Here is a 72,089-nt window from a genome sequence, read left to right as displayed (position 1 = left end):
GACAATATTTCCGTTTCCGGCAATATTTCCGATTCTGGTAATATTTCCATTTCCAACAATATTTTCCGATACGTACCATGTTTCCGTTTCCGGCAACATCTACGACTTGGATAATATTCATATTTCCGATACGATCCATATTTCCGTTTCCGGCAATATCATCGTTTCCGGAGTATTCATTTCTTGCCTGTGACGATCTTAGCTCCCACTGAAACCAAGATCCGTCGGTTCCGAATATTCATAGATGGAGTATTTAATGCCATTAAATACTTGATCCGTTTACGTACTATTTGTGTGACCCTACGGGTTCAGTCAAGAGTAAGCTGTGGATTAATATCATTAATTCCACTTGAACTGAAGCGGCCTCTAGCTAGGCATTCAGCTCACTTGATCTCACTGAATTATTAACTTGTTAATTAATACTGAACCGCATTTATTAGACTTAACATAGAATGCATACTTGGACCAAGGGCATTATTTCCTTCACACACGCCAGCGCAGCACGCTGGACCAGCGCAGTGCGCTGCTGACGTGGCTTGAATGCCGCCAAAGCAAGGACGCGGGCTCCGTCCTTGTTTCGTCTTGTAGTGTTGTACCTGTTGTACGAATAGTACTAGGTTTGGCGTTTTGTATTTTCTTGGAGGTTAAGGAATCATTTAGCGTCTAAAACAAGCCTTTATCGGGTTTTGAATTCTGGTTTTACGGGACGGGGGCCGGCATGCTCGGTTTTGTGGGTCGGCGTCCGAATTTGACTTGCCTTATATTATTTTGAGTGGAAAAGACCTAGTAAAACCAATGGGATGGTCTACTAGATGAGATTGTACTTGGATTTTGAAATTGGATTTGGAAAGTTGTATTTTGTACCGAGAACCGAAAGGGGAACGGTCTCGGGGGTTGGATATTGGATCTTGAATTTTGGAAGTATTCTTAGCAATTGGGATTTCCGCCTGGAGTTATTCCAATCACCTAGTAAGGATAATGGTATCGTCATCATACCAAAGGGGAGACACAAATTAGGTGTCTACAGAAGCCCCCACTTTGACTGAGCGTTCGGTTAGGAAAGCGCAAGTCAAAGTATTTCGAAAGGGACGGAGAATGATCAAGATGTTCTGCAATCGAGACCACTATTTGTACGCCGGTACCTGCATAAAACAGGCGTTAGAAAAAAGGATAGAGTCTACCTCGGTGCGGTTGGTGATGACTCCGGTTTGTACTTGTACTTTTCCGCCTTCAGTTCAGGACGGAGCTTGGCATCGAAAATTTTGAATCTTGAAATTTTTGAATCTTGAATTTTTGAATTTGAATACCCGGAGTTAATCCGTTGGGGATTTGCTTTGCTGGGAATAAGAGCTTTTTACTGGCCCATAAAATTTTGAAATTTCGACTGACTTTCCCGGAGCTTGGGTCCGTTGGGAGTTGAACGCCTGAGTCGTATTTTTTTGGACTTTGTATTCTTAAAATATTCATCTGTTTGTACTTGGAGATTCGGGTGTATACTCGTTTTTTCGATGGATGGCCTGATGCGATGTTTGATGCTTGGTGCGGAAGACCGTAGCAGCAAAGGACGTGCAATCAGCACGGGAGACCGCGCGCGCTGAAGATTCGCGCATGCAGTGGGCAGCGCTGGGCGCTGGGGCGGCGTACGGCGCGGGGATGCACTATATAAGTGCCCCTTGACGTGCCATTTTGAGGAGCCACTACGGGAAAACACGACATATTTTGACGCTTTTTCCGGTATTTATCGACGCTCTAGAGCGTCGAAATTTTTTATATCGACGCTTCCCTGAACAGTCGGAATTTTGATGGTCGATATTTTTCGACGGTATACAGCGTCGATATTTACTCTATTTTCCGCGCCGCAGAGCGTCGATATTTTCCATATTGCAACGGTTCGCCTGGTCGAAATATATCGACTATCTATTACGTCGTTATTTACTCTACTTTCGCGTAACAACAACGCATCTTTCGACCCTTCACTCAGTCATTTCTAGTGTTAACATTTTCGCTCCACCAAATCTAGACCCCTTGGAGGGTCACAATTTGATACTATATTTTTTCCGCCAAATCAATTTAGACCCTTCTAAGGGTCACAATTTTATACTATATTTTTACCGCCAAACAAATTTAGAACCTCCTAAACATCACAATTTCAAAGCATTTATTGTTCTTTATTCCGGCCGGCCTTTGCATAATAACATATATATATATATATATATATATATATATGTATATATATATATATATATATATATATATATATATACATATATATATATATATATATATATATAGTGAACAATAAAACTTAATCATTATCATAAAATAATAATTAATTAGCAACAATGTATTTTATAAAAAGTGCTAACAATCAACCACGCATTAATTTGTATTGTCAACTCAAACTGAAATAAAAGCAATACAAAAACAACTTTCTAGCATCATTTGTTCTACCCTGATCAACATAGTAAAAAACGAAAGAAAAACAACTTCCTAACTAAGACTAATTAAGCGAATAAATCCTATCGCCATGCTAGCTTAGCGCGCTTGAAGATAACTTGTTATCCCTTGATCTAAGTTTCACCATTATAGCTTGAATCATCATTAATCTGCAAAGAAAATTTAATGTCAACGTCAAAAACCAGTAGAGCCGAAAAGAAAGGAAGCCAAAGGCAACCTCTAACCTACACACACACACCAAAATCTATTGCACAAACCCACAGCATATAAAAGACTACAAATCCCACCCCATTAATCCAGACAATAACAAAGTCAAAAAAAAAGCACCAGTAACGGTTCTATGTATTTACGGTCCTGATGCATCACAACATGCAACAGAGAAACTGATGCAGTCAGCAAAAAAACACAGCACCAGTACATTGCGAACACTATTCAGAAATTTGTATGGTCATGAGTTTGACACCACTAATGTCAATTTTCTGCCAACAAACCTCGTCAAGCCTGAACTGAAGATGACATTGTCTCCTGGGTCAATATCTAATGACGTGAAGCTTCAACTCATCAACGACATTACCAAAGAACATGTTATTATTGTCGTCCGATAAACTGTCAACAGGTGAGGTCTGAAACTGAAGCTTACAATTACACCTAATAAACTGTAATCGTAATTGCTGTTATTAGGTGTCGTCCGATAAACTGGCAACAAAGTTTAATCACTAAAGAAGCCAATGCATGCTGGACGAACGAAAATTCTACCAGATAGGATGATTCAAGATTCATTGAAGCTTGACTTGTTTAGTGAAAATGGCAGAGATCCAAAGTTCAAACTCCCCGTCTCAACGACCAAGATGCTAGTTTTTACCCCCAAATATTGCTTTATAATCACCCCAAACCCAGTAAAGAATAATGAATTGATAAACCAATTTTAATGGTCATCTTTGTCCTCTAGGTTTATTATATCCATGAAGAAAAGTATGAAATCACAACAACATGAAGGGATAAATAACGAAAAGGGGTTGTTGAAAATTCAGAAGGAGCCTAAGTCTGGCTATACATCAAACACAACCAACAATGGATGCAAATCATGCAATGAAATGACCAACATTGAGGATGACTCCTCGAGGGAGTCAACAGAGAGTACACTCCAAAATCAAGATAAAGACATTTTCTATCTAGATAATATCAAAGAAAAGCCAGTGCATCAGAGCTACTGGGACTATGAGGCTGCTACTTTATCTCAGAATGTAAAGGGTTTGTAGAAAAGAACAACACTTTGCTGTGACACTCACGCTTATCAGCCACTTTCACGGGAACCTTCAAAGAAGGTAATTGAAGAGAATAACCTTTTAGGAAATCCAGAATACAAACTCAAGCATCAAGCAATATATCCAGAATACAAACTTATAGGAAAGTCTTATTACTCACAAGTCCTGATGTTGCATTGTCAATGCCAAGACATGTTATATATGTCCAACTCATGGACAAGGCTCAGGATAAAGCTTTAATTGTTAGCGGTCCTGATCATTTGGATAATACAACAAAGGATGTCTGTGAAGAAGTAAAATACTCTGACACATTCTTATCTGCAACTTACAAAATAATTAGTGGTTGTTCGGTTGTTCCTGCACATTCGTCCTTGATAGTTGAAGCCTTAAAGTGTAGATATACAAATAAGCCATTATTACATGGCACTAAGAATAATGTTGATGTTCCCAAACTTTATGGGAGGATTCTTTTCCGGTATGACATATTTAAGTACACAGTCGAGTAATATGACATAAAATATTGTTAGAGAGTTATGTTTGAGAAGTCTGAAGATGATGAGGAGAAAAATCACCTTCAGAAGACTGAAGAAGACTTTTCAGATAAACATAAGATGACCGAAGTAGAGTTTTGTAGATCTTACGTAGCTATGCCCTTTGGTGGTTACACCTTATTTATTGATGTAGACTTATGTGCAAGTTCTCATCCAGGAAGAGCACATGTTGAACACTTTCGGTACACTTTACAATTTCAGCTTGGTGGGAAATTAATCGATCTCCAAAGAAAATTCAAGGAGAAGATTTTGACATTTTGGTTTATGTGAAAATGGTTCACTAATTTATTTTTCGGTAATTGGCTTTTTTTTACTACTACGTTGTTTATTGTACTACGAAGTGTTAATGAGTAGTTGTATGTCTTTATAATGTTTACATTCTTGCACTACTTAAGTTGTTTAATTTATTGTGTTTACATTCTACTATTTGAAGTAGGAACAGTTGTTGTGGGATCTTTTACGGTGATGACGTGTCACGCGTTCCTCGGAGGTATCAAGTATGAGCTGTCACGAACTTCTGGCAACCTGCAAAACAAGAATATTCCCGTAGAAATATTCCCTCCGATGCTTAAGTAAGTATAAGCTAGAGAGAGAAATAATTTGTAGAGAGAAGGCAGAGCAAAGATAGTTTTAGGTTGGTGGGAATGAATTGATTGCCCCTTTTACCTTGGGAATTGGACTATATATAGGGCTAGGGTTTTTGGGAAGTGTTCAAAAACCCTAGTTATATGTCTGGCTGATCTTTAGAGATGAAGACATGTGTCCTTATCTGGTGCATTTTGAAATAAAGGGCTTTAAGGTGCCTTTTTAGGACTGGGCCTGTCAAACAAGTTGAGCCTTCGTGCCATTTATGGAGGACATGTGTCAAGCTATCATTGGGACACGATGTCCAATTATTTTTTGCCACATCATTTGCCCCTCAAAGGGGTCTTATCTTTTTTACAAGGTAAGTCGCCTTTGAAAATTTAATGAGGGACTCAACTAGTACTTTATGGCGGGAGGCAACATTTTGTCAGTTGCGACTCAACTTGGGCACATTTAGAGAGAAACTTGGGATCTAACATGTGGCTAGTCATGAGTCATGATGGGAGTTTACAAGTCATGATAGGAGCTTGCAAGTCCTGATTGGGAGGAGGAAGACGTGGAGGAAGAAGAAGTGAATTCCTCCGTCGAGCTGGGCGTCCAGGATGGTAGTTTGACCGCTCTTGGTCCTTAACCTTTTATTTGACTGTTGGTTTTCGCGGCGCCAACGCTTTGTATTAACATTGGTGCTTTTTGGCACTCTTTATTTTGGTTTTCGCGCTGTAGGCGCATGTAGGAAATTCCGTGCCTTCTGTGCACTTTTTATGTATTCATCCATTTTCAGTCATATGCTGGTTTTTGGAAATGAATTTTGTTGCCCATATGTGGACGGTAACCCCAGTGTTTTAGGTGATCAATCTAATTTGGGGCGCTAATCTAGGCCACTCCTTAGGCCGTCAACCGATTAGTCTTTTCTGACGCCATCTATGAGAAGGCGTCGATATTGATTGACTATCTTTATTGAGTCATGATGGGAGCAAGTCCCGATGGGGAGCAAGTCCATGAGGGAGTAAGTCCCGATGGGGAGCTTGCAAGTCTTGAGGGGAGCTTGCAAGTCCTAACAAGGAGTTTGGACAATGCGGCTTGATGAGGCGCCTTGGTGACGAGCAAGTCCCGATGGGGAGCAAGTCCATGAGGGAGTAAGTCCCGTTGGGGAGCTTGCAAGTCTTGAGGGGAGCTTGCAAGTCCTGACAAGGAGTTTGGACAAGGCGGCTTGAGGAGGCGCCTTGGTGACGAGCAAGTCCCGATGGGGAGCAAGTCCATGAGGGAGAGTTAGTACCATTGGGAAGCTTGCAAGTCTTGAGGGGAGCTTGCAAGTCTTGACAAGGAGTTTGGACAAAGCGGCTTGATGAGGCGCCTTGGTGACGAGCAAGTCCCGATGGGGAGCAAGTCCATGAGGGAGTAAGTCCCGATGGGGAGCTTGCAATTCTTGATGGGAGCTTGCAAGTCCTGACAAGGAGTTTGGACAAGGCGGCTTGATGAGGCGCCTTGGTGACGAGCAAGTCCCGATGGGGACTTGTCCATGAGGGAGTCAGTCCCGTTGGGGAGTTTGCAAGTCTTGAGGGGAGCTTACAAGTCCTGACAAGGAGTTAGGACAAGGCGGCTTGATGAGGCGTCTTGGTGACGAACAAGTCCCGATGGGGAGCAAGTCCACGAGGGAGTAAGTCCCGATAGGGAGCTTGCAAGTCTTGATGAGAGCTTGCAAGTCCTGACAAGGAGTTTGGACAAGGCGACTTGATGAGGCGCCTTGGTGACGAGCAAGTCCCGATGGGGAGCAAGTCCATGAGGGAGTAAGTCCCGATGGGGAGCTTGCAAGTCTTGATGAGAGCTTGCAAGTCCTGACAAGGAGTTTGGACAAGGCGGCTTGATGAGGTGCCTTGGTGACGAGCAAGTCCCGATAGGGAGCAAGTCCATGAGGGAGTAAGTCCCGATGGGGAGCTTGCAAGTCTTGATGAGAGCTTGCAAGTCCTGACAAGGAGTTTGGACAAGGCGGCTTGATGAGGCGCCTTGGTGACGAGCAAGTCCCGATGGGGACTTGTCCATGAGGGAGTCAGTCCCGTTGGGGAGCTAGTCCATGAGGGAGTAAGTCCCGATGGGGAGCTTGCAAGTCTTGACAAGGATTCTGCACAAGGCGTCTTGATGAGGACTTATTGTCAAGGAGCTAGTCCTGATGGTTCTTTTTGGAGGATTTGCCCCTATATTTGTAGGCGTTTAGTAAGCCGTTCGGTTTTATAGGTTCTGACAAGGGGTCCTGACGAGGACTCCCGTCGAGGAGTCTTGATGGGGAGCTTGCAAGTCCTGACGGGGAGCTTGCGAGTCCTGATGGGGAGCTTGCGAGTCCTGATGAGAAGTCTTGGTGAGGCGCCTTGACGAGGAGTCTTGATGTGGCGCCTTGATGAGGAGTCTTGATGAGGCGCCTTGACGAGGAGTCTTGATGAGGCGCCTTGACGAGGAGTCTTGATGAGGCGCCTGGATGAGAGGCCTTGATGAGGCGCCTTGACGAGAAGTCTTGATGAGGCGCCTTGATGAGAGGCCTTGATGAGGCGCCTTGACGAGAGGCCTTGATGAGAGGCCTTGATGAGGCACTTTGACGAGGAGTCTTGATGAGGCGCCTTGACGAGGAGTCTTGATGAGGCGCCTTGATGAGAGGCCTTAATGAGGCGCCTTGACGTGAAGTCTTGATGAGGCGCCTTGATGAGAGGCCTTGATGAGGCGCCTTGACGAGAGGCCTTGATGAGAGGCCTTGATGAGGCGCTTTAACGAGGAGTCTTGTTGAGGCGCCTTGACGAGGAGTTTTGATGAGGCGCCTTGATGAGAGGCCTTGATGAGGCGCCTTGACGAGAAGTCTTGATGAGGCGCCTTGATGAGAGGCCTTGATGAGGCGCCTTGACGAGAGGCCTTGATGAGAGGCCTTGATGAGGCGCTTTGACGAGGAGTCTAGATGAGGCGCCTTGATGAGAGGCCTTGATGAGGCGCCTTGACGAGAAGTCTTGATGAGGCGCCTTGATGAGAGACCTTGATGAGGCGCCTTGACGAGAAGTCTTGATGAGGCTCTTTGACGAGGAGTCTTGATGAGGCGCCTTGATGAGAGGCCTTGATGAGGCGCCTTGACGAGAAGTCTTAATGAGGCGCCTTGATGAGAGGCCTTGATGAAGCGCCTTGACGAGAAGTCTTGATGAGGCGCTTTGACGAGGAGTCTTGATGAGGCGCCTTGACAAGGGGCCTTGATGAGGCGCCTTGACGAGAATTCTTAATGAGGCGCCTTGATGAGAGCAAGTCCTGATGGGGAGCTTGCAAGTCCTAAGGGGAGCTTGCAAGTCCTGACCAGGAGCTAGGCGTCCTGACTGGGAGCAAGGCGTCCTGACTGGGAGCAAGGCGTCCTGCCTGTGAGCTAGGCGTCCTGCCTGGGAGCAAGGCGTCCTGCCTGTGAGCTAGGCGTCATGCCTGTGAGCAAGGTGTCATGCCTGGGAGCAAGGCGTACTGCCTGGGAGCTAGGAGTCATGCCTGTGAGCAAGGCGTCATGCCTGGGAGCAAGGCGTCCTGCCTGGGAGCTAGGCGTCCTGCCTGGGAGCTAGGCGTCATGCCTGTGAGCAAGGCGTCATGCCTGGGAGCAAGGCGTCCTGCCTGGGAGCTAGGCGTCCTGCCTGTGAGCTAGGCGTCCTGCCTGTGAGCTAGGCGTCCTGCCTGTGAGCTAGGCGTCCTACTTGTGAGCTAGGCGTCCTGCCTGTGAGCTAGGCATCCTGTGGGCTTGCTGACGCGTCGAAGGGCACTCCGGCTTCTTTCCTTAGATTGCAGTTCTACCATGATACTGTACCTCCCCACAGACGGCGCCAAATGTTGTGGGATCTTTTACGGTGATCACGTGTCACGCGTTCCTCGGAGGTATCAAGTATGAGCTGGCACGAACTTCTGGCAACCTGCAAAACAAGAATATTCCCGTAAGAATATTCCCTCCGATGCTTAAGTAAGTATAAGCTAGAGAGAGAAGTAATTTGTAGAGAGAAGGCAGAGCAAAGATAGTTTTAGGTTGGTGGAAATGAATTGATTGCCCCTTTTACCTTGGGAATTGGACTATACATAGGGCTAGGGTTTTTGGGAAGTGTTCAAAAACCCTACTTATATGACTGGCTGATCTTTAGAGAGGAAGACATGTGTCCTTATCTGGTGCGTTTTGAAATAAAGGGCTTTAAGGTGCCTTTTTAGGACTGGGCCTGTCAAACAAGTTGGGCTTTCGTGCCATTTATGGAGGACATGTGTCAAGCTATCATTGGGACACGATGTCCAATTATTTTTTGCCACATCAATAGTCTTTTACAATTTTGAATTATTTAGGATCATATTATTTCATTTTCCCTTTTAGCAGGACTATTTGTACAATGATTACACTTTACTTTAATTCTAACATTTTATACAGCCCGTGCTAATGCACGGGGCACATTCTAGTTATAGCCAGTAACAAAGTTCAGGTTTGCAGTTTTGGTGTGAGAGTAATTAGCTACATTCTGGTGGGGTTCTTATTTTGGTGCTGTTAAAAAACAACAGCGAAACAAATGGAGCTTCAGTTAATACTTCGTTACTTGGCCTATTAATTAATTCAGTACTTTAGTTAATTCTGATAACAATAGATTAGTGTCGATCACAAAGCAGCAAATTGATTTCTTAGCCAACATGGCCCAACAACTGACACCATAACCAAGTACAAAACCAAGGAAAAAAGGAACAAAAATGTAATGATAGAAAGTAGTGCAATCAATAAGTTCTTGCACACGCTCAATCAGAGCTTTATACAGGTTCAATAAAGTTACAGAACAGCAAACAAATTCAAACGGTTAGGAAATCTGGCTTGCAGGTTCAGAATGTGTCCACAGAAATATAGGGTTATAAATCATGTTTATGGTCACAAATCGCAAAAAAAATCAAGCTTAGCAACATAGTTAAGTCCATATAAGATTACCTTGGTTTTGGCAATAGTGTCCACATCTCATGTCTCGACCTATTTTTCACCACTGCCACCAGAATCATCATTAATCTACAAAAACCATTTTAATAAGCCACGTCGAATACATTTTACATTGAGTGTACTAAAACAAATATTCAAATACTTAATCGGTAAGACATGCATGTTGCTAAAGAAAAATGACTAACCATATGTATTGCTGATTCCGCACCATCTAAAAGGTCTGATGAAACATTTCCTTTGCGTACTTTCTTCAAAACTTGTCCTAAGAAAGAAGCAATCATTTTAAATGACTGCGTTGTTTCATCAAACTTCGTGCTTAGAGCTTTATTTTGTTGTGCAAGTTCCTGATTTTGCTTCTTTACAGCTGATAGTTCACCTTTAATGTTCTCCACTTCCACGGCACCATTGTTAACATAGCTTGACCCTTCTTTCCTTAGCAAACCTTCCACTCCAAAGATGTCACTTTGCTTAACTCCAAACCCATAATTCAGAGGACGTTTAGGTATTTCACCTTTATACATAAGCCTATTAAAGACCTCATTCTCAATTTCAACCCTAGACAAGGAAGAAGAGGAACTCTCAAGGTTTTCTTGGACCTCATCGTTTGCTTCCTCCTGTTAGATAATATGAGAAGCGAATATCAGAAGTGTAAGCTCTAGAAGATAAAAGATCGGAGGCCTTGTTACATTTGTTAATGCTAATGCAATATATACATATATAGATATTAGAGGCCTTGTTTTAACTGATCTGATCAGCACGGATCTGATCAGAACTGATCTGATCGGAACAAAAATATTCAGAACTGATAAGTTCTGTTCAGATCAAATCAGTTCTGATCAGAACAATGCTGATCAGATCAGTTCAACTACTGAGTGGATGAACTCGCCAGAGTGACACACTATTTACCGAGCCTGTTAAACTAAAGTGCAGAGTAGGATTCACCTAGCTAAAAACTAATGAACTGAGAAAATAAGCAAATAAGAATTTGGTCACTTTTCAAAAATTGAAATGTCTTCACATATCATGTTGGATACTATAAATTAGAGCAATTTTGAATTAAGGAGTTCGCATAGATTAGAGAAAGATTGAATAAGCTCAACGCAATGGATACCATAAATTGATGAGAAGGTGTGCCCTCTTCAAAGCTTCCATCTTTGGCATAAACTGATTTGTAAAATGCCAATTCGCTAAACTCCCCTTTCTTTTTCTGCAATTATAGGAAACAAATAAATAAACAAACTTGTGGAGTAGGGCTGATTATAGTATCTTTGTGTTTTATGTTCCTATCTACTTAGAATCTATAGTAACTAAAATGCAACAACTCAAAGAAGGTAGAAAATCATACCAAATCACCTCTTCGATTAGCAAAGCTTGTAGCACCACTCTTGTGAAAACGGTCTTGTAATGCTTGAGCATTTTTTCCCAGTTCAGATTTTTCCTAGTTTCAAGAAATCAATGTTAGCATAAATAAAATAAATTAAACTTACTAAATTTAGGATCTTTCGAGGTAACAAACCATGGCCTTTGGTGTAAACCAATATTTAACCAAATCCGACCAACTCTTATAGGAGACTCCATCAGGCAGATTGGCAAAGTTTTGTTCTGGAGTTTTCACTGGATCGAAATGTTTTTTCTTCAATGTGTATCTATGCTGCTTCCATGGTCTGTCCATGCGGTTTAAAAGTGATGTGTTAACTAGCTCCCCATCAGGTATCACAAAATGTTTCTTCAAAGAAAAAGGACTCAATGTAAGTGTTAAACTGTGTGAAAAAGTATGTTGCAAGTATATAAAACGGAAGAAGTGCCAAATTATGAGTGAAACACAAAGATAACAACAAATTACAAATTCAACGAATTAAAACAAGTTAACAACATAGATCAAAAGTTCAAATATATTCATTGAATTTAACACAACATCATACCAGATATTCACTGAAACAAGATGAAATCAATAAACAATAGATGAAACCGTCAGTTAATGGTAGATTAAACAACAAAAATTCAAACAGTATAGGTCTTAATTTGCTAACATCAGGCAATAAATTACAAATTCAACGAATTAATAATAACCTAACACAAATCAAAAGTTCATATATATTCAACGAATTTAACACAGCATCATGCCAAATATTCACAGAAAAACAAGATGAAATTAGCATGTCCTATGTTTGTTATTAGGGCCTTGTTCAGTTGGGTGTTGATTAGAAAAGGCAACGGAACTTGGCTTAAGAGATATTGCAAAAAGAGCTATTGGCTGAAGAATTAGGAGAGAATAAAACTATAATTAATGTAAGTGTTAAGAAGGATAAATCCACATACCCGAATAGCTTTAACTACATTAGCTCTTAAGTTAGCGTCCAGATCACGCCAACTATCCAATCCCACTGGACACATGTCATCTATTTTTGCAATATCTCCAAGGAAACTCACAAGGATTTTACCACCTTTTCGAAGAGGTTGGTTGAATTCATTGAACTTAACAATGTATCTGAATCCCGGTGTATCAAGCCAAACGTCTCGAGGCATAACCGAACCTTTCACAAGGTGGTGTATTCCTTCAGCATGTGCCAGAGATATGGAGTTAAATGAGATAGAAAAAATCACCAATATAATTCACAGTTTGCATATTTAAATTAAGTAGAGACATGTTTACCTATATCTATAACCTCGTTCTTCTCATCAAACTCCCTCTGATACGACCAAATTTGAACAATAACCCGATGTCGAGGTATTGATTTTTTCACAGTAGTATCACTTCCTTCATTTTCATCCAATTCTTCATCACTCTCTGGAGCTGATTCTTCTGATTCCTCCCAGTTGTAAGTTGGCATAACTTCAGCCTCGATATGATTGGATGGAGGAGATTGATTTTGAAATGCATTTTCACTCACATGCATGTAAGTTGGAGGCACCTGACCAGAAGCAAGCTTCCCGGCTCGATCTTTCCCTGACATGCTGATTGGTGGTGTAGGAGGTCATGACATCACAGATTTTGTTGCCCTCATGGGTGCAACAAATGCTCTTTTTTCCAAATGTGGTTTGGTACCTGTGAGTGAAGCTTTTTCAGGCTGATGTCTAACTTTATGAAGTTGTTGGGCATCTTTGTCCCGCTCCATAGAAGGCTGTCGGGTAGCTATGACAGGCTTCACAGTAGCCTGAGTAGTAGGCTGCATAGGAGGCTTGAGCATAGGCTTCACAGTAGGCTGAGTACTACTCTGCAGGTTAGGCTTCACAGTAGGTTGGTGTGAGGCTGCAAGATTCGTTGTTGCTGTTTTTTGTGCTGCTATTTCAATCAGGTTGGGAAACAAAGGTCCTTTTGACCATCTACTTTGTGCAACCTTTGTTTGCGGTTGTGATGCTTCTGTAAGAGTTGGCGAAATTGATTGTGGTAATGGGTTAGAGGATCGTTTTGACTGGGTAACAGCTAGTTTTGATGATGTAGTTTTTGCTTTGAAATCATGGAAGTAGACTGAGGCATGGATGATTGTGATGCAACCATTGAAGGAGATGATGTAGAAAAAGTGGGTTTTTTTAGCAGTTGTGGGTTGTTTGATGGGTTGTGAAACAGACCCAAATGATTGTGATACTCCAAGTGTTGGAGGGGTGAACGGTCCCCAGTTTTGGATGGATGGATCAGAAGATTTGGGTGATGGATCAGAAGGTTTGGGTGACTTCGATGCACCAAGGCTTGATCTGTCATCGGTAGCTAAAAATGTTCTTTTAGTACTGTAAGTCATGACTTTTTAGTTCCTGTTCAGCAAGTAAGAAACACAATCAGCCATGAATAGAAAAAAATGATGAAACCAACAAATGTAAGAACGAAACAATAAATAGTAAATAGGATATAAGCAAATGTACCACCACTTTCGCTGCATATCTGGGATTAATTAATACTTTGTCTAATCAAGATGATAGTGTTATTTGAACTAGTAAGGCCACAACTAAATACACAGCTCAAAGGATGAAGCAGGAAAAGCCAATGATGGTGTGAATGAACAAGTAGTTGGTGATGCTGCAAAGAAAAGGCGCAGTACTCTGTTGTTGAATAAGTCAAAGAGGCCTGTTGAAGTAGAAAATGAAAATGAATCTGTTTTTATTGATCGTGTTGAGGTGGGAAGAGAAAATGAGCTTATTTGTAATGATCAATCTGCAAATAAGGGTGTAACAGGGAAATCAGCTTTGAAGAATAGGCTTGGAACTCTACTGTCAAACAAGTCAGAGGGTCCTATTGAAGTGGAAAATGAAAACGAGCCAATATTACATCGCGATAGACCCAGTGACGGTAAAAATTTCCCTCCTTCCAACATGAGACAGGATAATGTGGAAGTCGAAAACATAAATGACTCTGGTGTTAGTAATGACCAAGGTACAAATAAGGGTGCAAAACGCCCTGGGAAGTTGGGTGGGAAGAAAAGGCGTGGCTCTCTACAGTTAAAAAAGTCAGTTGAAAAGGAAAATGATGCATCTGACATCTTAGATACATCCACGAAAGTTGACAAAGAAAACGAACCTGTTCTTGCAAATGGTCAAAGTACTAGTAAGGGTGTTAAATCTGCTGGTAAATTAGCTCGGAAGAAGAGGTGTGGTGGTACTCTGGTGTTAAACAAGTCTGAGGTGCAAGTCAATGAGGGCGATGCAAATAAAACGAATGTTGATGGTGGAAAGCTGATCAGTACTAAGTCCAATTTGACAATCAATGAGAGTGATGCAGTTAGTAAGGGTGGAAAACATGCTGGTAAAATAGCGGGGAAAAAGAGGCGTGGCACACTAGTGTTAAACAAGTCTGATGAGGTGCAAGACAATGATGAATGTATCAGAAGTAAGCCGGTTGTTGATAATGATGAAGATGTAAGTAAAGATGGAACCAGTAAGTCGGATTTCACAGCAAATGAGAGTGATGCAGCAATTTCAAGTTCCTTAAACATTATTCCTGAGTTGGAAAAGGTTAAAAATAAACAAACGGCACACTTCATAATTTGTGGACATAGACTACAAAGAAAGGAGTTCCAACAAATCATCAAGCGTCTCAAAGGAAAACTTTGCAGAGATTCTCATCAATGGTTATATCAGGCTTCACATTTTGTTGTTCAAGAACCGATCCGCAGAACAGAGAAGTTCTTTGCTGCTGCAGCAGCATCTGGGAGGTGAAATTCCTATCTAAGCTTAGTTTTCTTTATGTTTTTTGTATGTTACTCTGTATCTTCGACACAGTTATCAGTCTTTTCTCTTTATAGATTATAGACCTGGTCATCACGAGCCCAACCTGGCCCGTAAATGACGGGTTTGGGCAGATTTTAGTCCCGGTTTTAGGGCCCGACCGACCTAATTTTTAATTTTCTGTGGGTTTTAGACAGCTTGGAACATTAGATTAAATCCACCAAATCTTCAGAAATAGTGTAATTTAAACTACTAATGCACAACTAATTTCGAGGGTTAAGGAAGCTGAAACACTACAGGCATACTAAATTCATTCAGGGGTTTAACCGCCCAACAATTTAAACTATGCTCACGATTTAACTTTGCCCAATGACCACTATATCAGTTACAAGTAAAATTAGTTACAAATAAGGAACGTGAAAGGTAAGGTGACTTGGTATATCGTATGAAGCTGCCTACACAACCAGATTTACTGTCTACTTCAAAGCAACGCATCGAAACATCCCCCGCCACACACACACACACACATCTATCCATTCTATCACAAAGACAAGAGAAACAATACATGAGACTTATCCTTTGGTTCATAGTCGACCAATTAACTCCACATCTATATTAAGCTTCTAAATAGTAAGTTGCCTGCTACTGAGTTGCAAAAGCAATCTACTCATAAATATTAACATAGCAGGCGGGAAGTCAACACAACAGGAAGCTGAAACACTTAAGAAGCCAACCAACACAGAAGAATCAACTGTAACGTAAAAAGATAGTAGCAGACCTCAACCTATAAGTCGCCTACAACCAGACTGCAAGAGAAAAGAACCAGAATGCAAGAGAAAAAAACCAGCCCCTGCATACATCAGAACAGAACATCAGAACAGAATAGAGAACCCTACCCAGAACAACTAGAAGAAAAGGCTGAACTCAGCTTGAAACCAGCAGCACAGATGCAGATGCTCAGCCTTTAGTTAGTTTTATTTTGAATAAAATTTCAGTAATTTGCTACAAACTTCAGCCATGCTACATTGTGAAGACATACATAGGGGTGAAACCGTCAATAGGCTCACCACTATATATGGGTGTACAGAGAAATAAATGTGTTAATCTGCAAACCTAATTAAGGTGAATGATATAAGATTAAACGTTGTTTCAAGCATTAAATTAAATTCAGATATCATATTGCTGAATTGCAGATTTATCCACAATCCATCATCCCAGTCTTTCCTTTTAATCTTTCCCTTCATTAGTCACTCACCTCGATCCTTACTTTATTATGCAATATTCCCAATAACCAAGAGACAATACAAGAGAGTAACCCAAGAGCTTCCAGAAAAGAGAATGATATAACTAATACATTGAAAATAAAAGATAATAAGTCCATAGATCGAATCAATAGAATACAAATACAAAGAATAACGACGTAAAATAAATAAGCATGATCAATCGGCCCCGCCCTCTTCTGCTACTGGTAAAGAATCACCTAAATCAAACAAATCTCTAGGCTTATTCTTAGAGATTGTATACCTGCTTTGGCATGGATAGCCTACGGAGGGATGACACTTGGAGTCCTAAAGACTTGTTCTTATTCGGTTCGGGCGCAGCTAGGGAGGGCACGCTACAAAGTGTATGCACCTAAATTATGCTAAATGATTATGTGTAAATAATATGTTTCTTGGCATTAAGGTTTTCCGCATGATTTATGTTTTGTCATATGTATCATAACCTAACAAAGCTTACCTCGCGATTGGAGAAGCTCGAAAACACACCAAGCCAACCGCCATCACCATCTACAATTCCACCTCCTTTGGCCACTCTTCTCAATAAGGGGAAGAGCAAGGTTAGTTCTTATGATTCAATGCCTCCGGGCACCTCCTTTTGTGAAAATTGCCAAGACTTTAGTCACTCCCCCAATGCATGCCCCTTAGTTCATAACTTGTCATTTGTGGATTATGGCCCTTCGTATGAAGGCGATTTTGATGTAGAGTATGCTAATGCCTTAAATGAGAGGTCTAGGAATGATAACCCTAACAATCCAAATTTTGCTAGGCAACCTAGAGGGCCCCCCATGTATGGTTCCCACCAAGGCTATGGCCAAGGAAGTGGGTATGATAGCCAAAATCGAGGTGGCTATAGAGCACAAGGCTACCAAAGCCAAGCGCCCTATGGTCAACCTCAAGGTTTTGGCAATCAAGGCCAATACAACCAAGGGAGTTATAATCCCAACCATCAAGGTGGAGGGGGTTATAACTACTCTTATGGGCAATTTAGGGGTGCCTTAAGTGGAGGTTATCCTTTGAACTCGGGAGGTGCTTATGGTGCATCTCAATTGCCACCTCCCGGATTCAATGGACCGAGGACCTTTGGCAACCAATATCAAGCAAACCTTAGTGGTTATGGCATTGCACCTCCACCACTCCCGCCTCTCAAGTATAATCCCGAGGCTCTCATGGAGTCGTTTGTGGGGGCGCAAGCCAAGAAGAATGTCGAGTTTTAGGATGGATTCAAACAATTCAACACTCACTTGAAGATGATTGAGACCCAACTTGCTCAACTAGCTAGCACCATTAAAGAGCAACAAGTGCACACAAGTCTCCCACCCCAAGGTCAAGCACCTACACAAATGTACTCGGTTGTGACTCGGAGTGGGATGACTCTAGATGATGATGCTAGGCAAGTTGATGCACCTTGTTCTAGGGGTGAGGATCCTAAGGGGAATGAGTCTCCGGACTGTGATATTGCGGAAGAGGAGTCTCATGTCGATGGTGTGATTGATGGTGTTAAGTCGACGGGGACTACTCTTCCCCCTCTCCTAATTCCACCTCCCCCCTCTCCTCAAATAATTTCTGGAAATAAACTTGATGATCAATTTCACAAGTTTTGGGAAACCATTAGCAAGCTTTATGTGTCCTTATCTTTCATCGAGGCACTCAAACAAATGCCTCACTATTCTAGATTCATGAGAGATATTCTTAGTGGCAAGAGAAGTTGTGAAGCAAAGGAGACCGTGCAACTCACGAAGAGTTGTAGCGCTCTAATTCAACACTCCTTTCCCCCAAAACTCAATGATCCCAGGAGTTTTTCTATCCCTTGTAGCATTCAAAAGCTCAAATTTGATAATTCTCTTTGTGATTTGGGGGCGAGTGTGAGCATCTTGCCATATAAGACTTATGAGAAGCTCAAGCTAGGTACGTGATCTCTCTCCTACCGCTATGTCATTGCAACTAGCCGATCGATCGGTTATGTTGCCATTGGGTAGGATTGAGGATGTTCCCCTAGTTGTTGGCGAGCTTACTTTCCTTGTGGATTTCGTCGTCTTGGACATTGATGAGGATGCCCATACCCCCATTATCTTGAGGAGGCCATTTTTGGCCACCGCGGGTGCTCTTATCGATGTGCAAGGGGGACTAATCACCTTGAAAGCGGGAGACGCCAAGGCTAGTTTCAAGCTTGCAATTGATGAACATTGTTTCTCTAAGATGAAAAGTTGTATGAAAGTTAACACTCTTGCTTGTGTTGAGCACAATCATTCTTGTGCTATTGCTTCTAACAATCCTTGTGTTCTTAAGTGTGATTTTGAGATTGATAGTGAAGGAAATAGTGCCCTTGGTCCAAGTATGCATATAATATTAAGTCTAATAAATGCGGTTCAGTATTAATTAACAAGTTAATAATTCAATGAGATCAAGTGAGCTGAATGCCTGATTAGAGGCCGCTTCAGTTCAAGTGGAATTAATTATATTAATCCACAGCTTACTCTTGACTGAACCCGTAGGGTCACACAAATAGTACGTAAACGGATCAAGTATTTAATGGCATTAAATACTCCATCTATGGATATTCGGAATCGACGGATCTTGGTTTCAGTGGGAGCTGAGATCGTCACAGGCAAGAAATGAATACTCCGGAAACGATGATATTGCCGGAAACGGAAATATGGATCGTATCGGAAATATAAATATTATCCAAGTCGTAGATGTTGCCGGAAACGGAAACATGGTACGTATCGGAAAATATTATCGGAAATGGAAATATTGCCGGAATCGGAAATATTGCCGGAAACGGAAATATTGTCAGAATCGGAAATATTATCGGAATCGGAAAATAATTCCGGAAACGGAAATATTAAATATTTGTTCGAAACGGAAATTAATTCCGGAATCGGAAATATTAAATGTTGTTCGTATCGGAAATGAATTCCGGAATCGGGAATTTAATCGGAAGCGTATCGTACGAATTAGCATCGGACGAGGCCCGCTAGACGAAGGCCCAGCACGAAGCCAGGCCATCGCCCAGCGAGCCACACGCAGCAACGCACGCCTCGACCAGGCCCAGCGCAAGGCCAGGCCCAGCCAAGGGCGCGCGCGCGCGCAGCACCGCACATGGGCTGTGCGCTTGTCGTGGGCCGCAAGGCCTGCGCGGGTGCACGGCTTGTACGATGCATGTGCGGGAAATCCTAATCCTATTAGGATTCGTGCGAAGATTAAAATCCTAATCCTATTAGAATTGCTTTGTTATTTAGAGTCCTAATAAAGTTCTAATTAACAAATCCACATCCTAGTAGGATTACAATTCCTTTTCCATACCTCTATAAATAAGGGCCTAGGGTCATTATTTGAAAACACGATTCAAGTATTCAAAGTGATTTTTGAGAGCAAAAATTCAGTCATATAATTGCCTACAATAGCCGAAAATTCTAAATACCTTAAGGGCGATTCTAGTTGGTCAAGCTTAAGGCGGATCCGGACGTGCTATGGACTATCTACGGAGGGACGACATTTGGAGTCCTAAAGACTTGTTCTTGTTCGGTTCGGGCGCAGCTAGGGAAGGCACGCAACAAAGTGTATGCATGTAAACTATGCTAAATGATTATGTGTAAATAATATGCTTTCCTGGCTTTATGGTTTTTCCGCATGATTTATGAATTGTCATATGTATCATAACCTAACAGTGGTATCACGAGCCTCTTATTATTTTCATAATCTAAATTGCATAAACATGGTTAAATATTACAAATTTGCAAGAATTAAAAGGGGTGATTAATTTTCGTAATTGTTAATTAATTGCAAATTGCGTTTTTTTAATTATACGTACGCAGTTTTTCGGCAGTTTCTTCGTTACTCATCCAAATCGAGTGATTTTTGTGTCAATTCCGCATGTAAAAGGCATTCTAAAATTTTGACAAAAATAGTAATTTTCGGCCGAACCCAGAATTCTCAAATTCGAAGCCTAACTATGACTTTTCGGAGGTTTTAGTTTTTCGAATGCAAAATTTCGTAAATTTAAGATGTTAAATTAAATATTTGCGATTCTTGTTGATAAATCTTGAATTTTTGATTGACCTACTGTATATGTTTAACAAGTTTGAATGCCTAGCCTTGTTAATTATGCAATCTAATTTGTAATTATGATTAATTTGTTGAAAATTGGAATAATTTAGAATTAATTTGATTTTCATAATTAGTTATAATTTAATTAGATACCTATGATTAAAAACCACCATAAAAATTGTAAATTTATGTTAAATTTTAAATTTTTATGACCTAGACTTGAATCCATGTTAATCGGAAATCAATTAAATAATAAATTTTCTATTTTTCGCCCTAAAATTATGAAATTAATATTATTTATTAATTTGTCATTAATTTTGAATATAAATTTTTAATTTTATGCGACTCGCTCATATAACTTGCACGCACAAAGCAATGGACGCTACGTGTTACCCTTAAGGGGTGTTGTAAAGTGCGGGCATGCGACGACGAGCAAGGGAGCTCGTCGCCCATGCGGTACGAATGCAGCGAGCAAGGGCATGGTGCACGAGCACAAGGCAGCAGCCCTGCCTTGTGTCGTGGGCTGTGAGAAATAGGCGTGTGGGCAGGGGCGAGAGCAAGGCACGAGCAGTCGCGTGTGGGTAGCAAGCGTGCTGCGCCACAGCGCGCACTGCCTCGCGCAAGCAGGCGGAGCCTCGCGCGCAGCGAGCGCAAGCTCGCGTGCCACGAGCGCTACGCACAGCGTCGAAGGCTTGCGCGCAGCGAGCGCCAGCTCGCATACTGCTGCCTCGTGCGATGAGCGCAAGCTCGCGTGCGGGAAAGGCAGGCGCGCAGCGAGCGATGGCTCGCATGGATCGAGTGCTGGCGCGCGCAGCGAGCACCAGCTCGCGTGTTCGATTGATGCCTTGCGATGGTGAGCAGCAGCGATGCGACGCAGCGCATGGGCTGCGCGCACATGGCCAGCGATGGCTGTGTGCGTGTGGCCCATGGGCGTGCGTTGCGTGGGATTGTTGCGTTGCGATTAGATCATTTTGAAATTTTAATTTGAAATTTTCAGTTTACGTAATTTTAATTAATTTTAAAATTAATAATTTAAATTATTTTCTTGGATTTTAATTTTGAATATTATGATTATAATAAATTTTATTTATTCTAATTATTTTACTAAAATTAAAATCATGAATTAATTTAAATGCGACTGAAATTAAATTAAACTTTTTGGATTCAATTATAAATTTATATGAGCTTTAAATTTTAATTAAATTTGTATGTTTCCGGTTAGACTAGAAATACATTTTTATGTTTAAAATTAGTAAAGCATATGAATTTATTGGTTTAAGTGGGAGCCCTTTTTAGTCATAAACTCTTGATTAGGTCTACAAATCCTTAAGGTTAAAACAACTTGATTAGAATTAATAAGGACTGAATAATTTGTAGATTATTGGTGCCCTTGATTAATTGCTGCAAATGTTTATATGATGCATAATGTGTTTTACTAACCAGCTATGTGGGCCATTCATGATAATGAATGGGTGAATGGTATATATTGTATATGTACTGTTTTGCAGGTTATGAAGTGACTAGTATGACCCAAATAGGATAGAAAATATGGTCTGCGTACCATTAATTTGAATGTAATTGGTCTAAAGTACCAAAGTTGTTTTTCAATTCAAATATTGTCTGCGTACCATCAAATAGTTGTAATTAGTTTTAATTATAGCTTATCCTATTTGAAGAGAATGGTGCCTCCCACGGAGATTTTCAAGACGGACTTTGAAGTTAAAGCTTCAAGACGAAGTCGGGCCATACTAGATCACATTTATCTTATGCATGTTTTAAGTTATTTATTGCTTTTAAATATGTCTTAAAATGCATGAGATCAAAAGCTTGATTATGTTGCATGATTAAGGATTTTAGTTCACTTAAAATCTAACCAACATAGTAAGAGCCTTAAGTTCCAAACTTAAAAATTGAGTTAAAAGGTGCCATGCCAAAATATACACTTGCTTGGATATCCTTTACATCAATCTAGTAATAGTTTTCGCTCAGCGAGGTGTTACTTATTGGTCCTAAAGGGGCAAGGTACACAAATAATTGTGAGTACATGTTAGTTTTGGTGAAACTCAACGATATAAGTAAGGAGTCCTTTTATGTCGTGGCAAAATCGATAGGTTTACCTAATAAGTACTTAGACGTACCTATCAACCAAGAATAGTTTCTAGACTATTAGCAAAAGGCTTTTGCTTACCTAAGATGTTTTAGGATTAAGTCGACAAACTGTGCTTAGTTCTTCAATGATTTTAGGATCTTGGAATCATTTTATTCACACCTGCCGGAACACATAACTTGAATAAAATGCTTAATGAACATTGAATTATGCATGTATGCTAGAATTTAAGTTTATTAAGAGAAACTGTGAATGGTTATTTATTTGTTTATTCTTTTCAATTGTAGTTTTAAATATGGAAAACAACAATTCATTCAACATTCGATCAATTCTCGAAAAGGAGAAGTTGAGCGGGAAAAACTTCCTTGACTGGCAAAGGAACTTGCAAATAGTTCTTATGCAGGAAGAAAAGGAGTATGTCCTAGAAGAGGCGATGCCCGAAGCTGCAGGCGACGGGGTCACTCAGGCAGCCCTTAATCGTTGGATTGATGCCAACAAGGATGTGAAATGTCTAATGCTCGCCACCATGAGTGCAGATCTACAGAAAACGTTCATCAACTCAGATGCTTTCACAATCATCAGTGAGTTGAAGAACATGTTCCAAGATCTGGCTCGAGTCGAAAGATTCGAGACCCATAGGCAAATTCTTGAGACCAAGCTTAAGAAAGGCGAGCCCGTAAGTCCACATGTTCTCAAAATGATTGGACTCATTGAGAATATGAGTCGGCTGGATCAGCAATTTTCTCAGGAAATGGCTATAGACACCATCCTCCATTCTCTTCATAGCGGGTATGATCAGTTCAAACTGAACTACATTATGAATAGTCTGGACAAAACGCTCACTGAGCTTCACGGTATGCTGAAGACCGCCGAAAAGACGCTCAAAAGTGATAAGCAGGATGTGCTTATGGTGCGTGGGGGCAAGTTCAAGAAACGTGGAAAGAAGAGGAATGCTAAGAAAGGTGGCAACAAGGCCAGCCCAACTAAGAAAACTGGCGCCAAATCTGTAAAGAGGAAGGTCAGTCAACCCACTTCTGAATCCGAATGCTTCTACTGCAAGAAGAAGGGGCGTTGGAAGAGAGATTGCTTGAAGCTAAAGGAAGATCAGAAGAACGGAACAGTCGTTCCATCTTCAGGTATTTTCGTTATAGACTGTATACTTGCTAATTCAACTTCTTGGGTATTAGATACAGGTTGTGGCTTACACTTATGTTCCAATCCACAGGGACTAAGAAGAAGTAGAAAGTTAAGCAAGGGTGAAGTCGACCTACGAGTGGGAAATGGAGCACGGATTGCTGCATTAGCTGTAGGAACTTATTATTTGTTGTTGCCCTCCGGGCTAGTTTTGGAACTGGAAGAGTGTTTCCATGTTCCAAGTCTTACTAAAAACATCATTTCAGTTTCTTGCTTAGATGCTAAGGGATTTTCCTTTTTAATAAAAGACAATAGTTGTTCGTTTTATTTTAAAGAGATGTTTTATGGATCTGCTAGATTAGTCAATGGACTTTATTTATTAGATCACGACAAACAAGTATATAACATAAATACCAAAAAGGCCAAAAAGGATGATTCAGATCTCACCTATCTGTGGCATTGTCGATTAGGCCATATAAACTTGAAACGCTTAGAAAGACTTCAAAAGGAAGGAATTCTAGAACCATTTGACTTAGAGGATTATGGTAAATGCGAATCATGTTTACTTGGCAAAATGACAAAGCAACCTTTCTCTAAAGTTGGAGAAAGAGCAAATGAACTATTGGGTTTAATCCATACAGATGTATGTGGACCAATGAGTACAAATGCTAGAGGTGGTTTCAGCTACTTTATCACTTTCACTGATGACTTCAGTAGATATGGTTATGTCTACCTAATGAAGCATAAGTCTGAATCCTTTGACAAATTCAGACATTTCAGAGTGAAGTAGAGAATCAATTAGGCAAGAAGATTAAGGCACTGCGGTCTGACAGAGGCGGTGAATATCTGAGCTATGAATTTGATGACCATCTGAAAGAATGTGGAATTCTATCAGAATTGACTCCTCCTGGAACACCACAATGGAACGGTGTGTCGGAACGGAGGAACAGAACCTTGCTAGGCATGGCCAGGTCAATGATGGGTCAGGCCAAACTTCCATTAGAATTTTGGGGACATGCACTAAATACAGCTGCACTCACTATAAATAGAGCTCTGTCTAAAGCTGTCGAAAAGACTCCATATGAATTATGGTTTGGAAAGCCTCCAAATGTGTCTTTTCTTAAGATTTGGGGATGTAAAGTATACGTCAAACGATTAATTTCAGACAAACTTCATCCAAAATCTGACAAATGTATTCTTGTGGGCTATGCAAAGGAAACAAAGGGGTATTACTTCTACAATACATCTGAGAACAAGGTGTTTGTTGCTCGAGATGGTGTCTTTTTGGAGAAAGATCACATTTCCAAAATGACAAGTGGGAGAAAAGTAGACCTCGAAGAAATTCGAGTCGAACAACAAACTCTAGAGAATGCTCAAGATGACATTCAGGATGAAACTCAGAGATCTTTAGAAGAATCTGGTGAGAATCATGGTCAATCTAGAAATGTTACCCCGCGTAGATCGCAAAGATATAGATCTCAACCGGAAAGGTACTTAGGTATTTTGACGAACGAGAGCTATGACGTTCTATTACTTGAAAGTGATGAACCTGCGACTTACAAACAAGCTATGACGAGCCCTAGCTCCAAGCAATGGCAAGAAGCCATGCAATCTGAATTAGACTCCATGTCTGAAAACCAAGTATGGGATTTGGTCGCTTTGCCAGATGGCTACCAAGCCATTGGAAGCAAATGGGTTTTCAAACTGAAAAAGGATAAGGATGGGAAACTTGAAGTTTTCAAAGCTAGATTGGTTGCAAAAGGTTACAGGCAAGTCCACGGTGTGGATTACGATGAAACCTTTTCACCAGTTGCAATGCTAAAGTCTATTCGGATAATGTCAGCAATCGCTGCATATTACGATTACGAAATATGGCAGATGGATGTCAAAACTGCTTTCTTAAACGGCGTTTTAACAGAAACTGTGTTTATGACATAGCCTGAAGGTTTTGAGGATCCAAAGAATGCTAAAAAGGTATGCAAGCTAAAGAAGTCAATCTACGGATTGAAGCAGGCATCCAGGAGCTGGAATATACGTTTTGATGAAGCAGTCAGTGACTTTGGTTTCATCAAGAACGCAGACGAATCATGTGTATACAAGAAGGTCAGTGGGAGAAAAATTGCTTTCCTAGTATTATATGTCGACGACATATTACTTATCGGAAATGACATTCCTATGTTGAACTCTGTCAAGATTTGGCTTGGGAAATGTTTTTCGATGAAAGATCTAGGAGAAGCACAGTACATATTGGGCATCAAGATTTACAGAGATAGATCTAAAAAGATGATTGGACTTACTCAAAGCACTTATATCAATAAGGTGCTTGATAGGTTCAAGATGGCAGACTCCAAGCGAGGCTACCTACCCATGTCTCATGGAATAACTCTAAGCAAGACTCAGTGCCCAAAAACAGTTGATGAGCGTAGACGAATGAATGGGATTCCATATGCATCATTGATTGGTTCAATAATGTATGCTATGATATGTACACGCCCGGATGTTGCGTACGCACTCAGTGCTACGAGCAGATACCAGTCAGACCCAGGAGAGGCGCATTGGACTGTTGCCAAGAATATTCTGAAGTACCTGAAAAGGCACAAAGATGACTTCCTGGTCTATGGTGGAGATGATGAATTAATTGTTAAAGGCTATACGGACGCAAGTTTCCAAACCGACAAAGATGATTTCAGATCACAGTCTGGGTTTGTCTTCTGCCTCAACGGAGGTGCAATAAGCTGGAAAAGTGCTAAGCAAAGCACCATTGCGGATTCTACAACTGAAGCGGAGTACATTGCTGCACATGAAGCAGCAAAGGAAGCTATATGGCTAAGGAAGTTCATAGGTGAACTTGGTGTAGTCCCCTCCATTAAAGGACCAATAGCCCTGTATTGTGATAATAACGGAGCTATTGCACAGGCAAAGGAGCCTAGACACCACCAGAGAGTCAAGCATGTACTTCGTAGATTTCACCTTCTACGAGAGTTCGTTGAAAGAAAAGAAGTCGAGATAAACAAGATTGGAACTGATGACAACATATCAGATCCATTGACTAAACCTCTGCCGCAGGCGAAGCACAACTCGCACACTGCAGCTATGGGAATCAAGCATATTGGAGAATGGCTTTGATATCCCTGTTTAATGTTTTAAAGTTTTAGAGTTTAAATCTTTGTAAAACATTATTGGTTAATCATTCACAATAAATGAAAAGAATTCATTTTTCCATTTAATTTGTGGTTTGTTAAATGATGAGTCCCTTCAATTTGACGATATATTCAAGATAGACTGTCAGGACCAGTCTTGTGACTAAGAAATGTCCATCAAGTGAACTTGAATGTCAAAGGTTGAAAATGGTCCCTAGTCGGAGTTTTCTATAAAATTGGACGCATAGAAAACGTTAGACGATTAGAATGCAAGATGACTAGTAATTCTGTTTCTTGAACTATGTGGACATGACAATGTCATAATCATTTGCATAGATACTTACTTTGGGAAGACTAGTATCGGACAAGACCTATGAAACTTTCCTGTAAGAGATGAAAATCTGTCATAAGTAAATTTCATTAAAATTATTAGACACTAAATCCTCAATACCTGACTGATTTGAGATTACTTATTTGAGAACTGGTTGCTTTGACTTTGACCAACCGTCGCACCGTAAAAGGAGGCTATAAAGGCAACGCTCAGGTAATCACCTATCAAACGAAGTCTAATCTCAAGATCGCAAGATTGGGATTGTCCTCCCATAAATCGGGATGAGATGCTTAAAAGTTGTACAAGGCCACTCGGAGAGCTAGAAACTGTGAAATGCATGGCCGTGCTCGGATGAATCATAGGCTATGATTATCTGTTTATTTGATCAGTTGAACTCTGAAACCGAGGAACACCTCTGGACATAATAAGGATGACAACTCTTACCTTATGTTCAAGCGCAAGCATCGAGCGACAAAGGAATTAGGAAATGCACACTTGTCCCTAAGGACAAGTGGGAGACTGAAGGAAATAGTGCCCTTGGTCCAAGTATGCATATAATATTAAGTCTAATAAATGCGGTTCAGTATTAATTAACAAGTTAATAATTCAGTGAGATCAAGTGAGCTGAATGCCTGACTAGAGGCCGCTTCAGTTCAAGTGGAATTAATTATATTAATCCACAGCTTACTCTTGACTGAACCCGTAGGGTCACACAAATAGTACGTAAACGGATCAAGTATTTAATGGCATTAAATACTCCATCTATGGATATTCGGAATCGACGGATCTTGGTTTCAGTGGGAGCTGAGATCGTCACAGGCAAGAAATGAATACTCCGGAAACGATGATATTGCCGGAAACGGAAATATGGATCGTATCGGAAATATAAATATTATCCAAGTCGTAGATTTTGCCGGAAACGGAAACATGGTACGTATCGGAAAATATTATCGGAAATGGAAATATTGCCGGAATCGGAAATATTGCCGGAAACGGAAATATTGTCAGAATCGGAAATATTCGGAATCGGAAAATAATTTCGGAAACGGAAATATTAAATATTTGTTCGAAACGGAAATTAATTCTGGAATCGGAAATATTAAATGTTGTTCGTATCGGAAATGAATTCCGGAATCGGGAATTTAATCGGAAGCGTATCGTACGAATTAGCATCGGACGAGGCCCGCTAGACGAAAGCCCAGCACGAAGCCAGGCCATCGCCCAACGAGCCGCACGCAGCAACGCACGCCTCGACCAGGCCCAGCGCAAGGCCAGGCCCAGCCAAGGGCGCGCGCGCGCGCAGCACCGCACATGGGTTGTGCGCTTGTCGTGGGCCGCAAGGCCTGCGCGGGTGCACGGCTTGTACGATGCGTGTGCGGGAAATCCTAATCCTATTAGGATTCGTGCGAAGATTAAAATCATAATCCTATTAGATTTGCTTTGTTATTTAGAGTCCTAATAAAGTTCTAATTAACAAATCCACATCCTAGTAGGATTACAATTCCTTTTCCATACCTCTATAAATAAGGGCCTAGGGTCATTATTTGAAAACACGATTCAAGTATTCAAAGTGATTTTTGAGAGCAAAAATTCAGTTATATAATTGCCTACAATAGCCGAAAATTCTAAATACCTTAAGGGCGATTCTAGTTGGTCAAGCTTAAGGCGGATCCGGACATGCTGTGGACTATCTACGGAGGGACGACATTTGGAGTCCTAAAGACTTGTTCTTGTTCGGTTCGGGCGCAGCTAGGGAAGGCACGCAACAAAGTGTATGCATCTAAACTATGCTAAATGATTATGTGTAAATAATATTCTTTCCTGGCTTTATGGTTTTTTCGCATGATTTATGAATTGTCATATGTATCATAACCTAACAGATAGGAAGGTGAAAAAGGATATGCACGAGAACTCCTTTGTGCAAGGTGATTCCTATGATGACGTCATTACCATTCCCGACACATTGGGGATGGATTTTGATGATGTAAAGTCTCTCACTCAGGCATCGTAAGAGGTGTATGAGGCAAGAAGTCCATGCAAGGCAATCCTATGCCTAAAAGGACTTGGTTTGGTCCCCACTCATTAAGTGGTGGTTTGGGTAAGTTGTTTGTGCCCAAGGAGGCCAAGAAAGGTTTGTTGACTAGTGTTGACCCGAGGTTTGTTGTGTTTGACCCCCCTTGACTTTTGGGGGGGTCCGTCAAGCTAATGACGTTAAACGAGCGCTACCGGGAGGCAACCCGTGTATTCATTTCCTCTCTCGTCCCCCCATGAGCTTTGGGGGGATTCGTCAAGCTAATGACGTTAAACGAGCGCTACCCGGGAGGCAACCCGGTTGTCTAACTCCTAGTTTTAGTTTTCATTTGATTTTATGCTTTATTTTCCATTAGTTAGCTTCATTTTCGATTTAAAGGGGAAGCTTGTGAGATATTTGCAAAATCATGTTTTGTGCGACCGAACAGGGTTCCTCGTTCGATCGCACAAAACTGGTTTTTGAGGCAGAATGGCCAGCTTTTGGAAAACGATCGCACAATGTTGACAATTCGATCGCACAAGTCTGTGCGACCGAACGACTTTTTCTGTTCGATTGCACAGACTGGCGGAGCTGTCTCTGAAGTCTTTAATTTGAAAAAATCGCGAGCCCCCCCCCCCATTTCTTCTTCATTTCTCCGACTTCCTCTCTTACTCTCCTCTCCATTGCTCTCTCTTCTCTCATTTACTACCACTACTCCTCATCAAATTCATTCACTTCCTTTCACAAATTTCACTTCCCATTCATCAAATACACTCAATATTATTCATCCCAACCCCCAAAATCCCCAAAATTTTAGATTTTTGCAAAATCCCCAATTTCTAGGGATTTTTGTGAAATTGTTCATAAGTGTGTGTGTGGTGAATTGGAACTCTTGAGGCTACTTGGGTTCGATCCTAGACCACTTCCTTTTCTTGTGGTGATGATTTTTTCCCCTTAATTCTTGTATTTCGTTCCATTTTCACCTTTTTTTTTGGCAAATAATAATAAGCTTTATTTACCAAGTAATCAGAGTATTAACAAACTCTGAAAACACCAACTGTCCACCAGAAACAACAAAGCACCAAGCTAACCAACACAAGCTAGCTAAGGCAAACAGAAGCCACTACTGACATCTACACTCAACATTAAACATAATGTTGCTAACAACAGTTTTGACTGGATCAACATGATCCCTAAACACCTTAGAGTTTCTTTGCAACCAGACACAGTAAACTGACTCAATGAAAGCTATACTATACTCGCAAGCCTTCTTCTGTTTACTTCTGCTTTTCTTTACTGCAATCTGTACCTCATCATGCCAAGGCAACACAGTTCTAGTCACACCTAGATAAAGTAGAACCTGTCTCCAAATCTCCTTAGAATAAGAACAAGAGAAGAACAAGTGCTCCAAGCTTTCACTTTCCAACTGACACAGGCCACAAGTACCATCAATATTCAGTTGCCATCTTATCAATCTGTCTTTTGTAGCTAGCCTGTTCTGCACTGCTAGCCACATAATGAAAGTACTCTTTGGACTAGCATCGCTATTACAGATCAATCTCTTCCATCCCACCTGAGCTCCAACTGGATGAAGAAACTTATACATTTTCTGAATTCTAAATTTACCAGCCTGCACAAACTGATCAACTCCATTGGCCTGCAGAAACACTTCTCTATTATGCCAAATTTTCCTCAAAGACCAAGTTAAGCCATTAGGAATTGGCATAGTCCAGAAGTCTCTATGCTGAATGTAATAAGCATGAATCCACCTCACCCATAGCCTATCCTGCTTCAAAGCTAAAGCCCAACAGTGCTTCAAAACTGCTGCTTTATTCCACACAGTTAGGTCTTTAAGATTCCACCCTCCACAACTCTTAGGAAAACATAATTGCTCCCAAGAGATTGAAGCTTTCCTAGAATCTGCATCAGCACCACACCACAAGAAACATCTACAAATTCTCTGAATTTCTTTCATCACCTTTTTAGGCATAACAAAAATCTGACACCAGTAAAGTTGGATACCAAAGAGAACAGATTTCACCAATTGCAACCTACCTGCATAGGATAGAAATTTAGAAGTCCAGCTCTTGATTCTAGCAACAGTTCTATCAATGAGAGGCTTGCAGTCTGTAAAAGAAAGCTTCCTAGTTGTGAGAGGAACACCCAAGTATCTGAAAGGAAAAGACCCCTGAGGAACCCCAATTGAGCTAACAATATTGGAAGCAACATGATCAGAAACACCAACCAAGTAAACTTCACTTTTATGCAAGTTAGCCTCCAGTCCAGAAGCCAAGGAAAACTTGGTAAAAGCATTAAAAAGAGCTTTCACAGCACTCTCATCAGCTCTGGAAAACATCAATAAATCATCAGCAAACATCATATGGGTGAGATCCAACTTTTTGCATCTAGGGTGATAAGAGAAGTCAGCATTATCAGCAAGTGCAGCAAGACACCTTGACAGATATTCCATACCCAAAGCAAACAAGTAAGGTGAAATGGGATCACCTTGTCTCAACCCTTTCTTTGCAGGAATTGGTTTTGTGGGACAACCATTTATCAGAATAGAATAAGAAACAGAATAAAGACACTGCATCACCCAATTCACAAACTTCACAGGGAATCCTAACTCTGACAGCATGGTTTTCAAGAAAGGCCACTCCAAGGAATCATAAGCTTTTTTTCAGATCCACCTTAATCATACACCTAGGAGAAACATGTTTCCTAGAATAGCACTTCACCAACTCACAAGCCAGCAAAATATTATCAGAAATAGATCTACCAGGGATGAAGCCAGATTGAGAACAACTTACAACTGTTCCAATAACACCTTGCATTCTAGCAGTAAGTATTTTGGAAATAATTTTGTAAACAAATGAACTGGCCTAAAATCCTTCACACATGAAGCATTCTGTATCTTAGGCACAAGAGTAACTGAAGTGTTGTTCACTTGCTTTAACATCACTCCAGTTCTGAAAAACTCTCTCACTGCTTCATAAACATCTGCTTTCACAATCTCCCAAGCTTGAAGAAAGAACAAACTATTGAAACCATCAAGCCCAGGAGCTTTATTATTATCAATACCTTTGATAGCTGCATCAATTTCTGCATCTGAGATAGGAACCACCAACATTTCTGCATCAGCAGCAGAAAGCTGTTTCCCTTTCCTAACCACCCCAACATCCACACCCATCAAGGAGCTAGCTGCAGTACCAATCAACTGCTTATAGAAGGAGCTAACTTCCTCCTGAATTTCCTGAGTAGTGCTTAGCTTCTATCCAGAATCATCATACAAGATATCAATGCTATTCCTAGCTATCCTCTCCTTCATTGCACTGAAAAAGAATTTAGAATTAGAATCTCCTACTTGCAGCCACTGAATTCTTGCTTTCTGTCTATATGCACTTTCCTGAATATGCAAGAACTTCTTAAGAGTCTCACTACACTCCCTCTCACTTTGTTGCACATTACTATAAGTAAGGCAAGCTGTTAACTAAGTCTGAATTTGACCCAAATCAGCCCTTAACCCCTCAATTCTCTCATCAAGCTTAGCAAAATCTTTGTGATGAAACTCCTTCAATCCTTGCTTTCCTGCTTTAAGCTTAGTCCATACCTTCAACATGGAACCACTCCTTGGACAAGACACATCCCATCCCTTTTTAACCACATCAAGAAAATGAGCATGATCTTCCATATAGTTAAAAAATTTAAAGGGTCTACTCCCTCCTCCCAGGTGAATATTACAAGACATAACTAGAGGGGAGTGATCAGATATTCCTGGAGGCAAGTAATCCACCACAGCATCAACAAACTTAGAATGCCACAATGCATTAGCAATAGCTCTATCTATTCTGGAGCAAATTCTCAAATTACCTTGTCCCTTATTGCTCCAAGAGTAGTAACTCCCACAATTTTTAAGCTCAGCCAACCCTACAGCATCCATACAACTATCAAAGTCTTTAGTTTCTCCTTCAGTAACTGCATTGCCATTTACCCTATCAGCAGCTAATAAAACTGCATTGAAATCCCCCATGACTAGCCAAGGACAAGTAACAGTACTACTGAAGGTAGTAATCTCTCTCCACATAGGTCTTCTAGTATCAACAGAGTGTAAACCATACACAGCTAAAAAGGTAGTACTAAACAGGCCATTCTTTGTAGCAACATTACAGTGAACACAAAATTCAGTTTTGTGAAGAAGCTGAACTGAAACCAAAGCATGCTTCCATCCAATCCAAATCCTTCCCCTAGGAGAATGCTCATAATTCATAATCCACTGCCACCCAACCCCTATTTTCTTCTGAATTTTACTACTATTCTTCTCCTAAACTTTAGTTTCTAACAAAGCTACAACACTAATGTTATTACTAGCTAAAAACCTCTTTATTTCAACTACTTTAATGGGATCATTCAATCCCCTCATATTCGAGGTACTGATGTTCATGGTGGATCAGTTGGGAAGTCCACTCCATCACTACCAACAACCAAATCCTCCTCATTCAAATGGACCTCAGCAAGCCCCACAGTCTGAGCTGGAGTTCTGATATCTCTTCTTCTCCTTGAAACAACTCTCCACCCTTCATCAAGAACTGGAGAAATTGGAGTAAAAGGTTTATCATTAACAGATAACTCTCCATTCTCCCCATCATCCTCTTGTACAGCATTATTAGTATTCAACTCATCAGTAGTTTTTGGTTCAAGAACAGGCTGCACAGCTTTAGGTTTCCACCTTCACAACCTTTTTTCTCTGAACATCAGCTGGCCTAAATCTTGTAGTATTGACTTTTGTCTGAGTACAGTCATGTCCCACAATCTTACATTTCTGGCAATATGATGGCAGCCATTCATACTCAACCACCTGTTTAACAATGTTACCCATAGGATCCTGAATCTGCACAGATTTAGGCAAGTCACCAGTTACATCCACTTCAATGAGAATTCTAGCAAAGGATATTCTTTGCTGCTTAGAAGTACAATCATCAGCAAATAGAGGATCTCCAAGCAAGCTCCCTATTCTGCTCAATGAATCACCCCCCCAACAACTTAGTGGTAAGTTAGGTAATCTAACCCACACTGGAACAACCCTCAATATTTCCTCCTGGAAATTAAAACTTGCTGTCCAAGGTTTAACCATCATAGGTTTGCCAAAGAACATATGAGGACCAGCCACCAGTACTGATTCCTTGTCCTTCTTCGACTGAAATCTAATCACAAAATAGCCCTCATCATGGAGGAAAATCTGAGGTTTACTAACTTGATGCCATTCTTTTGCAATGAATCTCAATATAGCACCAATCGAAGGCTTTTCCCCAACCACATACATGACAATTGCATTTCCCCACAAATCATTCATTTTTTGAATCTCATTCTTATCAAGTACAGCTATGGGTGTGCCATCACAAACTGTGGGAGCAATAAAATTCAACGCAAAAACTTTAGAAGGGAGTGTACTACCTTTAAATAGATTCACCCATGGTTTTGGCTCCATATCCAGTCGCCTTTGAGCTGGCTGCGCACCACTCACTCCATACTCTGTTTCTGTACGGACATCCCCTGTTTTCTAGGCTGGATCTACACCTGGGTTCTCCTTCAACGCACTCCGATGTTGCATCTCCTTGAGTGCAGCATTGACACTTCTCACCAGCAAGTCCACCCTATCCTTTCCCACCACCATTCGATGGCTATCCTTATAAAACTCTTCCAAAGCTTCAACCAGCGATGGCGGTCGATTTACATCAGTGCGCACTGACTGCGACCAACCAGTCGAGTCCTGATAAGCTTGAAAGTTGTCCATACGGTCCATCGACGGCGGAAAATGGCTAGAATGAGGCAGCGGCACTGGTGTCACCAGCCCTTCACTAACCCGAGGTTCATCAGGAATGGGTATTTGTATTCTGAGTTGGTTCTGGTTCTTAGGCCTCGAAACTTCTTGATGAAGAAGAGAAGAAGCTTCCTCATTAACTTGAGCAATCTCAAGCTTCTGCGTTTTCTTCTTCCTCGCCATTAACAAGGGTGGCGTACGTTAGCAAGGTAACCTTAACGTGCACCACACCATGAGAGAGAAGAGAGAGAAGTTTTTGATTAATATATCCATTTTCACCATGTTAATATTGTTTTTGATTTTTCTAAAATTTTGATTTTTGGGTGTTTGTTGATGCATGTTTGTATTGTGATTAATCTTTAATTGTCTAGATGAGCTATGCATGTATGTTTCCTTGTTCCATTTAAGCTCTAGACTTTTTGAGATGATTTTGTGAGATTTTGGGCTACTTTGATTATACTTGTTTGTGGAAGTGTTGGTTGATTGATTGTGGTTGTTAGTGTGGAGTAATTGCTAGGTTATGATACATATGAATAAACATAAATCATGCGGAAAAACCATAAAGCCAGGAAATATATTATTAACACATAATCATTTAGCATAATTCAGATGCGTACACTTTGTAGCGTGCCCTCCCTAGCTGCGCCCGAACCGAACAAGAACAAGTCTTTAGGACTCCAAGTGTCGTCCCTCCGTAGATAGTCCACAGCACGTCCGGATCCGCCTTAAGCTTGACCCACTAGAATCGCCCTTAAGGTAGTATGAAATTCGGCTATTATGGGGCAACAGAGTGACTAATTTTTCTTGAAAACCTTACCTTTGAATACTTCAAATCTCGATGTAAATATGTGACCCTAGGCACCTATTTATAGAGTTTATGGAAAGGAATTATAATCCAACTAGGATACGAATTAATTAACTTAGAATCCTAGTAGAACTCTAAATCAATTAATTTATCTTTTTAGGATTAGGATTTAATCATATGTAGAATCCCGATAGCTTTAGGATTCACAAACACTCACGCACGCACGAGCCGCACACCCATGCGCAAGCCTCGCGGCCCACGCACGGCGCACAACCCCGCAGCCCATTATGCGCGCGCGCCAAGGCTTGGCTGGGCCTGGCCTTGCGCTAGGCCTGGTCGAGCTTGGCGTGTGTTTGTTTCGTGTTTGCTTGCTGGGCGATAGCCCGACTTCATGCTGGGCCTTCATCTGGCAGGCCTCGTCCGATGCTAATTCGTACGATACGCTTCCGATTAAATTCTCGATTCCGGAATTTATTTCCGATACGAACAATATTTAATATTTCCGATTCCGGAATTAATTTCCGTTTCGAACAAATATTTAATATTTCTTTTTCCGGAATTATTTTCCGATTTCGATAATATTTCCGATTCTGACAATATTTCCGTTTGCGGCAATATTTCCGATTCCAGCAATATTTCCATTTCCAATAATATTTTCCGAAACGTACCATGTTTCCGTTTCCGGCAACATCGACGACTTGGATAATATTTATATTTCCGATACGATCCATATTTCCGTTTCCGGCAATATCATCGTTTCCGGAGTATTCACTTGCTTGCCTTTGACGATCTCAGCTCCCACTGAAACCAAGATCCGTCGATTGCGAATATCCATAGATGGAGTATTTAATGCCATTAAATACTTAATCCGTTTACGTAGTATTTGTGTGACCCAACGGGTTCAGTCAAGAGTAAGCTGTGGATTAATATCATTAATTCCACTTGAACTGAAGCGGCCTCTAGCTAGGCATTCAGCTCACTTGATCTCACCGAATTTATTAACTTGTTAATTAATACTGAACCGCATTTATTAGACTTAACATTATATGCATACTTGGACCAAGGGCATTATTTCCTTCAGTCTCCCACTTGTCCTTAGGGACAAGTGTTCATTTCCTAATTCCTTTGTCGCTCGATGCTTGCTCTTGAACATAAGGTAAGAGTTGTCATCCTTATTACGTCCAGAGGTATTTCTCGGTTTCAGAGTTCAACTGATCAAATAAATAGATAATCATAGCCTATGATTCATCTGAGTACGGCCATGCATTTTACAGTTTCTAGCTCTCCGAGTGGCCTTGTACAACTTTTAAGCATCTCATCCCGATTTATGGGAGGACAATCCCAATCTTGCGATCTTGAGATTAGACTTCGTTTGATAGGTGATTACCTGAGCGTTGCCTTTATAGCCTCCTTTTACGGTGCGACGGTTGGTCAACGTCAAAGTAAGCAGTTCTCAAACAAGTAATCTCAAATCACTCAGGTATTGAGGATTTAGTGTCTAATAATTTTAATGAAATTTACTTATGACAGATTTTCATCTCTTACAGTAAAGTTTCATAGGTCTGTCCGATACTAGTCTTCCCAAAGTAAGTATCTATGCAAATGATTATGATATTGCCATGTCCACATAGTTCAAGAAACAGAAATACTAGTCATCTTGCATTCTAGTCTTCTAACGTTTTCTATGCGTCCATCTTTGTGGAAAACATCGACCAGGGACCATTTTCAACTTTTGACATTCAAGTTCACTTGATAGACATTTCTTAGTCACAGGACTGGTCCTGACAGTCTATCTTGAATATATTGTCAAATTGAAGGGACTCATCATTTAATACTAAACCAAGATTAAATGGAATATGAAAATACATTTCATATATGATAAATGTTCAACCCCAATGTTTTACAACCATGGGCCACGAACCCATCTTTAAAACAATTCATGGAATTCAAAGCTATGCTTGATTTCCAGTGGTACAATGTGAGTGTTGCTTCTCACTTGTTGCCTAGGTTTAGTTATCATGCTTTGCCAATCTTAATATCCTTTTCATCGAATGTTCTTCGAGATAGATGATAAGATCTTTTGAGTATGTTTATTTTGTGATCTAGTCTTTTCTTGCTTCAAGAGTGGTTCTACGCATTTTTCAATGAAGAACCATCAATCCAGCAGACATGTGATCTACCAAAGTTCAGTGAAGAACTCTTTAATATAAACAACTCTGTTTCATTGCTTCTTAGGCAATAATTACTTTTACTTCAACTGTATAGGTTGCTAGTGATGCTTTGTTTGGATTTACTTATCCAAGTAGTCCATAGATATGTGGAAGACTTTCCATCTGTATCTTAGAACATAGAAATTAATATTTTAATTTCCCACGCAACAACTCATGGTCTCCAATCCATGTGGCCATTTCAAAACACGATGCTCTATAGCTCGTCCTTGCCAATGGTTAACTCCAAAGGAATCTTGCTTGATCCTTTTCCAGTGTTTTATGCGTGTAGCATCAATATTTAGCATATTTTTATTTCCTTGAATCAAGAACTAATCCTATATACCTTTTCAAGTACCATAAGTTTTTCTTGATTTCATCTAGTTGATCTTCACTTAGATCAATAGAGATTGGTATATATTCGTCATGCCTAAAGTCATACGATACGTTTTTGGCGATCCTCATATTATATCATACATGATAAATTCTTTTGCAGAATAATTCCCAATTGAATTCTATTCATGTAACTTTAGCTCATTCTAGTTTCAGTAGATACTAAATCCAGCTAAATTCTTTGGCTTATACATAGTTCAAACATCTTTTACTTAGATTTATTCATATGGGTCGAATATCTCCAATGGAGTGTTTCGTGTTTGATTTAGTAAATGCCATTACTTAATCCAGAACAATATTATAAGATCTTTGTGAATGGATCTTAATACCCAGTATGCACTAAGTTTCGCCTTGGTCCGTCATTGATGAATAATTTCAAATCTAAGTCATTAGCATTTGAATGTTATTTCACAATAGAGAGATATGTGTGCGATACACATAGGACCAATTAAGTTTTACGTACTCCCACTAAACTTCTTATATATCTATAAGAATCATGTACACTTTATGAAACTAAAATACTTATTAGCTTCACTAAAATATAGTCCCAATTCCCAATTGCTTGCTTAAATCTGTACTTAGATTTCATAAGCTAGCTTTCCTTTTCAAGTATCTATTTGGATCCACAAATCCTATGACATGCCATGTACATAGTTTCTTCCAACATTTGACTGAGGAAGATGTTTTGTCATCCAATTGTCATATTTACCAATATGCAATCATTGCTTGAATTATAGACTTGAGCATTACGATTATGCATGAGGTTTCAACACAATCCATGCCATGAATTTGCTTGTAACCTTTAGCAACTAATCTAGCTTTGTGTGTGAACACAATTTCATGTTTGATGGTTTTTATCCTTAAAACAAACTTGCAACTAATAGGTGTGAAACTATTCTTGCAAATCAACAAAATTTCATTTTTGTCATCAAAACATTGAGTATGTTTTATGGCCTCTAACCATTTAAAACATTTGAGTCTATATATGGCCTTTTAACCATTTTAGGGAATCTGGGTTTCGTCATAGCTTTCTTACAGGGCACAAACTCATTAATGATAATATTTTGACTGCAAGTTGTAGGTTTCTTCACTATCTAATAGAAGAATCGCATAGCTTCAGTGACCTGAACTCCATGTTTCTTCACTATCTAATAGAAGAATCTCATAGTTTCAGTGACTTGAACTCTATGCCTACTTGGGTATAGAACATCAAACAACAGAATATCAATAGCCACTTGAAAGTCCTTTGAATATTCCGTTCTCCTTGAAGCACTTGTAAAGTCTTCTAAGAGATGTCTATTCTTTAAAGCCACTTCTAAAGTCCTCAAAGAATAAGTGTTCGGATTTTCTAAAGAACTTCGAAAAGCCTCCGGAATCTCCGTCTTATGTTTGTTGTTCGCCTCGAAGACTTTCGAGGTCTATTTTCTCCCACTTGTCATTTTGGAAACGAATCTCCAAAAGGACATTATTTCGAGCAAACAAACATTATGTTCTCAAAAATTCGTGGTAGAAACAATACCCACGTGTCTCATTTGAATAAATCATAATGAAACATATATCTATACTTGGGCCTTAGTTTGTTGAATGACAAACACTAAGCTCCCACTGAGTTTAGGAACTCTTTAGATATATTATGAAAAGATATTCTGAAATTACTTTTCAATAACTTTGACGAATTTGGTTTAGTTTGGTGGTAGTTTGAGCATTTTGTTTTTAGAAATTATAGGAAAAGTCTTTATGATTCATCATTGATCGAATCAAGTACTAATTGACTTCGATCATTCCAACTTAGATATGCCATATCTTATGGACCTAGATCGTGAAATTACAACACACAATCATAGATGATCATATTTGGTCTTAAAGTAATCATCGTCATGATCTAACCTAGATCTTTAGGATTTCTTGCCAAGTGGATTTTATACTTCTGAATCTTTGAACTAGTCAAACAGATTCAAACTTATATCACATTTGAGTAAATAAACCTATATTCACTCAAATCCATGTGAAATAATAAAGTCATAAAATCTTTCTTTAGCTTTGAAATCTATGGTCTAGGCGTTCTAACAATAGTTCATCTATTTTGTTACTTTCAACAAGTAAGACTTGCTTGTCTTGAATTGATCTAGAAATCAATCAACTTTCAAAAGTCCATCAAAATAGAGCTTTTGAATGTAACTTGTTAATATGGTCTAAGCAACAATGCCAAAGATTAGTGGAACTCAAATCAAGAGATTGATTTGATCCTAGTAAAGTTTTTATTGTTAAAGAGTTGTTTGTTTTAATCAAGCATATATGACTCATCCCGTAAATGACCATTTCACTCAAATAAACAAACAAACATTGTTTTTGTTTTTCTTGAATGTGAGTCCTTCTGTGTTTGAAAATAGAAATTTAGGTATGCTGATTATGGAACAAAATAGCCATTAAGTTCCAGCCTTGAAAGGACTTAAAACAAACTAGATGACCCTACAACTAATGTAGCATTGCCATGCTTCATTTCCCACTTGTAGGCCATTAGTGTAGCCTGGCTTCCATTGTTTGAGTTATTACCGAAGTAAGAACCTCAAGCGGTGTATGATACCAAGGAAGTTTGATTGCTAGGTCACTTCTCTTTAAATATAAACTTATAGGTAGAAACGGAATTGTAAGTTCCTTTTATTTGTTCCTTTGTTTTCCTATTTCTTGTACCCTTTCTTATAGTCTTAAGAATTGAATTCTATAGCGTTGACTTTTATACTTTGTTAGACATGTCCGATGTCATTCCAACAGAGTTCTTACCATTTTATTTATGTTGAATATTCTGTTTCAACTAGATGATCTTACCAGAAGCTTCTAAAGTTTTCTAAGCATCGATCTATTCGAATGTCTAGGGTCTAGACTCATTCGAGAATTAAATGGAAAAACATTTTAGGTTGTTAACCATTGGTAAAGCTGAGCGTTTAAACTCAATGCTTTATGATCTCAAAACTACATTGTATTTTGAATTCACAAGTACCAATCGGTTTGCCATTCGACTTTGATACTCGAAAACAACCATAAAAGTCGCTAAAAGAAACGTACATTTTAAATTGCTCATTTTCTCTCATTTCCGTGAATCGTTCTTGGATTCGCTACCAATCAAGGAAATTTACAGTTACCTTTCTAAAAGGATTTACTGCAGTGCAAGATATTTAATTATAAAAAATAATTAAAACATACATTGAAGCATGCAAAGTCTAAACATTTATCATGAGTAATAACTTGAAAATTAAAGCAATCATGCAATTTAAACAAGTCATTGGCATTTTATTCGAATTTATTGTTCCGGCAGGTGTGAATAAAATGATTCCAAGACCCTAAAACCCATTGAAGAATTAAGCACATTATGTATTTAGACTCAATTCTAAAATCTTTTAGGTAAGCAAAAGCCTTTTGCTAATAGTCTAGAAACTACTCTTGGTTGATAGGTACGTCTAAGAACAAGTTAGGTAAACCTATCGATTTTGCCACGACATAAAAGGACTCCTTACTTATATCGTTGAGTTTCACCAAAACTAACATGTATTCACAATTATTTGTGTACCTTACCCCTTTAGGATCAATAAGTAACACCTCGCTGAGCGTAAAACTATTACTAGATTGATGTAAAGGTTATCCAAGTAAGTGTTATTTTGGCATGACACCTTTTAACTCAATTTTTAAGTTTGGAACTTAAGGCTCTTACTATGTTGGTTAGATTTTAAGTGAACTAAAATCCTTAATAATGCAAAATAATCAAGCTTCAATCTCATGCATATTTAAGACATATTTAAAAGCAATAAATAACTTAAAGCATGCATAAGATAAATGTGATCTAGTATGGCCCGACTTCATCTTGAATCTTCAACTTCAAAATTCGTCTTGAAAATGGATTGGAAACTTCTTGAATTTCTCCGTGGGAGGCACCATTTTTTCCAAACAGGATAAGCTATAATTAAACTAATTACAACTATTTGATGGTACGCAGACCATATTTGAATTGAAAAATAAATTTTGGTGCATTAGACCAATTACATTCAAATTAATGGTACGCAGACCATGTTTTCTATCCTATTTGGGCCATACTAGTCACTTCATAACCTGCAAAACAGTACATATACAATATATACCATTCACCCATTCATTATCATGAATGGCCCACATAGCTGGTTAGTAAAACATGTTGTATGCATCTCATAAATATTTGCAGCAATTAATCAAGGGCATCAATAATCTACCAATTATTCATCCTTATTAATTCTAATGAAGTTGTTTTAACCTTAAAGGATTTGTAGACCTAATCAAGAGTTTATGACTAAAATTGCTCCCACTTAAACCAATAAATTCATATGCTTTACTAATTTTAAACACAAAAATGTATTTCTAGTCTAACCGGAAACATACAAATTTAATTAAAATTTAAAGCTCATATAAATTTATAATTGAATCCATTTTATTTAATTTATTTTAAGTTGATTTAAATGAATTTAAATTAATTCAAGGTTTAATTTTAGTAAAATAATTAGTATAAATTAAAATTTATAATAATTATAATATTCAAAATTAAATCCGATAAAACAATTTAAATTATTAATTTTAAAATTAATTAAAATTATTTCCGAACTGAAAATTCCAAATTAAAATTAAGACGAACCAATCAGGTCAAAATAAGGCCATGGGCTTGCGCCCATACCTCGTCAAGTCCAACAAGCAACAAACCCCTTGTCACTCGATTGATCGTACCGCAAAGCCCAAGCAACAACGCACTAATGGGCCAGGCCCAGCGAGCCACGCTTGCGCGCAGCCCACTCGCCCATCACCTTGGCGCGCTGCTGGGCATGGCTTGCTGGACAGCTCGTCGCTGCCTTGGCCCATGCCTTGGCGTGCTGCTGACCGAGGCAACGCATGTGTGGCGCAGCATCCATCGCTGCCCACGCGTGCTTGCCTTGCTCGCTGCACTTGCTCGCCCGTTGCCCCATCACCCACACGCGTAGCACACACCCCTTAGGCGCATTGCCTTGTGCATGCCACGCTCGTTGCTCGCTGCATTCGTACCGCACGGGCGACGAGCTCCCTTGCTCGTCGTCTCGTGCCCGCACTATACAACACCCCTTAATGGTAACACGTAGCTTCCATTGCTTTGTGCGTGCAACATTTATGGGCGTTTTCATAAAAATTTAAAATTTTTGATTTAAAATTAACGACAAATTAATAAATCATATTAATTTCATAATTTTAGGGCGAAAAATCAAAAATTTATTAATCAATTAATTTCCGATTAACATGGATTCAAATCTAGGTCATAAAAATTTAAAATTTAACATAAATTAACAATTTTTATGGTGTATTTTAATCATGGATACCTAATTAAATTATTAATTAATTATGAAAAACAAATCAATTCTAAATTATTCGAATTTCAACAAATTAATCATAATTACAAATTAGGTTGTATAATTAACAAGTCTAGGCATTCATAATTGTTAAACATATACTGTAGGTCAATCAAAAACTCAAGATTTATCAACAAGAATCGCAAATATTCAATTTAACATCTTAAAATTACAAACTTTTGCGTTCGAAAAACTTAAACCTCCGAAAAGTCATAGTTAGGCTTCGAATTTGGGAATTCTGGGTTCGGCCGAAAAAAACAATTTTTGTCAAAATTTTAGAATGCCTTTTACATGCGAAATTGACACAAAAATCACTCGATTTGGTTGAGTAACGAACATAAATCATGCGGAAAAACCATAAAGCCAGGAAACATATTATTAACACATAATCATTTAGCATAATTCAGATGCATACACTTTGTAGCGTGCCTTCCCTAGCTGCGCCCGAACCGAACAAGAACAAGTCTTTAGGACTCCAAGTGTCGTCCCTCCGTAGATAGTCCACAGCACGTCCTGATCTGCCTTAAGCTTGACCAACTAGAATCGCCCTTAAGGTAGTATGAAATTCGGCTATTATGGGGCAAGAGAGTGACTGATTTTTCTTGAAAATCTTACATTTGAATACTTCAAATCTCGATGTAAATATGTGACCCTAGGCACCTATTTATAGAGTTTATGGAAAGGAATTATAATCCAACTAGGATACGAATTAATTAACTTAGAACCCTAGTAGAACTCTAAATCAATTAATTTATCTTTTTAGGATTAGGATTTAATCATATGTAGAATCCCGATAGCTTTAGGATTCACAAACACTCACTCACGCACGAGCCGCACGCCCATGCGCAAGCCTCGCGGCCCACGCACGGCGCACAACCCAGCAGCCCATTATGCGCGCGCGCCAAAGCTTGGCTGGGCCTGGCCTTGCGCTGGGCTTGGTCTAGCTTGGCGTGTGTTTGTTGCTTGTTTGCTTGCTGGGCGATGGCCCGGCTTCGTGTTGGGCCTTCGTCTGGCAGGCCTCGTCCGATGCTAATTCGTACGATACGCTTCCGATTAAATTCTCGATTTCAGAATTTATTTCCGATACGAACAATATTTAATATTTCCGATCGCGGAATTAATTTCCGTTTCGAAAAAATATGTAATATTTCTTGTTCCGGAATTATTTTCCGATTTCGATAATATTTCCGATTCTGACAATATTTCCGTTTTCGGCAATATTTCCGATTCCGGCAATATTTCCATTTCCAATAATATTTTCCGATACGTACCATGTTTCCGTTTCCGGAAACATCTACGACTTGGATAATATTTATATTTCCGATACGATCCATATTTCCGTTTCCGGCAATATCATCGTTTCCGGAGTATTCACTTGCTTGCCTTTGACGATCTCAGCTCCCACTGAAACCAAGATCCGTCGATTGCGAATATCCATAGATGGAGTATTTAATGCCATTAAATACTTGATCCGTTTACGTAGTATTTGTGTGACCCAACGGGTTCAGTCAAGAGTAAGCTGTGGATTAATATCATTAATTCCACTTGAACTGAAGCGGCCTCTAGCTAGGCATTCAGCTCACTTGATCTCACCGAATTTATTAACTTGTTAATTAATACTGAACCGCATTTATTAGACTTAACATTATATGCATACTTGGACCAAGGGCATTATTTCCTTCAGTCTCCCACTTGTCCTTAGGGACAAGTGTTCATTTCCTAATTCCTTTGTCGCTCGATGCTTGCTCTTGAACATAAGGTAAGAGTTGTCATCCTTATTACGTCCAGAGGTATTTCTCGGTTTCAGAGTTCAACTGATCAAATAAATAGATAATCATAGCCTATGATTCATCTGAGTACGGCCATGCATTTTACAGTTTCTAGCTCTCCGAGTGGCCTTGTATAACTTTTAAGCATCTCATCCCGATTTATGGGAGGACAATCCCAATAATCTTGCGATCTTGAGATTAGACTTCGTTTGATAGGTGATTACCTGAGCGTTGCCTTTATAGCCTCCTTTTACGGTGCGACGGTTGGTCAACGTCAAAGGAAGCAGTTCTCAAACAAGTAATCTCAAATCACTCAGGTATTGAGGATTTAGTGTCTAATAATTTTATTGAAATTTACTTATGACAGATTTTCATCTCTTACAGTAAAGTTTCATAGGTCTGTCCGATACTAGTCTTCCCAAAGTAAGTATCTATGCAAATGATTATGACATTGCCATGTCCACATAGTTCAAGAAACAGAAATACATAGTTCAAATTCCGGCAATATTTCCATTTCCGATAATATTTTCCGATACGTACCGTGTTTCCGTTTCCGGCAACATCTACGACTTGGACAATATTTATATTTCCTATACGATCCATATTTCCGTTTCCGGTAATATCATCGTTTCCGGTGTATTCATTATTTGCCTTTGACGATCTTAGCTCCCACTGAAATCAAGATCCGTCGATTCCGAATATCCATAAATGGAGTATTTAATGCCATTAAGTACTTGATCCGTTTACGTACTATTTGTGTGACCCTACGGGTTCAGTCAAGAGTAAGCTGTGGATTAATATCATTAATTCCACTTGAACTGAAGCGTGAAGGAAATAATGCCCTTGGTCCAAGTATGCATTCAATGTTAAGTCTAATAAATGCGGTTCAGTATTAATTAACAAGTTAATAATTCAGTGAGATCAAGTGAGCTGAATGCCTAGCTAGAGGCCGCTTCAATTCAAGTGGAATTAATAATATTAATCCACAGCTTACTCTTGACTGAACCCGTAGGGTCACACAAATAGTACGTAAACGGTTCAAGTATTTAATGGCATTAAATACTCCATCTATGGATATTCGGAATCGACGGATCTTGGTTTCAGTGGGAGCTGAGATCGTCACAGGCAAGAAATGAATACTCCGGAAACGATGATATTGCCGGAAACGGAAATATGGATCGTATCGGAAATATAAATATTATCCAAGTCGTAGATGTTTCCGGAAACGGAAACATGGTACGTATCGGAAAATATTATCGGAAATGGAAATATTGTCGGAATCGGAAATATTGCCGGAAACGGAAATATTGTCAGAATCGAAAATATTATCGGAATCGGAAAATAATTCCGGAAACGGAAATATTAAATATTTGTTCGAAACGGAAATTGATTCCGGAATCGGAAATATTAAATATTGTTCGTATCGGAAATGAATTCCGGAATCGGGAATTTAATCGGAAGCGCATCGTACGAATAAACATTGGACGAGCTTGCTAGACGCAAGGCTTAGCACGAAGCTAGGCCCAACGCCTAGCAAAGCCCGCGCGCGACCAAAGCAAGCAAAGCCCAAACGCGAGAGCAAGGCCAGCAGGCGCGCGTCCCTCGTGGGCTGCGAGCACTTGCTGGGCCTGGGCTCAGCGCGCGCGCGCGCATGGCGCCCCTCGTGGGCTGCTGCGCCTGCGTAAGTGTTTGTGCTTGTGTACGAAACCTTGATCGGTTAGGATTCGTATAAGATTAATTTCCTAAGTCTACTAGATTAATTAAGTGATTGAATTTTAGATTAATTCAGATTCACTAAATCGTTTCCTAGTAGGATTCTAATATCCGATACCCATGCCCTATAAATAGGTGATCAATGCTCACAATTCATATCGAGTATTCAAGTATTCAAAGTGATTTTTGAGAGCAAAAATTCAGTCATACAATTGCCTATAAGTGCCGAAAATTCTAAGTACCTTAAGGGCGATCCTAGTTGGTCAAGCTTAAGGCGGATCCGGACGTGCTGTGGACTATCTACGGAGGGACGTCACTTGGAGTCCTAAAGACTTGTTCTTGTTCGGTTCGGGCGCAGCTAGGGAAGGCACGCAACAAAGAGTATGCATCTAAACTATGCTAAATGATTATGTGTAAATAATATGCTTTCCTGGCTTTATGGTTTTTCCGCATGATTTATGAATGATCATATGTATCATAACCTAACAGTGGTATCACGAGTCTCTTATTATTTTCATAATCTAAATTGCATGAACATGGTTAAATATTACAAATTTGCAAGAATTAAAAGGGGTGATTAATTTTCGTAATTGTTAATTAATTGCAAATTGCGTTTATTTAATTATACGTACGCAGTTTTTCGGCAGTTTCTTCGTTACTCATCCAAATCGAGTGATTTTTGTGTCGATTCCGCATGTAAAAGGCATTCTAAAATTTTGACAAAAATTGTAATTTTCGGCCGAACCCAGAATTCTCAAATTCGAAGCCTAACTATGACTTTTTGGAGGTTTTAGTTTTTCGAATGCAAAATTTCGTAAATTTAAGATGTTAAATTAAATATTTGCGATTCTTGTTGATAAATCTTGAATTTTTGATTGACCCACTGTATATGTTTAACAAGTTTGAATGCCTAGCCTTGTTAATTATGCAATCTAATTTGTAATTATGATTAATTTGTTGAAAATTGGAATAATTTAGAATTAATTTGATTTTCATAATTAGTTATAATTTAATTAGATACCTATGATTAAAAACCACCATAAAAATTGTAAATTTAAGTTAAATTTTAAATTTTTATGACCTAGACTTGAATCCATGTTAATCGGAAATCAATTGAATAATAAATTTTCGATTTTTCGCCCTAAAATTATGAAATTAATATTATTTATTAATTTGTCATTAATTTTGAATATAAATTTTAAATTTTTATGCGATTCGCTCATATAACTTGCACGCACAAAGCAATGGACGTTACGTGTTACCCTTAAGGGGTGTTGTATAGTGCGGGCATGTGACGACGAGCAAGGGAGCTCGTCGCCCATGCGGTACGAATGCAATGAGCAAGGCCATGGTGCACGAGCACAAGGCAGCAGCCCTGCCTTGTGTCGTGGGCTGTGTGCAATGGGCGAATGGGCGAGGGCGTGAGCAAGGCACGAGGAGTCGCGTGTGGGCAGCGAGTGTAAGCTCGCGTGCCACGAGTGCTGCGCCAAGCATCGATCGCTTGTTGTGCGTGCGAGTGCTTGTTGTGCGTGCGACGAGCGCTGCGCCCAGCGATGGCGTGCGAGTGCTTGTTGTGCGTGCGACGAGCACTGCGCCCAGCGATGGCGTGCGAGTGCTTGTTGCGACGTGCGACGAGCGCTGCGCCCAGCGATGGCAAGCAGCTTGCTTGTTGCGACGTGCGACGAGTGCTGCGCCCAGCGATGGGCTGCGGCAGCATGCTCGTGCGTCGAACGCTGGCGCGCGCAGCGAGCACCAGCTCGCGTGATGCCTTGCGATGGTGAGCAGCAGCGATGCGAGGCAGCGCATGGGCTGCGCGCACATGGCCAGCGATGGCTGTGTGCGTGTGGCCCATGGGCGTGCGTTGCGTGGGATTGTTGCGTTGCGATTAGATCGTTTTGAAATTTTTAATTTGAAATTTTCAGTTTACGTAATTTTAATTAATTTTAAAATTGATAATTTAAATTATTTTCTTGGATTTTAATTTTGAATATTGTAATTATAATAAATTTTATTTATTCTAATTATTTTACTAAAATTAAAATCATGAATTAATTTAAATACGACTGAAATTAAATTAAACTTTTTGGATTCAATTATAAATTTATATGAGCTTTAAATTTTAATTAAATTTGTATGTTTCCGGTTAGACTAGAAATACATTTTTATGTTTAAAATTAGTAAAGCATATGAATTTATTGGTTTAAGTGGGAGCCCCTTTTAGTCATAAACTCTTGATTAGGTCTACAAATCCTTAAGGTTAAAACAACTTGATTAGAATTAATAAGGACTGAATAATTGGTAGATTATTGGTGCCCTTGATTAATTGCTGCAAATGTTTATGTGATGCATAATGTGTTTTACTAACCATCTATGTGGGCCATTCATGATAATGAATGGGTGAATGGTATATATTGTATATGTACTGTTTTGCAGGTTATGAAGTGACTAGTATGGCCCAAATAGGATAGAAAATATGGTCTGCGTACCATTAATTTGAATGTAATTGGTCTAAAGTACCAAAGTTGTTTTTCAATTCAAATATGGTCTGCGTACCATCAAATAGTTGTAATTAGTTTTAATTATAGCTTATCCTATTTGAAGAAAATGGTGCCTCCCACGGAGATTTTCAAGACGGACTTTGAAGTTAAAGCTTCAAGATGAAGTCGGGCCATACTAGATCACATTTATGTTATGCATGTTTTAAGTTATTTATTGATTTTAAATATGTCTTAAAATGCATGAGATCAAAAGCTTGATTATGTTGCATGATTAAGGATTTTAGTTCACTTAAAATCTAACCAACATAGTAAGAGCCTTAAGTTCCAAACTTAAAAATTGAGTTAAAAGGTGCCATGCCAAAATATACACTTGCTTGGATATCCTTTACATCAATCTATTAAAAGTTTTCGCTCAGCGAGGTGTTACTTATTGGTCCTAAAGGAGCAAGGTACACAAATAATTGTGAGTACATGTTAGTTTTGGTGAAACTCAACGATATAAGTAAGGAGTCCTTTTATGTCGTGGCAAAATCGATAGGTTTACCTAATAAGTACTTAGACGTACCTATCAACCAAGAATAGTTTCTAGACTATTAGGAAAAGGCTTTTGCTTACCTAAGATGTTTTAGGATTAAGTCGACAAACTGTGCTTAGTTCTTCAATGATTTTAGGATCTTGGAATCATTTTATTCACACCTGCCGGAACACATAACTTGAATAAAATGCTTAATGAACATTGAATTAAGCATGTATGCTAGAATTTAAGTTTATTAAGAGAAACTGTGAATGGTTATTTATTTGTTTATTCTTTTCAATTGTAGTTTTAAATATGGCAAACAACAATTCATTCAACATTCGATCAATTCTCGAAAAGGAGAAGTTGAACGGGAAAAACTTCCTTGACTGGCAAAGGAACTTGCAAATAGTTCTTATGCAGGAAGAAAAGGAGTATGTCCTAGAAGAGGCGATGCCCGAAGCCGCAGGCGACGGGGTCACTCAGGCAGCCCTCAATCGTTGGATTGATGCCAACAAGGATGTGAAATGTCTAATGCTCGCCACCATGAGTGCAGATCTGTAGAAAACGTTCATCAACTCAGATGCTTTCACAATCATCAGTGAGTTGAAGAACATGTTCCAAGATCTGGCTCGAGTCGAAAGATTCGAGACTCATAGGCAAATTCTTGAGACCAAGCTTAAGAAATGCGAGCCCGTAAGTCCACATGTTCTCAAAATGATTGGACTCATTGAGAATATGAGTCGGCTGGATCAGCAATTTTCTCAGGAAATGGCTATAGACACTATCCTCCATTCTCTTCATAGCGGGTATGATCAGTTCAAACTGAACTACAGTATGAATAGTCTGGACAAAACGCTCACTGAGATTCACGGTATGCTGAAGACCGCTGAAAAGACGCTCAAAAGTGATAAGCAGGATGTGCTTATGGTGCGTGGGGGCAAGTTCAAGAAATCTGGAAAGAAGAGGAATGCTAAGAAAGGTGGCAACATGGCCAGCCCAACTAAGCAAACTGGCGCCAAATCTGTAAAGAGGAAGGTCAGTCAACCCACTTCTGAATCCGAATGCTTCTACTGCAAGAAGAAGGGGCATTGGAAGAGAGATTGCTTGAAGCTAAAGGAAGATCAGAAGAACGGAACAGTCGTTCCATCTTCAGGTATTTTCGTTATAGACTGTATACTTGCTAATTCAACTTCTTGGGTATTAGATACAGGTTGTGGCTCATACTTATGTTCCAATCCATAGTGACTAAGAAGAAGTAGAAAGTTAAGCAAGGGAGAAGTCGACCTAAGAGTGGGAAATGGAGCACGGATTGCTGCATTAGCTGTAGGAACTTATTATTTGTCGTTGCCCTCCGGGCTAGTTTTGGAACTGGAAGAATGTTTCCATGTTCCAAGTCTTACTAAAAACATCATTTCAGTTTCTTGCTTAGATGCTAAGGGATTTTCCTTTTTAATAAAAGACAATAGTTGTTCGTTTTATTTTAAGGAGATGTTTTATGGATCTGCTAGATTAGTCAATGGACTTTATTTATTAGATCACGACAAACAAGTATATAACATAAATACCAAAAAGGCCAAAAAGGATGATTCAGATCTCACCTATCTGTGGCATTGTCGATTAGGCCATATAAACTTGAAACGCTTAGAAAGACTTCAAAAGGAAGGAATTCTAGAACCATTTGACTTAGAGGATTATGGTAAATGCGAATCATGTTTACTTGGCAAAATGACAAAGCAACCTTTCTCTAAACTTGCAGAAAGAGCAAATGAACTATTGGGTTTAATCCATACAGATGTATGTGGACCAATGAGTACAAATGCTAGAGGTGGTTTCAGCTACTTTATCACTTTCACTGATGACTTCAGTAGATATGGTTATGTCTACCTAATGAAGCATAAGTCTGAATCCTTTGACAAATTCAAGGAATTTCAAAGTGAAGTAGAGAATCAATTAGGCAAGAAGATTAAGGCACTGCGGTCTGATAGAGGCGGTGAATATCTGAGCTATGAATTTGATGACCATCTGAAAGAATGTGGAATTCTATCAGAATTGACTCCTCCTGGAACACCACAATGGAACGGTGTGTCGGAACGGAGGAACAGAACCTTGCTAGACATGGTCAGGTCAATGATGGGTCAGGCCAAACTTCCATTAGAATTTTGGGGACATGCACTAAATATAGCTGCACTCACTATAAATAGAGCTCCGTCTAAAGCTGTCGAAAAGACTCCATATGAATTATGGTTTGGAAAGCCTCCAAATGTGTCTTTTCTTAAGATTTGGGGATGTGAAGTATACGTCAAACGATTAATTTCAGACAAACTTCATCCAAAATCTGACAAATGTATCCTTGTGGGCTATCCAAAGGAAACAAAGGGGTATTACTTCTACAATACATATGAGAACAAGGTGTTTGTTGCTCGAGATGGTGTCTTTTTGGAGAAAGATCACATTTCCAAAATGACAAGTGGGAGAAAAGTAGACCTCGAAGAAATTCGAGTCGAACAACAAACTCTAGAGAATGCTGAAGATGACATTCAGGATGAAACTCAGAGATCTTTAGAAGAATCTGGTGAGAATTATGGTCAATCTAGAAATGTTACCCCGCTTAGATCGCAAAGATATAGATCTCAACCGGAAAGGTACTTAGGTATTTTGACGAACGAGAGCTATGACGTTCTATTACTTGAAAGTGATGAACCTGCGACTTACAAACAAGCTATGACGAGCCCTAGCTCCAAGCAATGGCAAGAAGCCATGCAATCTGAATTAGACTCCATCTCTGAAAACCAAGTATGGGATTTGGTCGATTTGCCAGATGGCTACCAAGCCATTGGAAGCAAATGGGTTTTCAAACTGAAAAAGGACAAGGATGGGAAACTTGAAGTTTTCAAAGCTAGATTGGTTGCAAAAGGTTACAGGCAAGTCCACGGTGTGGATTACGATGAAACCTTTTCACCAGTTGCAATGCTAAAGTCTTTTCGGATAATGTTAGAAATCGCTGCATATTACGATTACGAAATATGGCAGATGGATGTCAAAACTGCTTTCTTAAACGGCGTTTTAACAGAAACTGTGTTTAAGACACAGCCTGAAGGTTTTGAGGATCCAAAGAATGCTAAAAAGGTATGCAAGCTAAAGAAGTCAATCTACGGATTGAAGCAGGCATCCAGAAGCAGTCAGTGACTTTGGTTTCATCAAGAACGCAGACGAATCTTGTGTATACAAGAAGGTCAGTGGGAGCAAAATTGCTTTCCTAGTATTATATGTCGACGACATATTACTTATCGGAAATGACATTCCTATGTTGAACTCTGTCAAGATTTGGCTTGGGAAATGTTTTTCGATGAAAGATCTAGGAGAAGCACAGTACATATTGGGAATCAAGATTTACAGAGATAGATCTAAAAGGATGATTGGACTTAGTCAAAGCACTTATATCAATAAGGTGCTTGATAGGTTCAAGATGGCGGACTCCAAGCGAGGCTACCTACCCATGTCTCATGGAATAACTCTAAGCAAGACTCAGTGCCCAAAAACACTTGATGAGCGTAGACGAATGAATGGGATTCCTATGCATCATTGATTGGTTAAATAATGTATGCTATGATATGTACACGCCCGGATGTTGCGTATGCACTCAGTGCTACGAGCAGAGACCAGTCAGACCCAGGAGAGGCGCATTGGACTGCTGCCAAGAATATTCTGAAGTACCTGAAAAGGCACAAAGATGACTCCCTGGTCTATGGTGGAGATGATGAATTAATTGTTAAAGGCTATACGGACGCAAGTTTCCAAACCGACAAAGATGATTTCAGATCACAGTCTGGGTTTGTCTTCTGCCTCAACGGGGGTGCAGTAAGCTGGAAAAGTGCTAAGCAAAGCACCATTGCGGATTCTACAACTGAAGCGGAGTACATTGCTGCACATGAAGCAGCAAAGGAAGCTATATGGCTAAGGAAGTTCATAGGTGAACTTGGTGTAGTCCCCTCCATTAAAGGACCAATAGCCCTGTATTGTGATAATAACGGAGCTATTGCACAGGCAAAGGAGCTTAGACACCACCAGAGAGTCAAGCATGTACTTCGAAGATTTCACCTTCTACGAGAGTTCGTTGAAAGAAAAGAAGTCGAGATAAACAAGATTGGAACTGATAACAACATATCAGATCCATTTACTAAACCTCTGCCGCAGCCGAAGCACAACTCGCACACTACAGCTATGGGAATCAAGCATATTGGAGAATGGCTTTGATATCCCTGTTTAATGTTTTAAAGTTTTAGAGTTTAAATCTTTGTAAAACATTATTGGTTAATCATTCACAATAAATGAAGAGAATTCATTTTTCCATTTACTTTGTGGTTTATTAAATGATGAGTCCCTTCAATTTGGCGATATATTCAAGATAGACTGTCAGGACCAGTCCTGTGACTAAGAAATGTCTATCAAGTGAACTTGAATGTCAAAGGTTGAAAATGGTCCCTAGTCGGAGTTTTCTATAAAATTGGACGCATAGAAAACGTTAGACGACTAGAATGCAAGATGACTAGTAGTTATGTTTCTTGAACTATGTGGACATGGCAATGTCATAATCATTTGCATAGATACTTACTTTGGGAAGACTAGTATCGGACAAGACCTATGAAAATTTACTGTAAGAGATGAAAATCTGTCATAAGTAAATTTCATTAAAATTATTAGACACTAAATCCTCAATACTTGAGTGATTTGAGGTTACTTGTTTGAGAACTGGTTGCTTTGACGTTGACCAACCGTCGCACCGTAAAAGGAGGCTATAAAGGCAACGCTCAGGTAATCACCTATCCAACGAAGTCTAATCTCAAGATCGCAAGATTGGGATTGTCGTCCCATAAATCGGGATGAGATGCTTAAAAGTTGTACAAGGCCACTCGGAGAGCTAGAAACTGTGAAATGCATGGCCGTGCTCAGATGAATCATAGGCTATGATTATCTGTTTATTTGATCAGTTGAACTCTGAAACCGAGAAACACCTCTGGACATAATAAGGATGACAACTCTTACCTTATGTTCAAGAGCAAGCATCGAGCGACAAAGGAATTAGGAAATGCACACTTGTCCCTAAGGACAAGTGGGGGACTGAAGGAAATAATGCCCTTGGTCCAAGTATGCATTCAATGTTAAGTCTAATAAATGCGGTTCAGTATTAATTAACAAGTTAATAATTCAGTGAGATCAAGTGAGCTGAATGCCTAGCTAGAGGCCGCTTCAGTTCAAGTGGAATTAATAATATTAATCCACAACTTACTCTTGACTGAACCCGTAGGGTCACACAAATAGTACGTAAACGGATCAAGTATTTAATGGCATTAAATACCCCATCTATGGATATTCGGAATCGACGGATCTTGGTTTCAGTGGGAGCTGAGATCGTCACAGGCAAGAAATGAATACTCCAAAAACGATGATATTGCCGGAAACGGAAATATGGATCGTATCGGAAATATAAATATTATCCAAGTCGTAGATGTTGCCGGAAACGGAAACATGGTACGTATCGGAAAATATTATCGGAAATGGAAATATTGCCGGAATCGGAAATATTGCCGGAAACGGAAATATTGTCAGAATCGGAAATATTATCGGAATCGGAAAATAATTCCGGAAACGGAAATATTAAATATTTGTTCGAAACGGAAATTGATTCCGGAATCGGAAATATTAAATATTGTTCGTATCGGAAATGAATTCCGGAACCGGGAAATTAATCGGAAGCGCATCGTACGAATAAACATCGGACGAGCTTGCTAGACGCAAGGCCTAGCACGAAGCTAGGCCCAACGCCTAGCAAAGCCCGCGCGCGACCAAAGCAAGCAAAGCCCAAACGCGAGAGCAAGGCCAGCAGGCGCGCGCCCCTCGTGGGCTGCGAGCACTTGCTGGGCCTGGGCTCAGCGCGCGCGCGCATGGCGCCCCTCGTGGGCTGCTGCGCCTGCGTAAGTGTTTGTGCTTGCGTACGAAACCTTGATCGGTTAGGATTCGTATAAGATTAATTTCCTAAGTCTACTAGATAAATTAAGTGATTGAATTTTAGATTAATTCAGATTCACTAAATCGTTTCCTAGTAGGATTCTAATATCCGATACCCATGCCCTATAAATAGGTGATCAATGCTCACATTTTATATCGAGTATTCAAGTATTCAAAGTGATTTTTGAGAGCAAAAATTCAGTCATACAATTGCCTATAAGTGCCGAAAATTCTAAGTACCTTAAGGGCGATCCTAGTTGGTCAAGCTTAAGGCGGATCCGGACGTGCTATGGACTATCTACGGAGGGACGACACTTGGAGTCCTAAAGACTTGTTATTGTTCGGTTCGGGCGCAGCTAGGGAAGGCACGCAACAAAGAGTATGCATCTAAACTATGCTAAATGATTATGTGTAAATAATATGCTTTCCTGGCTTTATGGTTTTTCCGCATGATTTATGAATTATCATATGTATCATAACCTAACAAAGCGGCCTCTAGCTAGGCATTCAGCTCACTTGAACTCACTGAATTTATTAACTTGTTAATTAATACTGAACCGCATTTATTAGACTTAACATTATATGCATATTTGGACCAAGGGCATTATTTCCTTCAGTAATGTGGTTAGTTCTTACTTGTTGAGAGGTCGGTGTTATTTTTTGAGCTTGTTGAAGAATTGATGGAGATAGTTTACCCTTAGCTCTTGTATTTGTTTGTTTGTCCTAGATTGTGTACTAACTTAGTTTACTTTTCTTTGCGTGTCTTGGCTTCTCTTGCTCCTCAAGGGAGCCGCACGGGGGATTCATTTCCCGATTTTGACTCGTCCTACTACGGTAGGCGAGTGTACGACTATCATGTTGACAAAGGGGACTTTGCCCCCTATGTCAACTACCCTTACCACCCTCCCCAACAAGGGCCCATCCCTAGTTGGAACGAGGAGCGTACACCCACTTACCCGTATTGGACGGGACCTTCCCAACCCGGTGTCACTCCCCCCTCCTTTCCGCCCTATGACTATACTATGATGGGCGGCAGTGACTACCGTGGTGACCCTATGTACCCACTACCCCACCGGTGGATCGGCCTAGTGAGTGGCCCGAGGATTTCACCGGGTGGCCTAGGGGATATATGGGTGGTTGGGATGGCCCCCGAGGAGAGACACCCCATGGAAACTACCCCCTTGTGCCCGAATATGGTTGGCCGTCCTACACCGACGCTTCCCGATGTGGACCCCACCTACAATTTCACCCCGTTCACCGATGACGCGGCTCGTGCCTATCGTCTTGAGCGGGATGAACATTGGAGGATTTATGATGCAAAGGGTAAAGGGCATGCCCCGGGCCCTTCTTCTTAGGGTTCACTCCATTTCTCCCCCATCTTGATGTGATGGTATGCTTGTGATTAGCTTGGGGGAGAAATGCGGAGTAGGGGTTTGCTATGGGGAGTGTTTGATGTTTGTTGGTGTGATCTTCTTGCCACTTCATGTGGTTGTATATATGATGATGGGTTTTTGCTTGTTTTGTGTTTGTTTTGGCCATTTGGCCTTGTCTACTAACATTTTTCTTGATTGTTTTTTAGTGTTCTTTTGGTTTGGTTTCGTTGATGTGGGTTCCCACTTTCCACCTTTGCCTTGTTCGTCGATATTTTGGTGAGTTTGTTCGGTTTTTACCGGTTCTTTGCGGGACTTGCTCCCACGATATTTCCGGTAATATCCTTCTATCTCACATGCATTCTTTGAGACGGGCATCTTGCATATGGGGCATTTGGTTGGATGGGTAGCTGTGCCCCTCCTTGCTTAGTTTTAGGCCTTGAGGACATGGCCTATTTCTAGCTTGGGGGGAGTTTTGTTGTGTAGTTGCCTATTTGTGATGCTCATGTCTTGGAAACCATACCATTATGTGCACTTGTATATGTTAGTTTCTTTGTTTTTATTTTGATTTTATTTTGATTTTAGTTTCTTTTCTTTTCGTTTGTTTTGTTTGTTTCTTTTTGTTTTCATTTTTGGTGTGTTTTCTTATTCTCTTCCTTTTTCTTTCTTTTTCTTATTTTTCCTTTCCTTTTGTCGAGGCAAGTTTTTCTAGGTTTTCTTAGGCAATATTCTTGATTTGGGCAAATAAAATTGGAACTTGTAGACTAGAATGCTTTTATTCCCAATTGATAGATGTTTACACGGTTTTTAAGGTCTTGGGTCGAATTTAGGATTTGGTGTTAAGGAAGTTGGTTAGAACTTTGGGTAGCATGCGTCTTGAACCCTTGGTTTGTGGTAAGATGGTGTCGATCTCTCTAGTGATTTGAAACCGGAGAGAGTGGTATTTGCTCCCATGGGAGGTTCATGTTCAAATTAGCCCAAACACATATTCATATATTTTGAGTGGCATGGATCCTTGGCATTGACTTTCCTACTTCCCGAATTTGACTATTTCCTTCCCGAGACCGCGACCGAACTACTTTAGGGGACGATAGAGGCATTTCTTTCGGTGACTATTTTTCTTTTTAGTTTAGGACTTTATTTTCTATTTTTCTCATATATTTTTGTTTGCATTTGCCCCCTTGCTAGCTATTTGAGCCTTGCCCCTTCATTTCTTATGAGCACATTACAAGCCTAATAGCCTTTGTTTTGTTTTCACCCTTAGAAGTGATAGTGAAGCTTAGAGTTATGATGCTTGTTTTTGGAATGATTATGCATATTTGAGGAATGATGTTTATTGGTATGAATGGCAAAGTTTGGGAAATGTGTTGTATATATTGAATAAATGATGCAAAAGCAAAAATGAGAAATAAAAGTTTTGAAAAAGCCAAAAATAGAGAAAAACAAGGCATGAGAAAAGTTTCAATTGAAACACAAAAAAAAGAGAAAATCAAATCAAGAAAAGTGCAAAAAGATTTGTAGTTTAGAATTGTTGTTGAATAAGCTTGGGGGTACCCCAAATAAGCGGTATGAGTTTGTATTTGGTTCGTTTTGCTTGAGTTGAGTTCTATCATTGTGCTTCACTTTAGGTATGAGCACCAAATTACCAAATTTGTTCCACACCTTACCCCTAGCCTACGTTACACCCTAAAAAGTCCTCTTGACCCTTTAGAGTTGAGTCATTGTCGGTGGAGGGAGGATTTGGTCAAGTTTATGGAATGGGATTTTCATGCTAAGATGTCGGGTAGCCTATCTTATTTTCTCCGGCGCCTTCGCGGTGTCTCGAGACGCTACTCTCAAGGGTGGAAAAGATCTAGAGATTTGACGCGGTATGCTCGGTTGAAGGGGAATTGATTGGTGTTCACCCTTAGTTCGCTTTGCTTGGCACTTGAATCTTTCACTCGATTTAGGACATTAGTTAGCATGTACTCATTTATTTGATTGGTAATATTAGTGTTCTTTTATACTCGTTCCATAATAAACGCCCTTTCTTGGATTTTGTAGTTTAATTTCTTTTCTTCTCTTTTATTTTCTTCTTGTTTTCTTTCTTTCTTTTCTTGGTTTGTGTTTTTCATTTTAGTCTTTCCTTGATTAAATTTGCTAGATTTTGTTTTTGGTAGTGTGAGGGGGTCGAAAAAGCACGAGGCTAATGCGTGACCTCGTCCCTCGTGGGTGTGACGATTCTTTTTATTCAATCAAGTGTAATTGGATTTCCTGTGAGTTTACACCCAATTGACTAGTAATATAGGAGTCGCCATTCAGTTTTTAACGACAATGAGAAAAACTGACAAAACCCGGTTATCGTGACATAAAGGGAGTGCAATTATGTTTGACCACGACGGCCGTAGGTTCCCTTGTGATCCCTGGTTGTGGGGATCGCTCAACGTACACCCGCATGGTAGAGATTGAGGGTTCGGGGGACTGTAACTACCGAGAGGATTACTCGTTCTTCGATAACTCCAGAGGCAAGATATCCTTACTAGCTCAGCATAAATAATTTAAGGGACATGCGTTAACTATTAAACTAATCTGACTTGATTTTAGCAATATGAAACATATAATACTAAATCGATCGCGATTATCTGATTTAGATTGCATTAAGGGACCTAGCATGATAATCCAATTTCCCAAAAATATTATATTTATTAAGCGTGATAGAACAATCAGATTTAGTTAGTTTAACATTTCATAAAAAGGGCGAGGAAAGCAATTAAATCATAGAAAAGGGACACATTACGACGCACCCTTGAGAGGTGCGTCACGGTTCTCAGAAAACTAACCACTTTGACTTTGCTATTTCTCCTTTTTATTTAACGAATCTCAAATTATGGGACAGGATACGTTCTGTTCGATTTATGGATCGATTGCGACAGAACGCGTGAACAATTTCGCAGCGTAAGGCTTAGGCTAGGGGTTGGAGTCAATACTCAGAATAAGAATTGTGTGTTGTTATTTCACGTCGAATTTGGGGCTGTATTTATAGGGAAGAGTTTGTGGAAAGATAGAATTGCAGAGCTCTAATCCACAAAGAATTAGGACACGTACCCAGGTATTTTCAGCGCCCAGGCCTGGGCGCCGAAGATTTCGGCGCCCAGAGCCTGGCGTTGAAAATAGGGTCTAGGCTGTTTTCTTAGTCAGATTCGGATTCCTGAAATCCGTAGTGTTTGAGACTTAATCGAGTCTTTTAGTGCGTATCAACTTCATGACGGAATGCGTCTGGGCCCGTTACGAACTCTAGGCTCGTTAGGAATATGATTCTCGCAGTTTCCGAATCATATTAGGAATATGATTGTCGCAGTTTTCTATCTCATTTAGGATTTATGTTGGAGTGCAACACCTAATTCTGACAGGTTTCTATCTTTTATGACTTGCCACTTTTAGAAGCTACCCTTTACGGCAGTTACTATTTTTAGCAGGTTTCCATAAATAACAGGTTTCTATAAATAGCAGGTTTCGGGTGAAACGAGAAGGGTGATTGAGATTCGTTATTTTATAGGAGATGCATTGTCAAGTGGAGATTTATGTTTTCATCATCGAACCTTCCCTTTCGGGAATGGGGACAAAAGTAGGTGTCTACAGTTAGCCCCCACTTTGACTGAGTCTTGGAGTAAGACGATGGTCAAAGTTTTAGACGGAGTGCGTCACACAAGCCATGGTGACCTGTTTTTTGCGAGGGTCTCACGAGCCCCCGAGTGATGACATTTGACTTAAGGGTCATCACTTTGAAGTGTCGACATATCCCTCACGTGTCATTGGGATTTGTCAACTGATAGTATAGAAACTTCCTCACTTTGTCATTGGAAGGATCTAAAGGTGCGTAGAAACTCCCTCACTTTGTCATCGGAAGCAGCTACAGATGTTTTCAAAATCAAAGCTATAAAGTGTAATTGGGCCTGGCCAAGCCCAATCACGAGGTAAAAAATGTTTTTAAAGATTCTCATTTTCAGGGCTAGCTAAACGAGAAAACCCCCTTGTTTTTATGGGACGTAAAACGAAGGAAAATCCAGCACATCGTCCTTTTTTGGAAAATACGGAAAACCATTCTATTAAATTTTGAAAAAAGGGAAAGCTACTCACATCGTTCTTTTTTGGAAAAACGGAAAACTAAAAGCAACTCACATCGTTCTTTTTTTTTGGAAAAACGGAAAACCAAAAGCTACTCACATCGTTCTTTTTGGGAAAACGGAAAACCAGAAAAAGTTATCGCTGCAGCGACTAAGGACCTGCGCGGTTAGTGGCGCAGACCCCGCCGGCTAAAGATGGCGAGCCTGTCCGCTAAGTGTGGACACCCCGTCCGATAGAAGTGGACGAATCCGTTTTGAAGTTTGTTTGTTTTTTTTGAAAAGAAGGAACTACGCGGTTTGTGACGTAGACCCTGCCGGCTAAAGATGGCGAGCCTATCCGCTAAGGGTGGACACCCCGTCCGATAGAAGTGGACGAATCTGTTTTGAAATTTGTTTGAAAATAAGGACCTACTCGGTTCGTGACGTAGACCCCGCCGACTGAAGATGGCGAGCCTGTTTTTTGTTTTGAAGATTTTTATTTTTCGAAAACTGAGGATCTGCGCGGCTAGTGACGCAGACCCCGGCCGCTGAAGGTGAGCGAGTCCTGTCCGCTGAGGGTGGACATCCCTGAATTCGTTTTTCTATTTGGAACTCGCGCAGTTCGTGGCGCGATCTTGCCCGATTGAGGTGGGAAAGTCCCTATTTTATTTGTTCTTGTGATTTCTTTGAGAATTTCTTTTCTTATTCATTCTCGCAGGAGCGAATTCTTTCGAGGGATGCTCGAATTTAGTTGCAACCTGAATGTGGGTTGACAACGTGCTTAAACGGACCATTGTCTTGTGGTCATCTTCTTTCATGGTTTTGAGCTAGTCTTTATGGCTCAATTTTTCATTACCTGGGTCCTTGATTAGGGGACTATGTATAAGTATCAACGGCGACCTTTGTCTTGAGGTCGTAATCCGGTTTTATCTTTTGAGGTTATCCAAACACGGGACTTCGTACAATGTAGTCTGGGAATATTGTTTTAACTTTGCACACTTTCTTTTGAAATATATATTTTCTTTCGAGCCACCAAGCACTCGTGCTTGGCTGTCAGTTCTTGTCAAAGAGGTTCTTTGGGGATACGCATTTTGTAATGTCCTTGATTGTGTCTGGGATCGTGCTCGTAAGTGCGAGCGATCTTCGTAGTGGTGTGCTACTCTTGACAAAGTCGTGAGGTGCGACTTTCAGTAAGGAAATCGGCAATTTTCGAGTCGAATGGATGCGGCAGGGCCTAATAGAAGTTAGGGCCTTTTTTGAGCCTGGGTTCATTTTCGTCGCCCAGGCCTGGGCGTTGAAATAATTCACGCCCAGGTGGGGCGTTGAAAGTGTTGTTTGGGCTGGTCTTTTGATGACACAGTCGGCCTCTTGTTCATTCGTTTATTTCACTTGGAAGTTCTATGTATTCTCTTCTCTTTTGTTTTTTTCTTTATTTTTAGAACGTGATGATTTTCTTGAGAAGCCGTAGCCGATTGGTGGACTACGGTGCTTGTCGCTTTGGGGCGATTATTTTAAGGAACTGTTGCTCTTTAAGGCGTACAGTTATTGCAACAGTTGGGCGAGTCTATATGGCCCGAGGAACATACCTTGAGGCGTAAGACTTTGATCGCTCTTGTATATATTTTTTTTCTTTTGAATGCGTTCGTGAATGATGATATGTATGTGCGAACGAGTGTTCATAGAATGGCCGTTGTGTGCGGTCCATTAATCAGTTTGCTTGAATCATTTTTTTTGAGCAATGACTGATTTTGAATAGTTTGCTTAGAAGCTTGATAGGGTTCAGGTCTATTCATGAAGTGGGTTCAAGCATCGTGCCCCTTTGATCGTTCAAACATTTGTTTTGAGATTTTATTTTTATTTTGCTACGGTCGTTTCTCAGCTTGGAGCCCCCAAGTATGCATGTTGGGATGCTTCCTTTTGGCGTACGATTTTTGAAGGTTCTTTCGAAAAAGATGCCTTGGGGTTCCTGCTCGTGTAGGTGCGAGCTATCCCTTCCGTGGTAGGTAATATTTTGCTACCTTTAATCCTTAATGTAGAAGTCGTGTGGCTTGCATTTTGAATTTGGGGGGTAAGTAGTCTTTGCCTCCTGCTCTTGGTCGTGCCCGCATTAATGCAATATGCCTCACTGTTTTTTTTTTAGACTTGTACCGTGGGACGGTTGAAATTATGGTGCGACGTAGGCTTGTGTGGCCTAACGGCGTGTCTTAGAACATTCCTTCAGGTGTTGGGATATCATTTGCATTGGAGTACTTCATCATGCCTTGTTTAGGTGCTCGAATAAGTGTGGCACCTTCTGCGTGGGTTTGCACGGCTTATTACTTCGTTTGATGCGAGGATTCATAGATGTTTATTTCTTGTTTTTATATCTGGGCAAAATTTGACAAGCAGAAAGATTCAGCGCCCAGGCTGGGGCGTTAAAGATATCGGCGCCCAGCTCTAGGCGTTGAAAATGATTTCAGGGTATATTTTGACAGTTCTTATCCTTGATTTTTTTTCTTTTGCTTTTGCTTTGGAACGATGTAGACTGTGTAACGGGCGCTTTATAGGGCGAGCGTTATGTGCAGTGGTTTGGTCGGAGTTTTGGTGACTCGCGATTTTCAGTTACTCTTGATAGTGGGGTGACTTTATATATTCTAAGTAGTGCTTTAGAATTCGGGAGGGGTTGTAGCCATTCTAAGGTTCGTTTTAGACGATTAAAGCTTAGGATTGTGCCCCTATGACGTGTGTATAGCATTAGCGTCGAGAATTTGTGATAAAATCATCATCTCGAGCATTTTTAGAAGGTTATTCTCAAGCCCCCAATTGTAGCTACGGGGTTGGCCTGGTGCTATAATCCTTTGCATACGTCTTTATGCATTCATGGTGACATGGATCATGAATAGTTTGAACCAGACTCGTTTAGTGCGAGGTACGTTCGCGTAGTGATCTGCTACTTCTCTTGTAAATGTCGTATTTGTGCGACATTGCCATGGTCAAGGTAGTCACATGTTGAAGTGTGCCTTGACCAAAAGCTAGGTGCCTTTCTTTACCCATAATCATATTTAGAAATATTTTTGACTCACTTGCAACATCGTGATAAACGCATACTTAGCCTAAACCAACGACACTTTATTATGTTCGAAGATGTCTTTGAAAATTATTTGAAGTCCGAGTCCTATTGTGTACAATCCGAGGTGTCCTAAGTAAGTTGACTTATAGAAGGGTTCGTACAGGATTACATGAGTGAATCAAAATACTGTTACGATTTATGGAATGCTATCTAAGGATTTGCTGGAAGCCAGGGTGCAGGTGTCAAGATATACTTGTGCCCGTTTGGCATATGCTTTAGGCTTTTAGGGCCATCTTTTCCAAAATTGCGGGAATATAAACCGTTTTCAAATTGACTTAGATTTACTTGGTGTATGTCTGTATAAAAGGTCAAGGTATACTTTAGTTCCTTCCTATCTCTTTCATTTCAATTTTTAGCCCCCAGTTGCTGTTATGTCTTCCCATTAATGATGCTTTCAGATTTCGATTTTAGATGCCCGTGTCATATGTCTGAGTGGGGTGAGCCTTGGTTAAGTGCCAAGTCCTATTGACAATGTCTGATTTTTTTTTTTTAAAAAAAGGGGGTTCGCGAGCATTTGAGTTACCATGAATGGGTGCCCTGAGCTCGAAGGAACGATGGGGCGACGCCGTGGAACAATCCTCTTTATTGCAAGCTTACTGCCTTTACTACTTGTTGGCGATTATGACTGTGTCTAGTGGTAAAAGAAGGTCTTTAAGCGAACGACTATGTCTAGTGGTGAAAGAAAGTATTTAAGTGAGTTAGTTCGCTTTAGGGAGGGTCAAGTCGAGTACTTTAGAGGTCATGGACGCTTGCGCTAGCCCCCATTCAATTGAGGCAAAGCGATCTTTTTGAGTCTTGGCTAAGTGCCTAGGAGTGTGAGTGCTCCTTTTGGCAAGGGTACGTGCCCTTATTATTTTTCGATGTGTGCTCATTTTCGCATCTTGATGACTTGGATTCTTCTTCGTGCTTTCAATTTTTCTTTCGACTTGGATTGCAAGTAATTAAATTTCAATAAGGGACTTCTATTTTTATTCTTGTTTTTCTATAGGCTTTAATATTGGTTGGACCGAATCATGGATTGCCTACGTATCCGCCTTAAATAGATTTAATTTGGAATCAGGTCTTGCGTAGTTCTTAGCCTAGAAAATGGTTTCTTAGAATGCTGATTTTAAACAAATACGTTCTGAGGTGGAACCGTAATGTTTGAAATAGGATGAGATAAGTGAAGTTCATTATTATTTTAATCTGCTGCTTTGCCGTAAGCCAAAATTTTGTTTTAGTTTTTAAGTACATGTATTTTCTTTTCATGTGTTTCTTGGTACGTATACCTGAATACGTGTTGTACCCCTCCAAGTGTTCGTTATTTTTCCGTGCATGTGCGGATAAAATGACGAGAACTTCTGGACAAAATTTGGCAAGCAGAGAGATTCAGCGCCCAGGCTGGGGCGCTAAAGATTTCGGCGCCCAGCTGTGGGCGCTGAAAATTATTTCTGGGCGGATCTTTTTTGGTGCGCTAAATGCTTCTTTTCCCTTTTTTAGACGAACTTTAAAGGCGCTTTGCAAAGTATTTTTTTTTCATTATTATTTTTGTTAAGCGTTAAGTGTAGAATGTACTTTTCATTTGTCTTTTTTTTTTTTTTTTTTTATATTCGTGACTCAAGACGGCTTGAAAGATGGGTTGAATGAGTTGTATAGGTATTAGTCGAGCATGAGGATTACTTCTACCAAGGCCGATGAATAGCATGGGGACGGCTCAAGGGTATATCAACAGGATGTATCCAAACAAGTTATACGGTCATTATGCTAATGGTGGTGTAAGAGCAGGTTTGGGCTTTGGAAATGATGGGCATGACGCACGTGTCAATGGCAGTGCGTGGTTTGCGGTTGACAACAAGTTCAAGAACAAGAGTCGAGGTAATGGTTTCTTGGGTTATGGCAATGAGAACATGGATGGGTTAAATGAGCTGAACAGGGGCCCCAGAGCGAAAGCGTCTAAGAACATAAGGATTGGAAAGGGTAGACATCGTAGAATTTTATGATTTGGATTGGTTGACTCAATTCTTTTCCTTCGTTTGCTTGGGTAAATTCTGCACTTTGGGAGGTACGGGCTAAGTATTTCATGGCTTGCTCTTTTCGCTCTCCCTTTTCTCTTTCTATTTTTTCCTTTTTGCATGGGATTTCTCCCCAACATAAATCCTTCAAATTTTTCATTTGGGCTAAAAGGTAGATGGTTGTGGTCTTTGAGTCACGAGGCGAGACTGAGTGAGCCTCGTTTGGTAGGCCTATAGTGGACCTTTAATTTTAGTAGGCCTAGGGTGGACCTTTAATTTTAGTAGGCCTAGGGTGGACCTTTTAAATTGTCTTACTTTGCAAGCGTATTTAGTCGTTTCTTAAAATGTGCAAATAGCGTAGATCCAAAAATGTTGTTTTTACCTTATTGAAATTTAACGAAAGAATTACATCGAAAGTAATTGTTTGTTTCTTTTCAGATTCCGGTTTTACGGGATTTAATTGGAAGTTTGTGATTTAGACTCAAACTTTCATTAATCTTTCTGATTATAACCCGGGTATGAATATAAGGAGGTGGCCTAGACTCAAAATAATGACGTGGCGTAAGCCTATAATACTTGACCCAGCGACTCTATGACTTAGGCCAATTGGACCATAACTTTCGTTGGTTGACACTTTAGGTTTTAACCCTTGGGTGTCCATTTGTCATGCGCCATTTTGCTTAATGTTGGCGAGGTAGTTAGTTGGGGAGATCGAAATTTTATTTTTGCAAGACTAGAATCATTAGTGCGGCTTCCCTCTTAGTGTGTATTGCTTTACCCCAATGGTAGCCTTATGGTATGCCGATTTTGGTATTTTCATGGTTGGTCAGGTTGCATTCATGGAAAATCTTTTAGTCCGTACTTAGGAGTATTTAAAGAAGCGAGTGGCTCGAGAGGACTATGGTAGTCGTGACCCCATGTGATCATGAGCCTTGAGGCCATTAATTTTTTGCTAGTGGTATTGACACCTTAGGTTCACTTTGGGGGTTGTGCGACTATGGGGGAACGATTTTCAGAATGTGACTGTTTCCATTTTGCAAATACTATAATATATTCTTTTTATTGGTGAGAGAGAGTATTGAGGCCGTGGATTCTTAGCAAGGGATGACAATTACATATGGGTGCTTATTGATTTAAATGTTAGGAAGGGAGACTCAATATGTTTTAACCTTTTTATTTGCAGAACGACACCAAGCATTAGGACCGATTCTATGGGTAAGACAACTAAGAATTAGGATTTAGATTGTACTTTGGCATAGCCTTTTTATTTGCAGAACGACACCAAGCATTAGGACCGATTCTATGGGTAAGACAACTAAGAATTAGGATCTAGACTCGGATTTAGTTTTTATTCGAACATTATTTTCCCTTGAAAACTTCGTTTGAACATTATTTTTTGAATACTTTGCCCATGTGACATTCATAGTTATTAGCACGCTCGGTTTTGGTGCCGAACATTGTCTGCGTAGGAGGCCTAACAACGACACAAAGAGTTATTTATTATTATTTTTTTTAGTCTCTTTTAAAATCGAGTGCCTTTTCATACGCCCTCGCAGCAATTTGTTTTCTTTTCATACGCCCTCGCAACAATTTGTTTTCGAAAAGTTTTTTTTTGCTACGTGTTTTCTTTTTCGCGGGCACCGAGGCTGCTGTGCCTGACCAAAAGGCTAGGCAGCAACTTCAGCGCCCAGCGTTGGGCGTGAGAAATTTTGGCGCCCAGCCAGGGGCGCTGAAAATGCGTCCCTGACTGGTACTCGTTTTCTGTTTACGTATATTTTTGTTTATGCGACTTTGATTTTGTGTGCTTGCCTAATAACGTCCTTTACGCGTTGTGTGGCGTTGTGGGATTCGTTACGGGCCCTCCTGAGCGTCGCTTATTTTTGTGGCGATCGTTCGGGGTTGCGGAACACGTGTCTTGGTATAACTCTTTGGCCAATTGGTTTATGAATGTTTGGGCAACTTTTTAAGGTCGTTGGTTTTCTAGCATTATTTGTAACACACAATCACGTATTTCGCTACACATAACTAACATTACATCATGAGGCAAGATAATAATATGTCATGTAGTTTATGATAGGCTTCTATGGGTAGTATTTGCGCCTGGCTTGGTACCGCTTCTATCGCAGATCCACCGGCCACATACCCCGGTCGGGGTAGTGCTTTCAACAGACGAATTTCGTCCCAGAAGGCTAACCCGCAAGTGCAAGCCAAGGGGGCATGCAGGCGAGAGGGACCTAATGAGCGAGCGATTGGGTTTGGGACGGGTGTACTACTAGCGAAAGTGCCGAGTGGACAACATTCGAAGCGTATGCACCCCCCGGTTGGCGATGGGTATCCTTAGTGAAGGAAATAATGCCCTTGGTCCAAGTATGCATTCTATGTTAAGTCTAATAAATGCGGTTCAGTATTAATTAACAAGTTAATAATTCAGTGAGATCAAGTGAGCTGAATGCCTAGCTAGAGGCCGCTTCAGTTCAAGTGGAATTAATGATATTAATCCACAGCTTACTCTTGACTGAACCCGTAGGGTCACACAAATAGTACGTAAACGGATCAAGTATTTAATGGCATTAAATACTCCATCTATGAATATTCGGAACCGACGGATCTTGGTTTCAGTGGGAGCTAAGATCGTCACAGGCAAGAAATGAATACTCCGGAAACGATGATATTGCCGGAAACGGAAATATGGATCGTATCGGAAATATGAATATTATCCAAGTCGTAGATGTTGCCGGAAACGGAAACATGGTACGTATCGGAAAATATTATTGGAAATGAAATATTACCAGAATCGGAAATATTGCCGGAAACGGAAATATTGTCAGAATCGGAAATATTGCCGGAATCGGAAAATAATTCCGGAAACGGAAATATTAAATATTTGTTCGAAACGGAAATTAATTCCGGAATCGGAAATATTAAATATTGTTCGTATCGGAAATAGATTCCGGAAATGGAAATTTAATCGGAAGCGTATCGTACGAATTAGCATCGGACGAGGCCTGCCGGACGAAGGCCCAGCACGAAGCCAGGCCGTCGCCCAGCAAGCACGCACGCCACAGCCCAGCGCGCACAAGGCCGCGCATGCGTGGGCCGCGCTGCGTGGGCTGCTGCTCGCATGCATGGGCAGCCCTTGTGGCTGCCGTGTGTGTGTGAGTTTCAGCTCATGCGAGATTCCTGAATCTGCAAGAGTCAGTGTATGATTAAATGTCTATTCCTATTGGATAAATTGATTAAGTAGAATTCATGTAGAATTCTAATTCCAATTAATTCGCATCCTACTAGGATTACGATTCCTTTTCCATAACTCTATAAATAAAGGCCTAGGGGTCATAATTTATACAGAAGTTTCAAAGTATTCAAAAGTGAGTTTTTTGAGAGAAAATTCAAACACCCATCTTGCCCCAAAAGTGCCGAATTTTCTGAGTACCTTAAGGGCGATTCTAGTTGGTCAATCTTAAGGCGGATCCGGACGTGCTGTGGACTTTCTACGGAGGGACGACACTTGGAGTCCTAAAAGACTTGTTCTTGTTCGGTTCGGGCGCAGCTAGGGAAGGCACGCAACAAAGAGTATGCATCTAATTATGCTATATGATTATGTGTAAATAATATGTTTCCTGGGTTAATGGTTGTTTCCGCATGATTTATGTAAATGTCATATGTATCATAACCTAACAGTGGTATCACGAGCCCCTTATTATTTTCATAATCTAAATTGCATGAACATGGTTAAATATTACAAATTTGCAAGAATTAAAAGGGGTGATTAATTTTCGTAATTGTTAATTAATTGCAAATTGCGTTTATTTAATTATATGTACGCAGTTTTTCGGCAGTTTCTTCATTACTCATCCGAATTGAGTGATTTTTGTGTCAATTCCGCATGTAAAAGGCATTCTAAAATTTTGACAAAAATAGTATTTTTCTGCCGAACCCAGAATTCTCAAATTCGAAGCCTAACTATGACTTTTCGAAGGTTTTAGTTTTTCGGATGCAAAATTTCGTAAATTTAAGATGTTAAATTAAATATTTGCGATTCCTGTTGATAAATCTTGAATTTTTGATTGACCTACTGCATATGTTTAACAAGTTTGAATGCCTAGTCTTGTTAATTATGCAATCTAATTTGTAATTATGATTAATTTGTTGAAAATTAGAATAATTTAGAATTAATTTGATTTTCATAATTAATTGTAATTTAATTAGAAACCTATGATTAAAAACCACCATAAAAATTGTAAATTACGATAAATTTTAAATTTTTATGACCTAGACTTGAATCCATATCAATCGGAAATCAATTGGATAATAAATTTTCGATTTTTCGCCCTAAAATTATGAAATTAATAATATTTATTAATTTGTCATTAATTTTAAATATAAATTTTAAATTTTTATGCGATTCGTTCAAATAAACTTGCACGCACGAAGCAATGGACGCTTCGTGTTACCCTTAAGGGGTGTTGTATAATGCGGGCATGCGACGACGAGCAAGGGAGCTCGTCGCCCGTGCGGCACGAATGCAATGAGCAAGGGCGTAGTGCACGAGCACAAGGCAGCAGCCCTGCCTTGTGTCGTGTGCCACGAGCAATGAACGAATGGGCATGGGCGAAGGGCGAGCCAAGGCAGTCGCGTGTGGGCAGCAAGCGAGCTGCGCCACAACGCGCGCTGCCTCGCACAAGTGCGCGCAGCCTCGCGCGCAGCGAGCGCAAGCTCGCGTGCCACGAGCGCTGCGCCCAGCACTGCTCGCGCGCGCAGCGCGCGATGTCGCGCACCAGCGAGCGATGGCTCGCGCGCGCAGCGCGCGATGTCGCTCGCCCAGCGAGCGATGTCGCGCCCCAGCGAGCGAGCCAGCGCGCCCAGCGAGCGATCTCGCGCGCGCGCACTGCGAGCGATAGCTCGCATGCGATGGGGCGCTGTGCGGAGGCTTGCGATGAGACAGCAGCAGCTATGCGACGAGCGCATGGGCTGCGCGCACATGGCCAGCAATGGCTGTGTGCGTGCGGCCCATGGGCGTGCAACGCGTAGGGTGTTTGCGTTACGATTAGATCGTTTTGAATGTTTAATTTGAAAATTTCAGTTCACGTAATTTTAATTAATTTTAAAATTAATAATTTGAATTAATTTCTTGGATTTTAATTTTGAATATTATAATTATAATAAATGGAATTTATTCTAATTATTTTACTAAAATTAAAATCATGAATTAATTTAAATGCGACTGAAATTAAATTAAATTTTTGGATTCAATTATAAATTTATATGAGCTTTAAATTTTAATTAAATTTGTATGTTTCCGGTTAGACTAGAAATACAATTTTATGTTTAAAATTAGTAAAGCATATGAATTTATTGGTTTGAGTGGGAGTGCTTTTAGTCATAAACTCTTGATT

General features: G+C 40.2%; 4 protein-coding genes across 4 annotated transcripts; 1 reads left to right on the top strand and 3 right to left on the bottom strand.

The window, feature by feature from the left end:
- Positions 1-17,499: 17,499 nt before the first annotated feature.
- Positions 17,500-18,165, top strand: LOC130463130 (uncharacterized). Its single transcript, XM_056832178.1, has one exon. It carries the CDS (start codon positions 17,500-17,502, stop codon positions 18,163-18,165), a length of 666 nt encoding a protein of 221 aa, XP_056688156.1.
- An 11,980-nt stretch (positions 18,166-30,145) lies between these two features.
- On the bottom strand, positions 30,146-31,660 carry LOC110786968 (uncharacterized). Its single transcript, XM_021991561.2, has one exon. The coding sequence runs from the start codon at positions 31,658-31,660 to the stop codon at positions 30,146-30,148; it is 1,515 nt and encodes a 504-aa protein (XP_021847253.2).
- A 168-nt stretch (positions 31,661-31,828) lies between these two features.
- LOC110786963 (uncharacterized) lies at positions 31,829-33,289 on the bottom strand. The gene is made up of 3 exons (XM_021991554.2): positions 32,547-33,289; positions 32,387-32,489; positions 31,829-32,293 (listed from the first exon to the last, which is right to left on the bottom strand). The coding sequence occupies exons 1-3, from the start codon at positions 33,287-33,289 to the stop codon at positions 31,829-31,831; spliced, it is 1,311 nt and encodes a 436-aa protein (XP_021847246.2).
- A 170-nt stretch (positions 33,290-33,459) lies between these two features.
- On the bottom strand, positions 33,460-34,507 carry LOC110786958 (uncharacterized). The gene is made up of 2 exons (XM_021991545.1): positions 33,870-34,507; positions 33,460-33,748 (listed from the first exon to the last, which is right to left on the bottom strand). Exons 1-2 carry the CDS (start codon positions 34,505-34,507, stop codon positions 33,460-33,462), a joined length of 927 nt encoding a protein of 308 aa, XP_021847237.1.
- Between the last annotated feature and the right edge of the window lie 37,582 nt (positions 34,508-72,089).

This window comes from Spinacia oleracea, chromosome 6 (assembly GCF_020520425.1).
Source record: "Spinacia oleracea cultivar Varoflay chromosome 6, BTI_SOV_V1, whole genome shotgun sequence".
Lineage (NCBI taxonomy): Eukaryota > Viridiplantae > Streptophyta > Magnoliopsida > Caryophyllales > Amaranthaceae > Spinacia > Spinacia oleracea.
The sequence above is the reverse complement of the archived record's forward strand: the minus strand, read 5'-3'. Positions and strand labels throughout refer to the sequence as shown.

Coding starts and splice junctions, on each gene's coding strand:
- LOC130463130 (XM_056832178.1), top strand. CDS start 17,500: ATGATTGAGACCCAACTTGCTCAACTAGCTAGCACCATTAAAGAGCAA.
- LOC110786963 (XM_021991554.2), bottom strand. CDS start 33,289: ATGAATTATGAGCATTCTCCTAGGGGAAGGATTTGGATTGGATGGAAG. Junction 32,490..32,546: donor CTTGATGAGAGAATTGAGGG/GTTAAGGGCTGA, acceptor CCTTACTTATAG/TAATGTGCAACAAAGTGAGA. Junction 32,294..32,386: donor CAAGAATTCAGTGGCTGCAA/GTAGGAGATTCT, acceptor GATTCTGGATAG/AAGCTAAGCACTACTCAGGA.
- LOC110786968 (XM_021991561.2), bottom strand. CDS start 31,660: ATGCTGTCAGAGTTAGGATTCCCTGTGAAGTTTGTGAATTGGGTGATG.
- LOC110786958 (XM_021991545.1), bottom strand. CDS start 34,507: ATGGAGCCAAAACCATGGGTGAATCTATTTAAAGGTAGTACACTCCCT. Junction 33,749..33,869: donor ATTGTTAAACAGGTGGTTGA/GTATGAATGGCT, acceptor AAGGTTGTGAAG/GTGGAAACCTAAAGCTGTGC.